The sequence below is a fragment of the Corylus avellana genome, chromosome 7, assembly GCF_965113065.1.
Source record: "Corylus avellana chromosome 7, dhCorAvel1.hap1.2, whole genome shotgun sequence".
NCBI classification, from domain to species: domain Eukaryota; kingdom Viridiplantae; phylum Streptophyta; class Magnoliopsida; order Fagales; family Betulaceae; genus Corylus; species Corylus avellana.
Window position 1 is genome coordinate 5,698,663 of NC_142496.1, and position 72,089 is coordinate 5,770,751.

General features: G+C 33.9%; 6 protein-coding genes across 7 annotated transcripts; 2 read left to right on the forward strand and 4 right to left on the reverse strand.

Moving 5' to 3' along the window:
* Positions 1-5,418: 5,418 nt before the first annotated feature.
* On the reverse strand, positions 5,419-6,126 carry LOC148584374 (uncharacterized). Its single transcript, XM_088518417.1, has one exon. It carries the CDS (start codon positions 6,124-6,126, stop codon positions 5,419-5,421), a length of 708 nt encoding a protein of 235 aa, XP_088374543.1.
* A 2,588-nt stretch (positions 6,127-8,714) lies between these two features.
* LOC148584375 (uncharacterized) lies at positions 8,715-9,551 on the reverse strand. The gene has a single exon (XM_088518418.1). The coding sequence runs from the start codon at positions 9,549-9,551 to the stop codon at positions 8,715-8,717; it is 837 nt and encodes a 278-aa protein (XP_088374544.1).
* Positions 9,552-17,682: 8,131 nt separating this feature from the next.
* LOC132185397 (tubulin beta-4 chain-like) lies at positions 17,683-21,425 on the reverse strand. Its single transcript, XM_088518386.1, has 3 exons — positions 21,032-21,425; positions 19,611-19,880; positions 17,683-18,386 (listed from the first exon to the last, which is right to left on the reverse strand). The coding sequence occupies exons 1-3, from the start codon at positions 21,423-21,425 to the stop codon at positions 17,713-17,715; spliced, it is 1,338 nt and encodes a 445-aa protein (XP_088374512.1). The 3' UTR covers positions 17,683-17,712.
* Positions 21,426-36,119: 14,694 nt separating this feature from the next.
* Positions 36,120-40,909, reverse strand: EMB3111 (Tetratricopeptide repeat (TPR)-like superfamily protein). Its single transcript, XM_059598249.2, has 2 exons — positions 40,101-40,909; positions 36,120-37,474 (listed from the first exon to the last, which is right to left on the reverse strand). Exons 1-2 carry the CDS (start codon positions 40,867-40,869, stop codon positions 36,471-36,473), a joined length of 1,773 nt encoding a protein of 590 aa, XP_059454232.2. The 5' UTR covers positions 40,870-40,909; the 3' UTR covers positions 36,120-36,470.
* A 6,941-nt stretch (positions 40,910-47,850) lies between these two features.
* LOC132184726 (WUSCHEL-related homeobox 1) lies at positions 47,851-50,410 on the forward strand. Of its 2 annotated transcripts, none has more exons than XM_059598460.2 (4): positions 47,851-48,347; positions 48,456-48,749; positions 49,065-49,141; positions 49,698-50,410. In XM_059598460.2, exons 1-4 carry the CDS (start codon positions 48,167-48,169, stop codon positions 50,199-50,201), a joined length of 1,056 nt encoding a protein of 351 aa, XP_059454443.1. In that variant the 5' UTR covers positions 47,851-48,166; the 3' UTR covers positions 50,202-50,410. The 2 variants fall into 2 exon arrangements, with proteins under 2 accessions (XP_059454443.1, XP_059454442.1); XM_059598459.2 differs by having other exon boundaries at positions 47,853-48,347; positions 48,453-48,749.
* An 18,629-nt stretch (positions 50,411-69,039) lies between these two features.
* On the forward strand, positions 69,040-70,907 carry LOC132184120 (thaumatin-like protein). Its single transcript, XM_059597627.2, has 2 exons — positions 69,040-69,215; positions 69,915-70,907. Exons 1-2 carry the CDS (start codon positions 69,149-69,151, stop codon positions 70,595-70,597), a joined length of 750 nt encoding a protein of 249 aa, XP_059453610.1. The 5' UTR covers positions 69,040-69,148; the 3' UTR covers positions 70,598-70,907.
* Positions 70,908-72,089: the final 1,182 nt, after the last annotated feature.

The following is a 72,089-nucleotide window of genomic DNA, read 5'->3' on the forward strand; positions in this document are numbered from 1 at the left end:
TAATCTATTTTGATGACTGGTCCTTAGGAGAGCAAAATGCATTTTGGGTGTGAGGAGAGAGAGAAAAGGTGAGAAAGGAGCTTAGAAATTGCATCTCTGCTATTTATAGTGGACTCTTGGCTTTCTCCGTTCGAACAGATAAATGACCCGTTCGAACGGAACACTACAACATAAGCCCGTTCGGACAGATAAAATCCCCGTTCAAACGAGACACATCAATGTAGTTGCATTTGAACTCCATTGGAATGGACCTCTCGGCTTTTGCTATGACACTCTCTATTAGAACGACACTTACAAGGGAAGTTAGAACGAACATCTCGACCTTCACCCAAACATCCGCCATTCGAACGAGCTTTGGAACAAGACTTAGAATGGAGCACTCGGGAATTACATTTTGATTCCCCATCCGAACTAAATTTGGAACAAGGGTTAAAACGAGCCTTTTCTGGAATTCACACCTTCTGACAGAAAAACTCCCATTCGAACGGAAAACCAGAAAAATGACTTTCTACCAATTTTCCAAGTCTTGTCCCTCGAATTTTATTCTACTTGTCCAGCATATCCAATTTAATTTAGTGCTAATTAATCTCTTAACAATTTTCATTGGGCTTTACAAATTATTTTTGTAATAAGCCGCAGAACATCAGCCAATTTGGGTAGTATGTTTTGATTTTGATTTGGTTGGGAGAAGCTTTTGGGTGGGTGTAGAAGGGGGGTACGTAGTTTGCCACCCTTGAATGTGTAGGTTAAGAATTCATGCCATATTAATTACAAAGTTACCATAAATAAATTACTCTTGATTTAAATACATTTTATCCCTCTCTAAAGTCATATAACTCAACATGATCAAGTTAATTGATATATTCTAATATGTTTAGATGTCTCTTCATCCTCAATACCATTTTTTTTATATCAAAAGTTACCCTTTGTAAACAGTTCTTTGAAATTAAACTTTCTTTAAGTGAATGTCATATACAATATAGCATTTTGTATTGCTTAAGCAATGAATCAATACATTTATTCGCATCCAAAGGCATATATCTTAATGTAATTACGTTAATTAATTTATTCATTTACTCTATTGTCTCTTCATACTTGTCAAAATCAATTTTTCTATAATTTTTTTTTTTTCCAGAAAACATGTACCCGTTTTAGTAATAACTCCCATATTTTCTTTCATAAATGAATAATAAGATCATTTCTATTTCATTATATATATATCACATTTTTTTTGAATAAATATTTTCTTTCAAACATTTTTAAATGGGTTCATTGATATGACATATTGTGGCTATTGGATCATCTCTTTTCACTCATTTACTTTTGCTAAATATAACATCATAAAAAATTAGTATGAAACCTTGTGATCCTTGTCAAAAGGTGTTACTTGAACTAAAATTTATTCAATTGAAAAAAGGATCATACTTTCAAAAGTCTTAAATACTAAGCGAAACTTGTTTGAATAAAATTAATGCAAGAAAAAAAATCAATTCTTATACTAAATTATTTTTATTCCAAGGGTCTCTTATCATTCAATTGCCTATAAAGAGTTAAAGGCTTTTATGCCCTGGCTTCTAATATTAGAGAAAGGAGATGGCTAGGAAATGTATTAGAATACTTATGGTAATTATGATAGAGTTTTACATCTTTATTGTGGTTAAAATACAAGCTAATAACCTTGCTCCTACCTCTTTTCCTCATTCAGTTTCCATCATGATTTCTCGTTTTTCTGAACTTGATAAAGCTCAGAAGCCATCGGATCAGGAGCCAAAGCCAACATTGCATAGTTGCATTACAAAAAAAAATCGAAGATTGTAAGAAAAGCGAAAAGCCAATTCGTGTACGGCAACACGCCTATGGTGATTGCCTCTTTATTGGTTTTATGTTTTGTCTCAACCGTATTGGGGAATCAACTGTTATTGAAAGTTGCATTCATGATTGTTTGAATCAACACTTAACACAGAACAAGCGTTTAGCACCTTGTTTGGAAGATTGTTATGAAAATCATGTCAAGAACCACCCAGGTAAGAATCATCCACACAATCCATGAGTTTCAACTTTAGATCGGGTAAAGATTTCCTACGTACCTACTCTCTTCATATCTTTGTTCATTGAAAGAATGTTCATATATATGCATGAATAACATATCCATATGAAGTGAATGCAATACCCCGAATTTTTTTAATCTCCTATTAAAGAGTAATAATTTTGGAGAAATTAAGGAGACATGTAAATATAATGAGCATAAACTGAGATTGATAAAAGAAAAGTTAGGCTGCATTAAATGTTTAGCAACCGAATGAGTCAAAGAAGATCTAATATTGAATTGATGTTTTTAGTGCATAAACAGTACAATAATTTTTTGTGTGATTATGAGCCTGCATATTTTGGGATATGATAAATTATGTTTACATTATATATTACATGGTTTTAAAGAAATGTGTTAAAAGAAAATGAGTCTTAAAGGAAAATTAGATATGATTTACTGAGACAAGTGAAAAGTTTGTAAAAGATGGGTATCCGGTGGTTAAGTGGGGTTATATACTTAGCATTTCAAAGTTATAAGAGTAATAAATTTGTATCAACCAAGTGGTTAAGTGGGGGTATACACTTAGTAAACTCTGGTAGCCAAGTGAGAGTATACACTGGACACACATAAAATATGAAATGAAAAAGGAACATGTAAATGTGAAATGTGATAAATAAATTTGATATTATATTATGTGAATCAAGCATGTGATACAATATATATTGTTTTATATATGTTTGTGTTTTTCATTATCTTGTTATAAACTGTCTTACTATTCCATAATACGATATGTGGGGTTTGATACATTTTAAATTCAAAGGAAAATATTTGAGGTTTTCATAAGTATGTATTAACAAAACTCTAACTTGATTTACAAAATAGCTATGAAGTTTTAGAAAATAAACACTTTTATGAAAACACTATGTGAGATAGCTGTTTAGTAAATTCAAAATAGAGATTTTTAAGGGAAACAGAGGGGCTCACATCACACACTTATGGTCTGCACATTTTATACTTATTGAATGGTGGACTCACACAATCTCTCTGTAAAATTGTGGTAATTTTACAGATGTTGGTGAAAAGAAGTTAGATGCTGACCCTTTTGCTACCTAGGCTTTTGGTTCATGAGGTTTGCAGGAGGCCTTTCACCCCTTGAAAGACTGACTCATGTTGAGTCTATTTAAATTATGAGAATAAATGCCCATGAGGCATCTCTTGATTTGATGTCAAGACAATATTAATCTTATGTTATTGTAATGACATTATGGATAATTTTATAATATGTTATTTCAGAGAAAAGCTTTGGTAATATGTGTTTTATAAGTGAGTTGTGGTTTATTTTTTTTAAAAAAAATTATACATGCTTTCTTCCGGGAGTGTATGTAAGATAGTAGTGCCATATGGAATTAATTTAATTCTACTTCGCGACTTATATAAAAGTCGGGGCGTTTCAAATGCTTGTCAATATTCTTAAATGTCTTAAAAAATGCTTCTTCAACTTTTACAATGTTAATTTTCAAGGCGGTAATAGAAGATTTATTATGAATATTTATTTTTATTTACAGTAAAACAACATTGATGAACATTGTTGTATATTCCACATGAATCTTAACATGTACTAGAAGTTGGTTCATACAAGTTTTCTATTTTATGAAACACTTAATAAGTAATTTCAATACTTAACAAAATGCGAAACATATTTTTATGACTGTCATAAACAAAAATTGTCAGTATATATATATGTTTTGTTTAAAGGATCTCTATTATTAATTTGCAAAATGTTTGTATTGCCAAAAAAAAAAAAAAAAAAAAACTGAATAGCGTAATTTTATTTTAATTGAAGGAATAAATTTCTCATCTACTGAGTTAGTATGAATATTTATTTTTTATTTACTACAAAACATTCAACATTGTTTCTTTCATATGAATCTTAGAGTGTACTAGAACTCTAGAAGTTGATCTACAAAACTTTTCTACTTTATGGAGCACTTAATTAATTATTTCAATGCTTAAAGCAATACTAAATATATTTTTATCATTATCTTGATAATAATTGTTAGTATATCTTTAATTCTCACTTTATTAGTAACTATCACATAACCCGCGCTATGCGCGAAATTCTTTTGTATAATTTAATTTGAAAAAATTTAAACCCATCCCCATCTTACTTTTCATGTGAAAAAATCTATTATGCATTTTTTTAACGAAAAGGCATACTAAAGGTTATACACCAGTACATTATTGAAAATGCACTTTTTTTTTTTTTTTTTTTTTTTTTTTTAAAAGTGTACTAAACATGCACTTAATGAAACAATCACACACAGATGAATTAAAATATAAGACCATTGAATTTAATTTAATTTATATAAACTAAAACATGGTAAAATCTTTGTTCTGATTATCAAAGCATTAAAAGAAATTAGTAAGAGTCTATTATATTGTTAGTGTAATACCTATTATATTTCAATACAAATAAAACTCATATACTTCTGAACATTCGAAAAAACAAAATATTTTTTATGAATACAAAATAATACAAAAATTTTTATTCAACATTTAATGTAATCAAATAAAGCTTCTCACATTCAATGCTTAATTATCTATTTTGTGTTTCCAAAAAACGAAAATATTTTTTTGCACAGTAATCAAATAAATTTTTGCTTTCTTTTGCCCGAAAATTTGAGTATAACACAAACGAAAAAAAAAAAAAAAAAAATCTCATAAAACATTTAACTGAATTACAACATATTTGTAAAAATGTTAAAATATTTGTTCTCATGTGAGTAGTTTAGAATGAAAATAATAGCAAGAAGAAAACATGTGGATTTTGATTATCAAAGCATTAGTTTTTAATATTATTGGTCTAATACCTATTATATTTCAATGAAAGTTAAAATTCATATAATTCTAAACATTCTAAAAAAAAATACAAAGCAAACTAAACAAAATACTTTTTATGAATACAAAATAAAACAAAATCTTTCACTAAACCTTTAACGCAATCAAATCAATCATCACATAAGGTGCTATGCTTAATATTAAACTACCTCTAAAGAGTGATTCGGCTTTTATATATATATATATATATATATATGATTGTCAAATATTTATATTTGTCTAGTTTTAAATAAAAATCACGAATGGATTGCCACAAAAAATTGAATGCAATTTTCATGTTACTAAACTTTTGTCTACTTAGTTAAAAGCATGCATTTTCATGTTCTTCACTATACACTTATTTATTGAACTGCATTTCATACTTACATCATGTTCTATTTTAGATTCAATCGGAGGCTTTTTATAGCATTGTATGATACATGGATTTTTTTTTTTTTTTTTTGAATAGAGACTTCTTTCATTCATATCAGAAAAATCTAGAGTATAACACTCTAAACAACAAGAGCAATTTGCTTTAAAAAAACTACATCAGAAATACACAAAGGGATCTCGTCCCTCCATACTTTCTCTGTAGGTTCTTGCGCCACTACCTTCGCTAAACCGTGGGCTGCAAAATTTGCTTCCCTTTTCACATGAGCGACCTTCCAGTTATGGAATTGCAAAAGCACTACCTGAATATCTCCAATAATCTGTCCAAATCGGAGCCATTGATCATCCATAGAATTAATTGCTTGGGTCACCTGTAAAGAATCTCCCTCTAAAAATAATTCTGTAATGCTCAAATCCCGGCAGAATTCTAACGCTTGCAGTGCCCCCATTGCTTCAGCTATGACCGGCGCCGGACATGCCTCCACTGAACGACTAAGGGCCGCATATACCCTTCCTGCAGTATCTCTTATAACCACCCCAATTCCCACTCGTTTTCTCTCCATATTAAGAGCCACGTCCCAATTGGCTTTAAGCCAACCTATATCCGGACCCTTCCACTGCAACCGGATTGGGACAGATGGGATAGAATTAATTTCTGTCGACATGTTTTCATTTTGGTTCCAATACTGGGCTACTAGCTCCTCCGCTTCTCTTACAAGGACGTTCGGATGAGTCAAGTTTCCACCATGGACCACAGAATTCCGACGAGACCAAATTCCTCGGGCCACTGCTGCTATAACAGCTATGTCTTCGTCACTGCTTCTCCTCATCAAAATTCCAGGACTGCCAAAAAGTTAGCTCCTGCGCTATGACACTTCTGAATCCATCTCTTACTGCCTGCCCAAACATCTTGGGCACCTGGACACGCCCATAATGCATGAACGACAGATTCTACCTCCAGCGTTCAAATGGGGCACATGTCGTCTCTGATTACCCCTCGCCCCTTGAGGTTCTCCTTTGTTGGGAGAATGTTATTACATGCCCTCCAGAGAAATACTTTTGTAGCATTAGGCACCTTAATAGCCCACAACTTTTTCCAAACCTCAGAAACCCCATGATGAGTGAATCCTTCCCCATCCATAGTATCCATCCTCCCTTTCTCCAAATAATAAGCACTACGCACCGTAAATATCCCTGTAGGAGTTGCCCTCCATATCAACTTATCCCTTTGACCATAGCTGCTTATTGGAAGGCTGCAAATTAATTCAGCTTCCTCTTTCCAAAAGATGCTATGAATAAGAGCATAATTCCAATAAACTGTAGTCCTATCAATAAGCTCGGCTACTAAAGCATTTTGCTCCAATTGCCGACAAGGAGACTGTATTTTATAAGACACCGGTTTTGGAATCCATTTGTCGCCCCATATCTTCACTTTCCGCCCGTCGCGTATCCTCCAAATCATTCCTTCCTCAAACAAAGGTTTAGCCGAAAGTAAGCTCCGCCATGCAAACGACGGTCGACTCCCCAACTTCGCCTCTAAAAAAGAATGCTTTGGAAAATATTTTGCCTTAACAATCTGTGCCGCCAAACTCTGAGGGTAATGAAATAATTGCCAACATTGTTTGGCTAACAGTGCTTTGTTGAAACATTGTAAATCACGGAAACCCATGCCCCCTTGTGTCTTGGATCTCCCCATTTTCTCCCAACACATCCAGTGGATTTTCTTGACATTTTCCAAGTGGCCAGCCCCACCAAAATCTTTGCATAATGGTATTAATCTCCTTACACAAACTTTTGGGCAATAAGAAAATTCCCATACTATAAGTAGGGATGGCCTGAATCACAGCTTTCAAAAGGATCTCCTTTCCTGCTTGAGATAGAAGTTTCACCTTCCAATCATTGACCCTTTTACGAACTCGCTCCGTGATACTTTGGAATTCTTTAACCCGAGACTTCCCTACCAACGCCGGCAAACCAAGATATTTGTCATATCTTTGAGTAGCAGGGACCCCAGCTAATTGAATAAGTTGATTCTGATCCCTATGGCTTGTGTTTCTGCTAAAAAAGATTGATGTTTTTTCTTTATTTAGCTTTTGGCCCAACACCTTTTCATACCAGTCTAAAATCTCTGTTAACATCCTCCAATCATGTATCGTGGCCCGACAGAAAATAAGACTGTCGTCCACGAAAATAAATGACTTAGTCGTAGCCCTCTAGGAGATGTAGGAACCCCTTTGAAAGAGCCTTCTTGTTCCATGCACCGGATCTTGAAACTCAACGCTTCTGCACATAAAAGAAATAAATAAGGGGATAACGGGTCTCCTTGTTGAAGACCACGACTAGGTTGAATACAACCCTCAGGGGAACCATTAATCAACACTTCATATTTGACAGTTGTAATACATTTCATCACTAGGCCCACCCATCTATCATTGAAGCCCATTTTCTTCATAATTTTTTTTATAAAAAAACCCACGCCACCCGATCATAGGCTTTACTCATATCCAACTTTAAAGCCGGTACCCAACCTTTCCCCACATCTGAGTATACATAGAATGCATTGTCTCGTATGCCGCAATTACATTATTGGATATGAGTCTACCCGGAACGAAAGCACTTTGATTTGGTGAAATAATATCATGAAGAATTATTTTCAACCTATTAGCCAAAGTTTTGGAAATAAGTTTATACAAAACATTACAAAGACTAATAGGTCTAAATTCTGATACCTTTGAAGGATTTTTCACTTTCGGGATTAGTGCAATATAAGTATGATTTATAGTTTCATCAAAAACCCTTGATGATAAAAATTGTAACACCCCATTACATACCTCATTGCCTATAGAAGCCCAATGTTCTTGATAAAAGGCTGCAGGTAGGCCATCCGGACTGGGCGATTTTAGGGGACCCATCTGAGATAAAGCTGCACAAATCTCCTTCTTAGTAAAATCCTTCCCCAACAATGCATTCATGGGAGCTATCACGGTCAGTGGAATTCCAGCAATGAACTCATCAATACCATCTGGATTAGATGTTGTATAAATGGAATGAAAGTAATTGGTAAACCCCCGAACCACCTCCTCCACAGTAACACACTCCACCCCACTCTCATCTATAATACGATGAATATGGTTGGCTCTTTGTCTTTGCTTCACACTTGCATGGAAATACTTCGAATTCTTGTCTCCATATTTTAACCAATGCTCCTTGGCTCGTTGTCTCCACCCCATCTCCTCCTCCTCCAACAAGTCATGTAAATCTTTTTGAATATGTCAAATCTCCTCATTATTTTCCGGCCCCTCTATTTGTTGGAGAAGCACGAGCTGCTTCGTCTTTTGCTCAACTCTATTTTCAATTTTCTCCTTATTTTTCCTCCTCCAACAAAGAATCTCCTTCCTACTCCCCTCAATTTTCTTCTTTAATTATGCCATTCATTCCCAGCATGAACCTTTGCTACCCATACTTTTTTAATAGTTTGGCGATTCTCCTCTTTCTTTCCCCATCCTGCCTCATAAAAGAAACGTGGCCTGCGCCTCACCAAACTATGGGGTCGAATACATGCCATAACATGGACAAGAGCATGATCAGAACTTCTTGCGGCCAAAATCTCCACTGTCATATATTGAAAAATCTCCATCCACTCCCCATTAGCCGTGGCTCTATCTAATCTTTCTTGAACAAAATCAGCTCCTCCCCTTTTATTGCTCCATGTAAATTTTGGTCCACTATATTGGAGATCATACAAATTACAAAACTCCAAAGCTTCTCTAAACTCCTCCATTTGCCTCATTGGTCGTCCATGTACACCATTTTTCTCCGACAACTCAAGTATCTCATTAAAGTCTCCCACACAAAGCCAAGGAGTTGGAGTCATACACCGAAGATGCCGGAGGAGATTCCACGCCTCCTTTCTCTTCGTGACATCGGGATGTCCATAAAATCCCGTGAATTTCCAATGAGGACTCCACCTTTCCAACTGTACCTTCGCATTGATATGTCTTCTACTAAAGTTTTGAATTTCCACATCCACCTCACTACTCCAAAATAATGCCAAACCTCCGCTTCTACAAACACTATCAACCACAAAAACATTTTCAAATCCCACTTTATTTTTAAGACGATCAAACTGGGATGCCTGTAGCTTGGTTTCTATAATGAAAACCATCTTGGGTCTCTTTTCCTTCACCATCCGGCAAAGGTCCCGAACTGCCCATGGGTTCCCAAGCCCATGGCAGTTCCAACTTATTATGCTCATGGCGATTAGCGGGGCTGTGTCACAGCCGCCGCCTTTTCATCATTTCCCTTCTTCAGAACCACATCCCCAACCTTAGCTCTCTTCCCCCTTACATTACTTGCCGGAGAACCACCCCCCATAAGAAGATGACCGGATCTCCCAGAAATGACACCTCTCTCCCCATCATCACCGGTTTTTTTTTTTTTCCCCCCCGGCCTGGACCATATTCTGTGGTACCATTTTGGCGCCATATCTTCACCCAATGTGAGCATTTCCACCATCTGGTCGAACACCATGCAATAAACTCAGGTGTTTTTTTGGCTGGACAGTTCTATAACCCACGTGTTCTGCCACCTTCTCAGCCACGTAACCAGCCCCACCTGACGTGGATGAATACATCCCTCCAGCCAAGTATTGAGCCTCCTGATTTTTCTCCATAATTCCCCAAATCATGCGCTTCTTTATTGTGTCCCATTGACCGATATAAACATTTTTTGATCCCCTATCATCTGTGGCATTTAATGGCGATTCTGAGGATCCCGCATCATCTTTCCTTTTATCTCCAAAATCATTGGCTGATTTGCATGGGAGTACTTTCTGATTCTCCTTGATTGCTGCATGTCTGCTTAGCGCTGCATTGGAATTATTTCCTTCCTTTTCCAAAGGAATCGAATCCGCACTTTCCTTGGAGAAACTCTGCCAATCATCCCCTCTACCAAAACTGCCCTCTCCCCTAGCCGGCGGCTGAAAGTTTTCCGCCTTACTCTGACCACCGCTAGGCTCCTTGAAAGCACTCTCGGCATCCTCATGTTCTTTTTCCGATTGTTGACTCCCCTCCCCTTCTTTCTGGTCCCACCTCCCCCCTCGGCCCCAAAATCGATTCCCTCCATATCTCCTCTTAGGAGACACAACCCTCAGACCCGGACTGAATTCTGGTTCCTTGTCATTGCCATATTCACGTTTTTTCCCCGCCGCTGCACACCCCTTGCTGCCATGGCAGATCACACCACAATGAAAACAATATTTGGGTATCTTCTCATATTGAAAAGTGACCCAAATAGTTTTATTTTTCACGTTCAAAAATCGCCCCCGGGATAAGGGTTTCGTTAAGTCAAGCACAATTCGTACCCTCAAGTACTCCCCCCATCCGATACCATCTGCATTCACATCGACCTCCTCCACTTCCCCAATAGTAGAACCAATCCGATATCCAGTTGCCTTGCTCATACATCCGAGTGGAAGTTTGAAAATTCGCACCCAGAACGCCACTTTTTCAAACTCCATCAAATGAGGGGGCGTCATTCCGTCGAAATCCACCAGAGAGACCAAATGCCCATCAAAAGTCCACGGACGGCCCTCCAAAATCCTGGATTTGTCCCAGGAGTGTTCGAACTCTATAAGAAACAAGTTTGGCCCAAGGTCTTTGAATTTCACCCATCCATAGGGGTGCCATGCCCTTATCAAAGGTATTTTTACAATCTCCTTCCCCACTACTCGATCCGTCAACAGCTTACCAACAATACTCGACGATCCTTGCGACACCACCGTCTCAATTTCTTGCTCCGGGATATCCAACCCCACACTCTCCTCCTCCAAGAGAGTGAATTTTTCCCATTGTTCAGTCAACTTGTCTGCCATATCACTCATACTTAAATTCTCACCACCCGATCAAACTCTCACCCACAAAAGTTAAGAGATTAAAACCTTCACCTCTTGGTTCTCAAAGAGAGAGCGTAGAGAGAAGAAAAAAATTCAAGGTACGATACATGGATTTGTTACATAGAAGTTCTCTGGGCAGTATTGACTGACCAGTGATTTTAATCAGTGTGCCAGTAATTTTAATTCATTACTTTTTCTTTTTTCTTTTTTCTTTTTTTAAACCTAGATTATATATTTAAGCCATTGCAGCGAATTGCAATTATATGATTATGCAAACCTCTTAATTAGGAAATTGTAAATTACAATTTTTCTTACAATATGACTTTCAATTTTTAAAGTTTTTTTTTTCTTTAAGCCATTAAATCAATTGTTTAGCTTTTTTTTTTTTTTTTTTTTTTTTTTGAGCTTGAGAGGTGTACAGTTAAAAGATTACCCAGAACAAAGCAAAATCAACTTTTTTTTTATTTTTTTATTATTTATTTTATTTTTTTACAATTTACATTTTTTGAAAAGTCTCAAATACGTAATCAAACTTTTACATTGATTAAGTTTTTGTATTTAAATTTATCTTTTAAATTAATTTTTATGAGTATATATATAGTTTTTGTTATATATTTTAATTGTGTGGAATATATGATTGTAGTTACCGGTGACAGCTACTATTGGGAGAACATTTTCAGCAATGAATAATGTTGAAAATCGTTTACATTACCGAATGAGAGAATAGTGAAATGAATTATTGTCTACTTACGTACATTGAAATAATATATTCAAGACTTTAGCAATGAAAAAAGCATATATCGATTTCAAAATTTGAAGAGTTCACATAATTGAATATATTAACGATAGGTGTGACAAAATAAATTGTAAGTTACATTTATATGTTTTAAACAATAATTAAATTTTGTTGAATTAATTAATTTTTTTAATTGTATTATTTAATACTTTTAATCATTTTCATGTCTAAATTAAAATTAAAAAAAAAAATTGACCCCTCTACATGATGAAGTTGATATATTCTAATATGTTTAGATGTCTCTGCATAATCCTCAATACCATTTTTTTTTTTTTTTTTTTATATCAAAAGTTACCCTTTGTAAACAATCTTTGAAATTAAACTTTCTATAGGCAAATCTCATACAATATAGCATTTTACATTGCTTAAGCAATGAATCAATACGTTTATTCCCATCTAAAGGCATATATCTTAATGTGATTAAGTTAATTTATTCATTTACTCTATTATCTCTTCATACTTCTCAAAATCAATTTATCTATAATTTTTCTTTTCCAAAAATTATGTGCCCGTTTATATATATATATCACGTTTTTTGAATAAATATTTTCTTTCAAAACATTTTTAAATGGGTTCATTGATATGACATATTGTGGCTATTGGATCATCTCTTTTCACTCATTTACTTTTGCTAAATATAACGTCATAAAAATTAGTATGAAACCTAGCCTTGTGATTCTTGTCAAAAGGTGTTACTTGAACTAAAATTTATTCAATTGAAAAAAGGATCATACTGTCAATAGTCTCAACTACTAAAATTAATGTACAAAAAAAAAAAAAAATCAATACTTGTTCGAAATTATTTTTATTCCAAAGGTCTCTTATCATTCAATTGCCTATATATAAAGGGTTAAAGGCTTTTATGCCTTGCTTTATAATATTAGAGAAAGGAGATGGCTAGGAAATGTATTGGAATACTTATGGTGATTATGATAGAGTTTTACATCCAATTTCTCATTCAATTTCCATCATGATTCCTCGTTTCTCCGAAGATAAAGCTCAAAAGCCAAAGGATCAGGAGCCAAAGCCAACATTGCAAAGTTAATTAAAAAAACAATTGAAGATTGTAAGGAAAGGGAAAATCCAATTATTGAAGGGAAGCTTGCATATGGTGATTGCCTTTATATTGGTTTTATAAATTGCCTCGACCCCTTTGAGCAATCATTTGATTTTGAAAGTTGCATTGGTGCTTGTGTGGGACAAAACTTTAGACATAAGAAGCGATTTGCACATTGTTTGGAAGACTGTTATAAAAATCATGTCAAGAACCATCCAGATAAGAACGACCCACACAATCCATGAGTTCCAACTTTAGATCGGGTAAAGATTTCCTACTTACTCCTCCCTTCATATCTTTGTTCATTGAAAGAATGTTCATACATATGCATGAAAAACATATCCATATGAAGTAATGTTGTAATACCCCGAATTTTTTTAATCTCCAATTAAAGAGGTTTTAATTTTAGGAATTAGAGTAAATTATAATATTTTAAAAGTAAAGTAATAATTTTGGAGAAATTAAGGAGAAATGTGAGATATTATGAGAGTAAACTGAGATTGATAAAATTTAATTTAGAGACATTGATTAAGGAATTTATTTTAAGTTTTGATTTTTATTACGGATAATTTAAATATCATATGATATTTTTGGGATTGAGTGATCGAGTTATTTTAGCTTGTAAGTAATAATAGTAATAATGAGATTTGTATTGTGTACATTCTTAGTTTAGCGAAGGTTTATTCACCTTAAGTGGAGAAAAATAGCTAATTATTATTTTAATTAGGATTAAGAGGTTATTAGCTTTGTGGATTAAATTGATTGGCTTGGAAGTTAGGTGGTTGCAAGTGGTTTTGGACTTTTCGTTTCTCTATTCTCGTGAACTATTAATTTGTATGCAAAAGAAAAGTTAGGCTGCACTAAATGTTTAGCAACCGAATGAGTCAAAGAGCATCTAATATTGAAGAAGAAGATCTTGGTAAGTATAAAACTTATTGACCCTACGCTTGATATTTTTAGTGCATAAACTATAAAATAATTTTTTTTGTGTGATTATGAGCCTGCATATTTTGGGATATGCATGATAAATTATGTTTATATTATATAGGGAAATTTACAGTTTACCCCCTCAAAAGTTGATAGCGTTTTTCAATTCGAACACCAAACTTTCAATTTTTGTAATCCACCCCCATAAAGTTTCAATTTTTCAATTCGACTAATATTATCCCAAAATTTTCATATTGCTTCTAATTTTTATTTTTTATAAAAAAAAAAAAAAAAAACAAATTTGTGGGTGCAAAAATGGTGTGGCTACGGCCACCCCGATTTTTATTTTTTTTATTTTTTTTATTTTATAAAAAATAAAAAAATAAAAAGTTAGGGGCAATATGGGCAGTTTTGGATACAATTGGTCAAATTGCAAAAAATTGGAACTTTGGGGGAGTGAATTGCAAAAATTAAAACTTTGGTATTCGAATTGAAAAATGCTATCAACTTTTGGGGGGGGGGGGTAAACTGTAATTTTCCCTATTATATATTACATGTGTTTAAAGAAATGTGTTAGAAGAAAATGAGTCTTTAAGGAAAATTAGATATGATTTAATTAATGAGACAAGTGAAAAGTTTGTAAAAGATGGGTACCCGACGGTTAAGTAGGGGTATACACTTAGTAAACTCCAGAGGCCAAGTGAGAGTATACACTTGACACATGGAAGATATGAAATAAAAAATGAACATGTAAATGTGAAATGTGATAAACTGTCTTTCTATTCCATAATACGATTGATATGTAATAAATTCAAAGGAAAATATTTGAGGTTTTCATAAGTATATATTAACAAAACTCTAAACTTGATTTACAAAATAGCTATGAAGTTTTAGAAAATAAACACTTTTACGAAAACTCTATGTGAGATAGCTGTTTAGTAAATTCGAGATAGAGATTTTTAAGGGAAACATAGGGGCTCACATCACACACTTATGGTTAGCATATTTTATACTTACTGAGGGGTGGGCTCACACATTCTCCCTGCAAAATTGTGGTAATTTTACAGATGTTGGTGACAAGAAGTTAGATGATGACCATTTTGCTGCCTAGGCTTTTGGTTCATGAGGCTTTCAGGAGGCCTCTCACCCTTTGAAAGACTGACTCATGTTGAGTCTATTTAAATTATGAGAATAAATTCTCTTGAGGCATCTCTTGATTTGATGTCAAGACAATATTAGTCTTATGTTATTGTAATGACATTATGAATAATTTTATAATATGTTATTTCATATAAAAGCTCTAGTAATATGTGTTTTATAAGTGAGTTGTGGGTTAAAAAAAAATTATACTTGTTTTCTTCCACTGCGAGTGTATGTAAAGATAAAGCGTCATATGGAATTAATTTAATTTTGTTTTGCGACTTATATAAAAGTCGGGGCGTTTCAAATGCTTATCGTTATTCTTAAATGTCTTAAAAGATACTTCTTCAACTTTTACATCGTTAAATTTCAAGGCAGCAATAGAAGGTTTATTATGAATATTTATTTTTATTCACAGTGAAACATTGAACATTGTATATTCCAAATGAATCTTAACATGTACTAGCTAGATGTTGGTTCATACAAGTTTTCTATTTTATGAAACACTTAATTAGTTATTTCAATACTTAACACAATGCCAAACATATTTTTATGACCGTCATAAAAAAAAAAAAAAAAAAAAAAAAAAAAAAAAAAAAATTGTCAGCATATGGTTTTTTTTTTGTTTTGTTTTTTTTTTTTAAAAAAAAAGGGTCTCTATTATTAGTTTTCAAAATGTTTGTTTTAGTATAGTTTTCAATGAAAAATATGTATGGATTGCCAAAAAAAAAAAAAAAAACTGAATAGAGTAATTTCATTTTTTTTTAAAAAAAAAAGAGTAATTTCATTTGAATTGAAGAAATAAATTTCACATTTACTAAGTTTCGTATGAATATTTATTTTTATTTACTACAAAACATTGCACATTGTTTCTTTCACATGAATCTTAGAGTGTACTAGAAGTTGATCTACAAAAATTTTCTACTTTATGGAGCACTTAATTAATAATTTCAATACTTAAAAGCAATACTAAACATATTTTTATCACTATCATAGATAATAATTGTTAGTATATCTTTTTTTCTCACTTTATTAGTAATTGTCAAATATTTGTATTTGTCTAGTTTTAAATGAAAAATATGTATGGATTGCAAAAAAAAAAAAATGAATAAAACCCAAATAAAGTAATTTCAGTTGAATTAAAGGAATAAAATTGTCATTAATTTAGTGAATTCTACCAATAAATTAATAGTGTGAATAATATTGTATAAAAATTTTAAAAATGAAAATCGTAGCAGTACCACAAGTGTAATATATATATATATTGCTTGTATTTTGTCATTTGAACGCAATTTTCATGTTACTAAGCTTTTATTTACTTAATCAAAAGCATAAATTTTCATGTTCTTCACTAGACACTTATTTATTGAACTGCATTCATACTTGCATCATGTTCTATTTTAGAGTCAATCGGAGGTTTTTTTTATAGCATTGTACGAGACATGGATTTCTTACATAGAAGTTCTCAACTGTCTCTTGTTCAATTAATGTTTTTTTTTTTTAAAATAAAAATTTATGTAATAATATTAATCGTGGACGTACACTTTACTAAACGATTTATTGCTTGAGTCATGCAACTTTTGCCCTAATCTTCTATCAAGACATTCCAATATCATTAATTCAGTATATTACAACTCGGCTATTGATTCAATATCTTCTCCTGCATCAATATGACCTTTGGTCATATGCAAAGACACACAAGCTAGAAATAGTTTCTCGATATCTCCAACAACTCTCTTTTATGCAATTTTCATTCTAAGGGTGTTTTAGTTTACTTTAGAAAGGCTAATCCTAGAGTGACTATAGGGCTTCTTTGTGTCTTGGGTACCATTTTGTCAAAAATCCTTTAGCACTTTAGAAAATGGACAAAATAAGTTCTGTATATATACATCGTCGTTGCAATTGAGCCTTCAACTCTAAACTTTCTATTTTCCCCCTCATATTTTTTTTTTCCTATTTTTCTATAATTTTTCTAACATGACACATATTTATGAAATTCCATAGATATACTCTTTGTGATACACATATTTGGTATATAGTAGAACTATAGTATATATAGAGAAAAAAATAATTATTTTGTCATTACATTTTAATTCGGCCCCTGCATAGATGAATTTCTAGCTTGACAATTGCGTCCTTATAGTTTATAATTTATGTTCAATAGATTTGATCAATTTCACTTTTTCTGAAATTTACTTAATACAACTTTTGTTTGAAAGTCTTCCAATTAATGATGTATATTTTAAAGAAAAAAAAAAAGTTTTCATTTTTAAGAACTATCATCTATTTTGGGATTGGATTAAGAACTTAATATTGTATTTAATTTGATAATATTGAGCAATAACATGAAAGCCATAAAATTTAATGTAAGCAAATTCTCCATTGAGGCTCGATTATGCCCTGATATTGTACTCATCATCTCTTGACACAATACACAAAGTTTTGCCTTAATTAATATTTCATATATATTCTTTTTCTTGATCATTATACTTCGAAAAAAAAGCCTAATTAAAGGAGCAAATTAAGCCATGGAACACAAATCTTGATGGAATAGTTGGGGGACTAAAACCTTATTGATTAAAGAAGAAGCTACGGGAACACCTTCATTTGTCATCAGTGCCATCATCATCTTCATAATCGCCATCTTCATCGGCAGTTGCATCCTGGTACTGCTGATACTCGGCGACGAGATCATTCATGTTACTCTCCGCTTCAGTAAACTCCATCTCATCCATTCCTTCTCCAGTATACCAGTGCAAGAAGGCCTTTCTCCTAAACATGGCGGTGAACTGCTCGCTCACTCTCCTAAACATCTCTTGTATCGACGTCGAATTCCCGATGAATGTTGAAGCCATTGGAAGACCTTTTGGCGGGATGTCGCAGACACTAGACTTGACATTGTTGGGGATCCATTCCACAAAGTACGAGGAATTCTTGTTCTGCACATTCATCACTTGCTCGTCAACTTCTTTGGTGCTCATTTTGCCTCGGAACAAGGCTGATGCTGTGAGGTATCGGCCATGCCTTGGATCAGCTGCGCACATCATGTTCTTGGCATCCCACATTTGCTGGGTGAGTTCCGGGACAGTGAGTGCTTGGTACTGCTGTGATCCTTGCGATGTTAGAGGAGCGAACCCCACCATGAAGAAGTGAAGGCGTGGGAATGGGATCAAATTCACTGCTAGCTTCCTAAGGTCTGAGTTCAATTGACCCGGGAATCGTAGACAGCAAGTTACTCCACTCATTGTTGCCGAAATTAGATGATTCAAGTCCCCAACTAACATCAAATAAAGATTAGTCTTACTAGGTCATGATGTTCATTTGTGAATAAGAAAGCTCATATAATAATGAAGTAGAGTTAATGCTTTTAGTAAACTGCTTTACAACTGCGATGACCTTCCAATAAAATTAATCTTTTTAATTTTCAGTAATTAATGATCCAGAGACTAATTTTCACTATCATAACATTAACAGTTATATAATAATTAAGATTGCTTTTGTTTATAGAAAACTCCTGAAATAGCTTTTCAAAAAAAAAAAAAATCCATTTTTCAAGCTTCTCCCGTAACACAATTTTGGGCTTTTTAGAGCAACAAAATGCTTTTTAAGTTTTTTATGAAACCGGCATTTTTTTTTTTTTTTTTTTTTTGCTTGAAAGAGTTTTTTAAGTATTAAAAGCACTTTTAAGCTCACTAATGTTCACGCTCTAAATAGCATTACTTAGGGCCTATTTGGGTGTGCATTAAACACTCAAAAAGTCCATTTAAAGAAAAAAGTAACCGTTTATTAAAAGAAAATTGAAAGTGCTTTTAAGGGTTTAAAAAGCCTAAAAATTGCCAAAAATGCACTTTTGGTTGCCAAAAAAACGTTTTTTTGACTTAAAAACTATATTTTTCAAACGCAATCCATATATATAACAAAAAAGAAAGAAAGAAAAAAAGTTACTCGTATGGCAACTTTTGGATTCTGCGTGCACAGAGACGGAGGGAGGCCTAGGGGGGACCAGGGTGGGCTATGGTCCCCCCCCAAAATAAGGAGAAATTTTTTTTTTTAAGTAAACAAAAATAATAATAATAAAGTAATGTTTTAATTTTAGTCATTTGCCCCCTCCAAAAAAAAAATTAGCCCTATTTTTAGATTTTTGGCCACATCAAATAAAAACTTTTGGCTCTATTCTTAATTATTTTGGGCCATACCCATTAAGTTTTTTTTTTTTTTTTAATTTTTGGTCCTTACTTTCAAATGTCCATTTTTGGGCCCTTACTTTTAAATGCTCACTTTTTTTGACCTTTATGGTAGTCTTTAGTTCATAAAAAAAAAAAAATAATAATAATAATAAAAAAACCAAAATAATTTTTTTTAATAAAAAAAATTCTAAAGAACCCAAAAAGAAAAAATTTTGGTTGGCCCCCTCTCATAAAATTTCCTTGCTCCGTCCCTGTGCGTGCATAACATCATTAACAAGTAACTATTTATAGAAGAAACAAATTGGTTGACTTACAGCTCGGGGTGGTGAGCTTAAGAATCCTGAGGCAGATATCGTAGAGTGCTTCATTGTCAAGAACCATACATTCATCAGCATTCTCTACGAGTTGATGAACAGAAAGCGTGCAATTGTAAGGCTCCACAACAGTGTCGGACACCTTAGGAGATGGGAAGACAGAAAATGTGAGCATCATTCTATCCGGGTACTCTTCTCTAATCTTTGAAATTAGCAGAGTTCCCATTCCTGATCCAGTTCCACCTCCTAGCGAATGGCAGAATTGAAATCCTGCATGCAATATTACCAAAAAAAAAAATTAGAGTCATGGGGTTTCTATTTGAAGAAAGAATGGTTTCCACCAAGTGAAGATTTTGTGAAGACTAACCATATTGAGTAACAAAAACTGACTTTCTTTTCGAAACATCTTTAAGAAGAAAAATCACTGGCTAGCAAATCTTTGGACCAGAAAACCATCAACATATATATATATACACGCTACATGTTCGAGGATAGTACTCCAGACTGCTACGTACGTAGTGTTTACCTACACTGGATACGCCACAGCCTGCCACGGCCGTCTGAGCATCCAAAAGATTTATTTGGCATTATTCCTAAAGGGTTACCTCCATAGACAAAGTTGGAGTTGAAAACAGTGGTATTAAAAGCAAAGATGGCCGGCTGCCCAGTCAAGAAGAGCAACTAAAAAAGCTAAAAAAAAACATGAATTAAACAATCACAATCAATGAGACCAGTATCAAAGACTCTGGAAATTGTAAATGGTTTTGGAACCAAAACAGGGAAGAAGTGTATCAAAAGTTAATTAAAGAGACCGACCGTTTCATTTTTTTAAATGAAAAATGTTGCACACACTTTTATTCACATACTCTAAAGTGCATACAACTCTCTATTATGACGGTGAAAATCACAATTAGCCGGATCTAAAATTCAATAATAATCTATGCAAAATTTAATGGTAATTTTTATTGTAACATTAAAGAGTATGCACTTAGGAGTATGTGTGATATTTTTATTTTAAAATACATACATAAGTGTATTTAGAGAAAGAAAAGGAATGAGAGGAGATTAAGGGATTTAAGTAGTTCAGTCTTAGAGCTGTCCATAAGTAATGCCCTATAGGGTTATATCTTTTATCACATCACTATTTTGGTACAATGAGCCTATATACTATTAAAAAAAGGGGGGGGGGGGGGGGGGGGGGGGTGGGGGGGTGGGTGGTTGTGGGAAGTAATTCACATGGATTATGACATAATAAGGAAAATAGACATTTATTACATAATTAACATCATTCATAGCTTAACATTTAGAGATCATAGGATCTAGAGACCATAATTTTGCATCAAAATCCAACAACACATATCATGAACATAGGATGTTCTACTTCAAATTAAATTAAAATTCACAACACATTAATTGGCTACCTTGCAAGCAGTCACTGTTCTCAACTTCTTTCCTAACGACGTCGAGCACGGAATCGATGAGCTCGGCACCTTCTGTGTAATGCCCCTTGGCCCAATTGTTGCCGGCACCAGACTGGCCGAAAACTATGTTATCAGGCCTAAAAAGCTGGCCATAAGGGCCAGCCCTGATGCTGTCCATGGTGCCTGGCTCAAGGTCCATGAGCACCGCCCGTGGCACATACCGCCCACCGCTCGCCTCGTTGTAATAGACATTCACTCTCTCAAGCTGAAGCTCGGTGTTTCCGGTGTACTGGCCGGTTGGGTCGATGCCGTGCTCGTCGCAGACCACCTCCCAGAACTTGGATCCGATTTGGTTCCCACATTGCCCTCCCTGAATGTGAAGAATCTCACGCATTTTCTCTTGGATGAGAGTTAAACTGCCTAGGGGCAAAATGGGGGATTCAGTGGATTTTTTTAACTGCCACTGACTAGATCTCCTTAATTTGGAAGGTCCTCATGAAGGAGAGGGAAGGGGCTGTGGTAGTTATTTATATTGAGGCATGGGATGATCCAACGGTATAGGATTCATCTATTGAGTGGTGTTCCAAATCACAATCATTGGCTTGGGTGAGGAATGAGGATGGGAGATTAGTGTGGTAGTAATTGTGATCGGACGGCTGAGGAGTGTCCGTCTGGTGAGAGATGGGTGTGTCTGCTAGTGTGGTGGTTTGTTTGTGTTAGAGATGCCATTTGCAGGGTTCTCATTCAGCATCAATAATCGCCGGCTTAACAGGCCAGGGCTGTTATGATTTGTGATTTGGTGTAGCAAATCTATATGCACCTCAGTTTGTAGATTATGCTCAAATTAAAGCCATTTAATCACGAAAAATCACCAATATATTTGCATAAGCATATTTTAATATTTCCATTTAATTAGAAGATCACAGAATTTTACACTAATTAACACCATAATTCCCCTATAAGATATATGCATAATTAATATATATATATATATATATATATATATTGACATTATGTTGTATGCCTAGATGAATAAATAGTGTTAAATGGTCAAAATACTACATCCAATGCTATCCTTCCAAAATTAATTTATAGAAAATAGTCTGTATTTTATGTGTTTATGATTGAAAATCAAAGGCCTTTCGGTTTTGTAGGAGGGGCTGTAGTGGGAACATTTGTTGGAGCCATCAAAGGCCACGCATAGGAATAAAAACAATTCAATTACTGGAAGGATAGAAATTTTCTTCAAATTGGTTTAGAAATAATTTTCTTCAACCTATTTTAATAAGTGACAAGTGTCATCCCTCAGATATTTTCTTTAATATTTTAACAGTCATTTATTGTAATTCTACTAATCTGGGAACTCAAAGATTAATTTTTTAGAAACTCAAAAATGTTAAATGACACTTGTCACTTATTAGAGTAAGTTGAAGGAAATTTGTGTCCTGACCAAAATGAACAACTGATTACAAGTCATTATAAGGACCTGTTTGGATTTGCGTTTGAAGCTTCAAAAGTGCATTTAACACCCTAAATGCTCGTTTGAAAAAAAAAAAAAAAAAAAAAAAAAAAAAAAAAAAAAACTCATTTGGTTAAAAAATTTAAAAGTGCTTTTGAATGTCGAAAAACCTAAAAAATAGTCAAACCACACATTTGGCAAAAGCTTAAAAATAAAGCTTTTGCCAAAAATCCTTTTTTTTACTTAAAAGTTTCATTTCTTAAACGTAATTCCAAACATACCCTAAAAGGTAATAATATAAAAACAATTCAATTTGGAGCATGAGATGCAAACAGGCCGGTTTAGGCCCTTCTGCTGTCTGAGACAACTTCTAATATTATCAATGTCATCGCTAATAAATTTTTTCATTGAAACATCTGGGACAATCGGTTGTCACATAAAGCCATTAGCGATGACTTCTGAATTTTTAGCAACAACTTTTCGTTGCTACTAAAGATCAAAATTCTTATAATAACTAATAAGGGCATCACAATGTATGGCATTTGGTTTGTTATTAATTATGTTATTGAACTTTGATAAGATTAAAGAATTTTCTAGGTCAAATTTTCGAAATTTAACTGGAAAGGTGACATATTATTCATATTTGTTACTATTACTTACGTAATTTTTTCTACTTTTCCATGCTTTTCTATGATTTTCTGTCTAATGCATGTGAGCCTTGGCGAAAAATATTGGAGAAGCTACATAGTTTCATTAATCTTTTCTTATCCACATAGAAGAGATTTGATGCCAAATACTATCTTGATTAGTGATTGAAATATTTTGGTATTTTGAGAGGACTTCTCAATTGAAAAAAAAAAAAAAAAGCTTAAGAAGAAAAGATATAGAGAAATTATATATATATATCACAAACACACGTGAGAGAGAGAGAGAGCCAATAAAAAAAAAAAATTATAGATAAGTAACATGATGCTGAAAACCTTTATTTAATGAACATAGGGATGTAATATAAGTGAGAAATGCTATATACTACATTTTTATCCTATAATTGTCTCATAGTATAAATGTAGCAGCCTCAACTAACAATCAGAATTTTTTTTTTTTTTTTTTCTTAATGATAACTCATTTAAAAATTGATTGAAATTATCACATCAACATTACTCTTATAATTAGTTTCAAATCCAGAAATGGATGTCGCTGAAACCATACACTTAAGGCAGTACTCCTCCGACATGGTTGATGCCGGGGGGAATGCAGCATCTTGGGACGACCTTGCAACATGGAGGAGCGGTCCATGCGGAGGTTCCCAACATGACTGCCGCCAGCATCACGAGCACCATCACGGCAAACTTCAAAACAATCCTCATTCGACCCTCCGTGAAATCTTTTTTTTTTTTTTTGGTTTTCTTTTTAATGTTTCCAATAGTAAATTAAACAGCACATATTTATACGTACGTACACGTACACCCATATACATAATTAATTAGGATGGCCAGCTGAAACGTGAGAACCATTCAATGATAAACTGATCTAGCTAAAGATGGTTTATTTCAAAATTAGAATTTGATTGTAAATTTTGGTGTACAAGAGCCAATCAATAACAACTGACGATGACCATGTCACACGTTAAGATAGTTTTGTACATAAAATATTAAGTTTAGAATTTCACAAATGTGTTGTACAACCGGTCTCTTCAAGTGTACGGACTACAGACTATAAAATATAAATACAGGTTTAGCTAAATTTTAGTTAGAAAATTCACTTCTACTATTTTAGATAATTGTCTTTCAAAAATATCTGGCATTCAACTCTTTAAATTTTTTTCTATTTCATTTAAATATTCTTTTTTATTCTTATAATAGTTTGGAATGTATCTTGGTGATAATATCTAAGGTAAAATCTATTTAACCTCCTCAAACTACCACCACAATGACAATTTACCCTCAAACTATTAATTAGGACAATTTACCCCTCAAACTACCAAAACATTGACAATGTACCCCTAGCAAAATGACGAAATTACCCCTATGAAATTTTCAATAAAACAAAAATACTCTTAAAATTTTGAAAAAAAACAATTAAAATTTAGTATTTTTTTTTTTTATTTTAGCAAGGGTAATTTGTCATTTTGTTAAAATTGTGGGTATATTGTCATTGTTTTGGTAGTTTGGGGGGTAGATTGCCATTGTGGTGGTAGTTTGAGGGGGGTTAAATGGACTTTACCCTAATATCTAATTACCCACAAAAAAAAAAAAAAATTACAAAATACAAAATATGATCATACAACTAATTATTAACTAACGACTTAGAAGACAAAATAAGTGCGAAATTTATAGGCCAAGCAAATTAGAGTGAGCAAATTTCTCTCAAAGTATGTCTTCATCAGATGCCATAAGTGAAAACTGGCCACACCGAGAAGCAAACCACACTGGAGAGCAAACTAAAGGTTGCCATCTTGGAGTTAGTTTCCCTGTTAAGATGTTGCATTTCTTCCTCCCTAGATCACCTAAGCACAAAAATACATCATATATGGCAAAAAAAGAATGATGCCTCTTGTAATTATGATCTTAAGTATCATATATGGTCCTTAAGTGGTAGCTCAATCGACTGTAGACCATACCTGATGAAGCGATGGTCACTAGTTCGAATCTCCATTCCCCTTCCCTTGTGTAGATATGTCAAAAAATAAATAAATAAATAATCACATACGGCTTAATTACAAGCTTAACCGTGTGTATATAAGTTATTAGACACACTTTCTTTGCAATCCAGTTTTTAAGGATAAGTTCTACGTACCCAAGGTTTGCATCATTTGATATCAGAGCCAGTCACCATGTTAAGTATGAGGTTAGATCGATGCATTTCGTCGAGTATGGGATCGAATAAGTTACAACTATGTGGTCGAGTCACGAAGGGGCCGGACAACCTATAGGCTGAATTAAAATGTCTAATTGGTATTATGTATAAGTATGGTATTAAGCCATTGAATACTGATAGGTGAGTGAAGTCATCAAATGAGAAAATGGCTACTATCGAGTCAGTATTGATAGAGTGGCCTTGGGTCGCCCTGCGAAGCATAGTGATATGTTACAATCTAAGTGTATACTTAAGCCCACATGGCTTTCGTACAAGTTTAACCGTGTGTATATAACTTGCAAGTCAGTTTCAAGGGTTAGTTCTAACTGCAAGTAATTTTCTCAACATCCATCACCTATGGCACAAAGTATCAACTTTAACCCAATTGCAATGTTGTCCAGTTTGCATCTATATATACAACTAAAAAATAAGCAACAACATTCCCAACTTTACATTCTTTTGGAAAAAATACACTTTAACCCCATGAACTATTACCTATTTTGCACTTACATTTTCAAACTTTAAAAACTGACATTAGGACCTCCCATACTACCACATCGTGTCAAATTAGACATTTTTTTCATTTTTATTCCCAAAATACCCTTAATTTTTTTTAAAAAAATAACCATTTGAAAAAATAAAAAATTATTATTAAAAAAGTAAAAACACGAAAAATGGGTGGCCCTTCTTGGAATACAACTTCGAAGTTATGTGAGTGATCTGTGCGCCAACATAAACCATGGCAAAAAATATTGGAGAAATTACCATATAAAAGAGATTTCATATCAAACATTTTGGTATGAGATCTAGAGAGAGAGAGAGAGAGAGAGAGGGAATAAACGAAATTATATTCATTAGCAATATGATGCTGAAAACCTTTATTAATTAATACATCTGCAATCTGACGCCGAAATGCGAAAGGCTTTATACATGAGCAATATGATGCTGGAAACCCTTTATTAGTTTATACATACATCATCAATATGACTCATATGAGGCTGAAAACCTTCATTGATGAGCATTCTGGAGATAAACATAAAGAAGTTAAGGTTTTGAAGCTTTTACTCCTCCGATGTGGTTCTTGCTATTGAGTTTGGAGGCGTAGCAGCAGAATGGGTCCAGCGGGCAACACTCAGGTTCAAGCGATTGTGAGGTTACCGACGTGAGAGCAGCCAGTGTCATCAGCACCAGCACCACAAACTTCAACACACTCCTCATTACACCTTCTATTGATTGACTCGATTCTTTTTCTATTTAACTTATTTATTCTATTTGTAAATTCCACACCATGCATGCACATATTTATACATACACACCCATCTACATAATTAGAAACGTGAGAACCGTTCAAATTAAGATATATAGAGTGATCTATAGATACTCTTTTTTCGGGTTAAATACTTTTTTTGTCCCATGTGGTTTCATTTTGTATCAAAGATTCTATCTCGAAAATAGATAAAAATAGAGATGAAACTTCCGTCAAACTTTCGTCTAAAAATTGATGAAAATTCACATCAACCATCTTAAAAAGCTGACACATGTCTGGGTTTGCGTTTGCGTTTGAGGCTTACGAGTCATTATAAGGACTTGTTTGGGTTTGCGTTTGAGGCTTCAAAAGTGCATTTAACACCCTAAAAGCTCGTTTGAAAAAAAAAAAACTCGTTTGGTAAAAAAAAATTTGAAAGTGCTTTTGAATGTCGAAAAACCTAAAAAATAGCCAAACTGCACATTTGGCAAAAGCTTCGCCAAAAATCATTTTTTTACTTAAAAGTTCTATTTCTTAAATGTAATTTCAAACACGTCCTAAAAGGTAATGATATAAAAACAATTCAATTTGGAGCATGAGATGCAAACAGGTCGGTTTAGGCTCTTATGTTGTCTGAGACAACTTCTAATATTATCAATGTCATCACTATAATTTTTTTCATTGAAACATCTTAGACAATCAGTTGTCGCTAAAAGCCATTAGCGATGACTTTTGGATTTTTAGCAACGACTTTTTGTTGCCGCTAAAGATCAAAATTCTTATAATAGCTAATAAGGGCATCGCAATGTATGGCATTTGGTTTGTTGTTTATGTTATTGAACTTTGATAAGATTAAAGAATTTTCTAGATCAAATTTTCGAAATTTCACCGGAAGGGTGACATATTATTCATATTTGTTACTATTACTTACGTAATTTTTTTCTACTTTTCTATGCTTTTCTATGATTTTCTGTCTAATGCATGTGAGCCAGCTTGGCGAAAAATATTGGAGAAGCTACATAGTTTTATTAATCTTTTCTTATCCACATAGAAGAGATTTGATACCAAATTCTATCTTGATCAGTGATTGAAATATTTTGGTATTTGAGAGGACTTCTCAATTGAAAAAAATAAAAAAGAGCTTAAGAAGAAAAGATATCGAGAAATTATATATATACATATATATATATATATATATATATATATATATATATATATATTATCACAAACACACGTGAGAGAGAGAGAGAGAGAGAGAGAGAGAGAGAGCCAATAAACGAAATTATAGATAAGTAATATGATGCTGAAAACCTTTATTTAATGATCTAGGGAGGTAATATAAGTAAGAAATGTTATATACTACATTTTTATCTTATAATTATCTCATAGTAAAAATGTAGCAGTCCCAACTAAGGCTCCGTTTCGTTCACGAATTAGACCCTTGGATTGGACTAGCTAACACTAGGTATAACTAGTCCTTTGTTTGGTAACACTCTATTCCTGAGAATAGTCTATTCCCATAGGACTACTAATCTCATACACACAGGGTTAGCTAAGCCACTAAAAAATGAGTGGCTTAGCTAATCCATTACTGTGGGATTAAAATTAATGTGTAAAATTGCCCAAAGAAACCCTATCCTTCTCACACCCACAAGGTTCTCACGATCTCCATCTCTCAAAGTGAGTCTCAGTTTTTTTTTTCTTCTCTCTCAGTTTTTTTTTATTATTATTATTATTTTTTTATTCTCTGCAACGTTTCTTTGATTCTGTTTCTTCGTCTCTCTGTTTTTTCTTTAAAAAAAATTTTATACCGTTTATTTTTCTTGATTATGTTTCTCCGTCTCTCTTTCTCTGTACCGTTTCTCATTTTTTTAAAAAAAAAAAAAATTATTTTGATTCTCTATAACGTTTCTCTTTGATTCTGATTCTCTTTCTCTCTGTTTTTTTTAATTTTTTATTATTGTTAGATTTTATCTTTTAGTAAAGTTTGGACCCAGATTTGATATGATGATTATGTGATTTTTTTTATATAAATAAAAAATAAAAAGCCCACATACATGACATAATTTAAAAAAAAAAAAAAAAAAAAAAATTATAGTATAGTTGTTTATGTTTTTTTTTAAAAAGGTCCTTAATAGTATAAATTGTATTTATATTATATGGGTATTTTAGGAAATAAGATCACAATACGATTCCATTCACCAACATATTGCATTGTACCAAACGAAGGAATATGATTAGTTAGTCTATTCCAGCGTTACAACCAAACAAAGGAATAGGATTAGCTAATCTATTCCACACTCTTCTATTCTCAGTGGTAGCTAGTCCTTTTTCAATGGACTAGACAATTCGCGAACCAAACGAGGCCTAACAGTTAGAATTTTTTTTATTTTCTTAACGATAACTCATTTAAAAATTGATTGAAATTATCACATCAACATTACTCTTATAAATAGTTTCAAATCTAGAAATGGATGTCCCTGAAACCATAAACTTAAGGTAGTACTCCTCCAGCATGGTTGATGCCGGGGGGAATGCAGCATCTTGGGACGACCTTGCAACAAGGAGGAGCGGTCCATGCGGAGGTTCCCGACATGACCACCGCCAGCATCACGAGCACCATCACGGCAAACTTCAAAACAATCCTCATTCGACCGTCCATTAAATCAATTTTTTTTTCTTTCTTTTTAATGTTTCCAATAGTAAATTAAACAGCACATATTTATACGTACACACCCATATACATAATTGATTAGGATGGCCAGCTGAAACGTGAGAACCATTGAATGATAAACTGATCTAGCTAAAGATGGTTTATTTCAAAATTAGAATTTGACTGTCAAGATCTATCAGAATTTTTTTTTTTTTTTCTAATTTAAATTTTGGTGTATAAGAGCCAATCAATAACAACTGACGATGACCATGTCACACGTTAATTAAGATAGTTTTTGTACATAAAATATTAAGTTTAGAATTTCACAAATGTGTTGTATACAACCAGTCTCTTAAATTGTACAGACTACATACTATAAAAAGGTGTGATACAGTTACAACTTAAATCAAACTTTAGCCTAACTTCTAAACTAAATTTCTCTCTCTCTAGTTTAAGGCTCTCTCTCTCCTCCACAGGCAGTTTATTTATTAAATTTAAGAGAAAAGTTAGGCCAAAATTGAGTTTAAGTTGTGCATTTATCATTTTCCGACTATAAATACAGGTTTAGCTAGATTTTAGTTAGAAAATTCACTTATACTATTTTAGATAATTGTTTTTCAAAAATATCTGACATTCAACTCTTTAAATTTTTTTCCATTTCATTTAAATATTCTTATAATAGTTTGGAAGGTATCTTGGTGATAATATCTAATTACCCACGAAAAAAAAATACAAAATACAAAATATGATCATACAACTAATTATGAACTAACGACTTAGAAGACAAAATAAGTGCAAAATTTATAAGCCAAGCAAATTAGAGTGAGCATATTTCTCTCAAAGTATGCCTTCATCAGATGCCATAAGTGAAAACTTGCCACACCGACAAGCAAACCACACTGGAGAGCAAACTAAAGGTTGCCATCTTGGAGTTAGTTTCTCCGTTAAGATGTTGCATTTCTTCCTCCGACAAAAATACATCATATATGGCAGAAAAAGAATGATGCCTCTTGTTATGATATTAAGTATAACATATGGTTTTCAAGTAGTAGCTCAATCAGCTGTAGACCATGCCTCATGAAACGGATTGAGCTACTATTTGGAAACCATATGTGGTCACTAGTTCGAATCCCCTTTCTCCATTCCCTTGTGTGGATATGTCAAAAAATAAATAATTAATTACATATGGCTTAAGTACAAGCTTAATCGTGTATATATAAGTTATTAGACACCCTCTCTTTGCAATCCAGTTTTTAAGGATAAGTTCTACCCAAGGTTTGAATAATTTGGTATCAGAGCCAACCACCACGTTAAGTATGAGATCAGATGTATCTTGTCAAGTATGGGATCGAATAAGTTACAACTGTGTGGTCGAGTCACGAAGGGGCCGGATGACCTATAGGCTGAATTAAAATGTCTAATTGGTACTATGTATAAGCATGGTATTAAGCCATTGAATATTGATAGGTAAGTGGAGTCGTCAAATGAGAAAATGGCTATTATTGGGTCTGTATTGATAGAGTGGCCATGGGTCGCCCTGCGAATCGTAATGATATGTTACAATCTAAGTGTATACTTAAACCCACATGTCTTAAGTATAAGTTTAACCGTGTGTATATAAGCTCTTGTGTATCATCCCATTGCAAGTCAGTTTAAAGGGTTAGTTCTAACTGCATGTAATTTTCTCAACATCCATCACCTATGGCACAAAGTATCAACTTTAACCCAATTGCAATGTTGTCCAGTTTGCATTTATATATACAACTAAAAAATACAGCAACAACATTCCCGGCCACCTTTGCATTCTTTTGGGAAAAATACACTTTAACTCTTTTGAATTATCATCCATGATGCACTTACATTTCCAAACTTTAAAAACTAACATTAGGACCTCCCATACTACCACATCGTGTCAAATTAGCCACTTTTTCATTTTTCTTCCCTTTATACCATTAAATTTTTTTAAAAAAAATAACCATTTGAAAAAAAAAATTATTATTATTATTATTAAAAAAGTAAAAACACCAAAAATGGGTGGCCCTCCTTGGAATGCAACTTCGAAGTTACTGTGAGTGATCTGTGCACCAACATAAACCATGGCAAAAAATATTGGAGAAACTGCCATATAAAAGAGATTTCATATCAAACATTCTGGTATGAGATCTAGAGAGAGAGAGAGAGAGAGAATAAACGAAATTATATTCATCAGCAATATGATGCTGAAAACCTTTATTAATTAATACATTAAAACCTTTATTAATTAATACATCAGCAATCTGACGCCGAAAAGCGAAAGGCTTCATACATGAGCAATATGATGCTGGAAACCCTTTATTACTTTATACATACATCATCAATATGACTCATATGAGGCTGAAAACCTTCATTGATGAGCATTCTAGAGATAAACATAAAGAAGTTAAGGTTTTGAAGCTTTTACTCCTCCGATGTGGTTATTGCTATCGACTTTGGAGGCGTAGCAGCAGAGCGGGTATAGCGGGCAACACCCAGGTCCAATCGGTTGTGAGGTTACCGACGTGAGAGCCGCCAGTGTCATCATCACCAGCACCACAAACTTCAACACACTCCTCATTACACCTTCCATTGATTGACTCGATTCTTTTTCTATTTAACTTATTTATTCTATTTGTAAATTCCACACCATGCATGCACATATTTATACATACACACCCATCTACATAATTAGAAACGTGAGAACCGTTCAAATTAAGATATATAGAGTGATCTAAAGATAGCTTAATTATTTCAAAATTAAAATTTAATTATAAACATCTACCACAATAGATCTTCTTTTTTTGGGTTAAATACTTTTTTTGTCTCATGTGGTTTCATTTTGTATCAAAGATTGTATCTCGAAAATAGCTAAAAACAGAGATGATACTTCCGTCAAACTTTCGCCCAAAAATTGATGAAAATTCACATCAACCATCTTAAAAAGCCGACACATGTCTCTATACCAATTAAAAATAAAAAATGAAAAATTAAATTAATTTGGGCTAGGAGAAAATATAAAGCAGATATTGAGAAACTAGAGGGTATACTACAAGAAATCTACTCATGATCAGGGGCGACCTCATTAGTGTCCACTGCAAAGTGGACGCAAATGAGCAACTATCAACGCGTGTCCACTTTTGAAAGTGGACGCTAATAGGTGATCATTAGCATGGTCACCCATAATGCTCAGTATTAGCGTCTACTCTTCTATGAACACTAATATGTCAACGCTAATATACGGGCGAGAATTATATCAGAGGCGGGAAAACAATTAGGGGCGATAAAATCACTGTCAATGCTAATAATGCAACCATCAGCGTCCACTTCTAATAGTCTTGTACAAATATAAAAAATAAAAATAAAAAAATCAATAGCGTCTACTATGAGTGGACACTAATAGTCATGTAGAAAAATAAATAAAATAAAAACAATAGAAGATCAATAGCGTTCACTTTGAGTGGACACTAATAGTCATGTAGAAAAATAAAAAATAAAAATAAAAAAACAATATAAGATCAATAGCGTCCACCCATAGTGGACACTAATAGTCTTGTAGAAAATTAAAAAAATAAAACTAGAAGACTATTAGTGTTCACCTATCATTAGCATCCCCTTTGAGTAGACGTTAATAGTCTTGTAGCGTCAACTCAAAGTAGACACTGATGTTCTATCAGACATCTGATTGATCTTGATAGGATCAGATAATTGAAACAATTGAAATTGAATATTGTTCGATCAGACATCCGATTGGTCCTAGTGCATTCGTTCGATCAATCATGATATGATCAAATGATCGTTTACATATTCTTACATGTCTTCTTTGTAGAGGACATGTTCAATTGAGTAAACAAGAAACTCTTCCGTGTTTGCTAAGAAACGCATCTTCAGTAATGACTCAATTGTCTATATCCCTTTTAGATATTGAATGCTAAGAGCCTGAGATTTGGTATAATGCCATGTTTTGGATGTCTTGGTAGTGCTTTCTGGTCATCAATATCAAAGCTTAGTATGCCACATATGTCACTTTTAGTCAAATGGGCATATATTGAAAGATCCGGACAGCCTGTATTTCTATATGTCTTGGGTCCTTGGCATATATTTTGTTTCCTTAGAGCATTCCTAGCAGACTCCCTTATAGGGAGTCTGTTTCCTATGTATAAGAAATATGTTTAAAAAATTGCAAAAATTCACCTACAATAGATTCTCTATATGCTTCCTCAAACCATCAGCTGCTACAGTATAACCCAATTCTACTGTAGCGATCCAGATGCTTATTAAATTGAAAAAGAAAAAAAAACTCTCTCCTCTCACATCTTTTCCCGCACGTCTCTCTCTCGCCTCTGTTTCTCTCTCTCGTACTTCACCAAACGGCTGACACAGAAACAACCCTACAACCAAAAACAACCCTGCAAACCTAGATTTTCAATACTTCAATAGCTTTCTTAACCATTCATGGCCGAGGCAAACCGCCTCATTAGATACGCGCTCGGCTAAACCCGAACGCATAACAACACCGGATTCTAGCAAAGCGAGCTCCAATTTGGGAACCCTCGAGTGGAATTTCTTTAAGATTCTATATACCTTTTCGACATCGGCGGCAAACTCGTCGTGGCTCTGTTTGTGGGTCTAATCGTTTGGGTGATTTTGAAGATGAACTAGCCCAAACCCAATTCTTACAACGTCTGATAGATGATTGCAGTTGCTCTAGCCGGTGGGTCTTCTACGGCTTGGATTGAATTGTGGTGGGGTTTGGGGAAGACCCATTTGAGAGTGAGGAATGGGATTGGGGAATTTCATGGTGTGTGGAGTGTGATGCCGCGTGAAGGAGGTTGAAGGGCTGATTTGATTTGGAGGAAAGGAGGAAGTGAGGGTGCTTATTGAAGAAAGTCATGGTTTTTTAAGATAATCTCTGCATTGTCGTTTGTGGGTCTGCAACTACAGCTCAGCTTGAGAAGAAAAGAGTTTCAAGAAAAAATAAAAAAATAAAAAGTAAAAAGTAAAAAATATTATTTTAATGATATAGAGAATGATTAAGGGAAGCTATTGTGGTATATTTTGACATAGGGAAGTAAAAAGTAATTTAGATTCTTAAATATAGGGAAAATGACGAGGGAGTTGCTGAGAATACTCTTAGGTCTATATTTTGTAGGATTAAGCACTTGTTTTAGGGAGATGAGCTGCCCCTTTGTAGGATTAAGCACTTGTTTTGGAGTTCGTTGTTTCGGTGGATGCCTACTGATGACAGCTTGTCTAGTTTGTTTTAGATTTTTTTTATTATCAATCTGTCATTTTGGAGGGTTACTACAGTACACTGCCTGCATTCTTAGTCAAACTATCATAATATGGTTCTCTCATTGTTTCAGTTTTGTGCATATATATATATATATATAATACCACTATTAGTCTTCTGTTTGCATTTTTACTTCATACATGTTTGGGAATAGAGAGTTGAAAATTCTTTTTTAATTTTTGAAACATGTTAAGAATTTTATCCCTTCCGCAAGGCCTCATGCTGGTACTATTTCTGTGCCTCTGTGTGGTATCATCATGGTGTTCCATCGTTACCACTTTATATACTAATTTTTACCTCGAAAATAGCTAAAAATATAGATAATACTTCCGTCAAACTTTCGTCCAAAAATTAACGAAAATTCATGTCAACTATCTTAAAAGGCTGACACATGTCTCTATACAGATTAAAATTAAAAAATAAAATAAATTAATTTGGGCCATGAGAAAACATAAAGCAGATATTGAGAAACCAGAGGGTAGTAGTGGCAGAGGATCGAGAGGGTAATGCGGATGTGGGTTCCATAGAGAAAATTGCTCTCAGAAAATTTCCTTTTCTTCCCAAAACAACAACAACAACAACAACAACAACAAAATACCTATTTTGTCTCTCTTTCTCTCTCTATCTTGAAATTTTCTCTTGCTCTCTCGTCCTCTCTCTCTACACAGCAATTGGAAGCAAGAAAAAGAAAATTGAAGTGATAATTAGTTTCTCTCTTCCATGGACTCTATCTCTCTCAGTTCCCCATGTGAGTCTCTGAATTTTTTGAGTTTTTTGGAAAAAGATTGTTGCTTGGGTCGTTAGATGATGCAAACCAAAAATGAAATGGGTTACTTGAGAAACAGAGGGGAGAGAGGTAAGATGAACAAAAAACAGACAATTTTTTTTTTTTTTTTCTCATTTTCTTCTTTAATTTTTTAATGTTTTTTTTTTCAAATATTTTTGATTTATTAAATTTTTAGTTTTTAAATTTTTAATAAGCATATGACCATGTGTCACTCCATTCTCCACGTGAATTTCCATTAAGTTTTTGAACTGCATATTAACTGACGTACCATTTTTGTTTTGGATAGAGTTTATTTTATTTAAATTTTTTTTTTAAACTGGGTTGGATGGACTTCTTTCAACCTAGTCTATAAAAATGACACGTGTCCATTTTCAAAAATGTTTCACATTCAACTCCTTAAATTTTGATTCATACACGACCATTTATCTTTCAACCATTCAATGGATCAACCATTAGATTTGATGACTCATGTGAATAGAGATGAAAAGGCGGTTAGTATAATCTACTAACCACTTAAACTGTTAGCAGTTATTAAGGTTAATAACCACTAACTGCTTTAAAAAAAATAAAAATAAAAAACGTGGTTTCATATATATATATATATATACATGCTAGGTGTTCACCTCCTGTTTTTCTTGTTTTAGGTGAATATTATTTCTAAAAACCGAGTGAAAGAAATAAGGAACCGGTTTCTTTTTTGCTTTTTTGGAAAATAATATCTAATTAAGACCAGGAAAATACCTAGCATAACATTAACATTCCCTGACTAATTAATACAAAGCTAAATCAAATTTATTCTATTGTATCTATTATGAAACTTTGACTCATGAAAATCCTGTAAAGCTGAGCAGCAAGACAATTAATTGGACCAAGGTTCGAGTTCCTTGCTTCTGCCGCTCCCATGTTTATCCAACCAGGCAGATATGAGAACTTTACCTCAGTGGCATCATCTCTTCCTGCATTTGGAGCAATGGACTAATAGATGCATCCTGCCCTAAATCCTTTACATTTGGTGATGTTGACAGCATTGGTTGAAATCTTCCCAGACTGGCATATACTCAAGTAATATTATAACAACAAATTTTTCTCAGCAAGCCTTCAAATATGGCGAATACCATGGTCCAAAATCAGTGTCAAGATACCACTTCCCCAGCAAATAGAAGGTCACAGATCTTTTCCTCCAAGGAGATGGTTACTCGAGAATGACTGTGTAACTCCAGGCTCTTCTTTTCCTTCCTATATACCTCTGCTTCAGAAATTCTACCACTATTTTCAAGACCAGCTAATAGCACATTGTAAGTTCCTAATGTGGGATAAATTCCTTTCTCTAGCATAGTTTGGAAAATTTGAAGTCCTTTGTCAGAGTTGCCAACTGTGAAATAAACACCAATCAAAGCAGTGAAAGTGGCTGTGTTCTTCTGATCATCAGGCAAAAGATCAAAAATTTTTGCAGCGTAAACACCCCTTCTAGAGCAACCAAGCCTATAGATTAGAAGTGTGCTTTGATACGTTCCAAGAGATTGTCCAGTCCTAATCATGGCCTCAACAATCTCCACTACCTTTGAAAATGAATTTGATCTCATTAAAATGCCTATCAAGGAAAGATATGCATTTCTCTCAATAGTTATGCCCATTCTTACACTATACTTGAAGGCCAATAAAGCACCACTGCGTCTGCAACGATCACAATTTGCCTCAACAATGATTGAGATAATTGCAGAATCCAGTCTTATATTCTTATCAATTATCCCAGTAAGTAGGCGGTCAACGGCGACAAGATTTCGTTTTTTCAAAAAAATCAGTAGAAGTCCTCTGTCTATGCTAAAGGGAACATCAGCACCGGTTGGTCTCAGGTCACCAGCCTCCTCGCTGACACATTCTGTTGAAAAATGAGGATTCACTTGCATGAGGAGGGCGCTACTCTCCCCAGCAATTTTTAAGGCTTTCAGAGCTTTCAGAAATACAGGGTAACGAAGAACAAGGCGGCTTTCTTTCATATACTGAAGGATTAGTGTTAAAGCCTTTGTCTCCCCAGCAATGGAACATTTCTCCACCAATATATTGCATGCAGCCTTATCAGGTTGTGTCCCAGCTTCTTGCATTTTGCAAAACATCTCAAGGGCTTCTTTATATTTTCCTGAAAACCACTACAGAAAAGAATAATTATCTCCAGCATTTTTTGGGTTAAAATCAGAAAGGTTTTTTGTGTTTGTATCTGATGCTTCTTGTCGAAGCTATAGAAAGTTTTGCAAGGGAAAAGAGAATAAAACAAAAATATTATTCCCGCATGACCCCAATACAGGTAATTGATAAATAGTAGCATTCAGAAGTGCTAAGCAAAGAAAATATCTAACCTTGATTCCATCAAAGATCACTTTCATATTATTATGAATCTTTAAGAACTAAAGAGTTCAGAATTAACTCATAAGGACAAATATTGACAGAATCGACTATAGCCTTGTGAATAAAGGTGTTGAAAACTACTTAATCACATACAAAACATAGAATAATCATGGCAAGATGAAAAATATGACCAAAACTAACTACAATGCTCGGGCCATTTTAAGCAGAATGTAAGAAGATATGATTGACTGACGGATTCATTGAAGAAGCCCTTGAGAGAATTGATGCCTAGTGGCTGGATTTTAGCATACTACACCATGCATGCCAAAACAATAAAAGAGCATATCTGGTTTCAATAAATCAGATGTCAAAAAGTAACCGAGTATTCTATAAAATCATCCGCAGCTATGCAGCACAGTAAGCAAGTATTCAACTCCTATCAGTAAAAATAGGGGGTAGCAGCACATACTGTATATAACATAGACTAGGAAACACTGAGATAAGCATTTCAAGTACACAAGGTGCCTCCATTTAAGATATCGAAAACAGAATGTCCATTATGTTCCCATTGTCCATTAGAAATGAGAAACTAGAAGATCATTTAAGTGAAAGAAAATATGACAAAGACAATGATAACATGTCAATGCAGCTGCAATGGAAGCATAATGAGTATAAGTTGATTGCTCTGTCCTGAAAGGCCATCAGTTTACTAGATAGCAACTTCTTGCACTAACTGGGTATGTCATTCCTAGAAACTAAATAAATAAATGAATAAGAGGGGTGCATATTTTAGATTTTTTAGCAATGTATGTCATTAAAGTTACATGAGTATTCTCATAACGTTATATTTACGGAAATATTCATAGAATATGTCAATTACACTACTTAGCATCTCATCCTCAGAAAGGCCTAATAAAATGGTGCCTACCTAGTTTTTGTGTCAGCTATTAAACACAAGGAGAGTTTTAATAGGCTTCAACAATTGGATCTATTGGCAAATAGCAGAGAGGAACAATTTTTTTTTTCCTATTTTATGGATAATGCTTCATGATCATTAACAAATAGCAAGTTTCATCAGCTTCATAGCAGAAAAACAAGATTGTCATTTGTAAAATTGTCACTTGGCTAAAACGTTTCTGCAAAAAGACTTCCTATAGAACGCAAACAGGGATCTGAGATTGTCAAATATCATGTGAATCAAGAGGCCCTATATTCAGAGTTATACATTCATAGTATCTTCTATTGGTCCTAGACAACGATGGTAGGATTAACATACCAATGGGCGTCCAGTAGGAAGCAATGTCAATTATAGGCAGTGTCCTCAAAGCTAATTAGCTTCACTAGACTGTAAATTTGTCATATGACTAAAATAGTTTTTGATGCATAACATATGACTAAATCATATTGCCAACCAGACACATAATTGCACTTTATCACAGTAGAAATCAATATCATAAAGTTCTTAGTATAAAATAAACTTTGTAATGTTCCGAGGGAAATGAATCTACTTGCAAATCCATTTTCACAAATAAATTCTAAAGGAGTAATTCTAAGTACTTATCTCCCATCCCACTTCCGTACGAGGCTAATGTAGCAGTGCCCATCAGCCTTTGAATTTTTTCCCTTTTTTTATAAAGACTAATCCAAGGATTAATTGACACTGCTACATCAGCCCAGTGATAAGGGAGTAGTATAAGAGATCAATATATAGCATGACTCATTCTAAAGAGACAAGCATGGAATTTACAAATGACTAAAGTGGGAAAAATGAATCTTTTATTTTCTTCCTTTATTTTTCTTGTTCTTGTTCTTTTTATTTTTCAATTGATAGGTAGGAATGAAAGAAGTCACCGGAATTAAACCTAAGTTTGGTCACAAAGAAGTCACTGGCCATGTTAGTATGTGGTGGATTTGATTTACAATGCTGACCCACATCTTGATAGTTTAATTTCTAACATTGTATCATAGCCTTTTTTGAGTAAGAGGCCTTCAGTTTGGGACCCTTATGGTGATTTCTTCTGCTTTGCATGTGCACGACCTACAGGTTTAATGTTATTGGATGGGCATGCATGTAGGGGAGAGTATTAATGTGCCGTGAGCTTGACAAGTTGACATACATTCTTGGCCCACCTCTTGATAGCTTAAGCTTTTATAAACATATGGGTCGCTCCTAAACGAGCTACTCTCTTTGATGGTTTCTAATAGGTCATATTGGCAAGGACATGAGAGAAACTGTTGGTTTTACTTAACAAGAAACACGCAGAGGGAAGAAATATCAGGATCATTGGAAAATAGTAATCCAAAAGCTCATATCCCTTACAACTACCAAGTAAAGCAAGCACACCTTCAACAGCCACCCACCTAGACAATTTAACAAACAACTAAAGGGCAATATACATACAAAGTAGCATTGCACTCACCAGAACCCACAAGATGTTCCATTAAGATAGTGTAGGTGTGACAATTTGGAGTACACCCAGATTGAAGCATCTCCCTGTAAACATCAGTGGCCTCCTTTGCTCTACTATTATCAAACAGAACCTTCATATAGGCAGTGTAGGAAACAACAGTGAGATAGCAGCCGTTAGCCTTCATTTCTTCCCACACCTTCACTGCCCCATCAACATCTCCAGAGCTAGAAAGCCAATGCATCAACGAAGTGTAAGTCACAGCATCTATCTTCAACCCCTTCTCCTGCATCTGCTCAAACACATACTTCATCGACGAAATCCTCCCCGCTTCTCCAAAAATACCCACCATTGTTGTATAAGTAAACTGGTCGTGCTTGAACCCTTTTAGCCTTGAAGCCCAGTTGAAAAACAACCAGGCCTTCTCCATTGGAGGATGGGTTTTCAGAACTTTGTTGACTGTATAAGAATCCCATCTTATAGGGAGTCTCTCAAGCTCTTCTTTGGCCAAATCCCAAGAGGAATACTTTAGGAGTCTGTATATTTTTCCCACAGTGTCCCTCATATACACACCCGGGTCAGATTCTTGCTTCTCGACAGATTTTACAGGTTTCTTCCTCTTTTGGCTATACCAAGTAATGGGTTTCTTTTGTTTATGATGGTGAAGGGAATGTAAGCGTTTAATCGAGCTCTTCCAATAACAAAAAGGCTGATCGCCATGTATAGCCCAGAAGACAGCAAACTTTCTGAGAAATCCATGGGAATCATACGTGCTGCGCATGGATAACACTGGAATGAACTGTGCATGTTTCGCTTGGGTATAGATTATGAGGGCGGCTGAAGAGATTTTGAGGCGTAAGGCTTTTTCTAATAATTTTTAGTCTATAATTCTTTTTTTAACAAAAAAAAATATATTCTTCTCAATTTTTGCTCTTAATTTTATTTTCCAATTACACGTAGAATTCATCCAGTTATATATATATATATATATATATATATATATATGTCCACACAAATAGATGAAAAGAAAAGACAGATATTCGAATTAATGACTTTCATATTTTATGAGGTGTGAACCTAGTGGATTCAACTATCTGTATATTTTATATATTAATTTAATTAGCAACTTAGCCAACATTTTTGTTTTAGTTTTTTTTTTTTTTTCTTTTAAAGGGAATATACCATACTTATTCATTGATAAAAGTCGCAAGCATAAAGTTCTTATAAACAGAACAAAAAACTCTGAAGTAAATCATAGCCGAAGTTAAAGATACAGTCATCAACAACAGACCAAATCAACCATAACAAAAGCATTCGCTAACCTATGACTAATTATCGGGTTAAAAAATCAGATCTGTATCAAACAGACACTATCTAATGCATAAATAGTGCCTATTTCTTGGCCTTGAGAGTAGAACCTCTCAGCCGATACTCATCCTCCTCAACCTGAAAGTTAGGATACAATTCACATCCACAACCCAAGGTTTGGACCAATAATAACGGGGTAGCAACTGAGTGCACATTTTTGTTCTAGTTATTACTTTAGGGGGGACATTAATGTGACCTTTTATTTTTCTCTACTTCTTTATCTTTATTTATTTTTTAACTATAATTATTAATTGAATCTAAATTAAAGAGCACTTATTAACTTCTTTTTTTAAAAAAAAAAAAAAAATAGAGCCTTAAGAAAAATTTACCAAAAAATAATAATAATAATTATATTGTTACTATTTGAGAATTTATGTTATTGGGGCCTTGGGCTTAATTCCCCTAAAATAATAAGTTGGCCTTGTTCTATTTCACATACAAGACCATTTGATTAGAATTTAGATCCATTACCATGCTTTTCAATTTTCAGTTATCAGAATGATGCACTCTCTACAAATATCTTATTTTGTAATACAAAATTAATCAATTCAATAAATATGCGTCCCTCTTGGTTTTGGGTATATATATATAATCAAAATTGGCCCACATGGAAACGTTCTTGCCCACACTTGTTTCTAGTATTGACTCCACCCATCAGCTCGCTTCACCCAAATAGCCCAACTATTTTGGGCCTCCTGGCCCGTGTTCAGATCCGATTCTTGATTACTTTTTTACCCATCTAATATATATATATATATATATGAAAGTACTTTAATTTTTTTTTTTAAATAGTGATCTCTTATGTTTGACTATTCAAAGAGTAGTTTTATTTTTGAATTATTCAAAGAGTTTTTACTTCGTAACAAAATCTATGTGCTCATGTTATTGTTGTGTTTGTTGAGATGCTTTCTTTTCAATAATTTTATCTTGTGGATATTATTGTGTGAGGTTGATTTGGTGGTTTGGAATCGGATCTGTCTTTTCGATTGGTACTTGAGTGGCTTTTCTCGTGTTTTTACTCACGTCCTAAGTGTGCTTGTGGACCATTTTTTGTCATGAATTCACCTCCTCACATTCACATTGAGTACCTTGATGAATTGCATTGTTTTAACTTTAAGAGTTCGTTTGGTTTGTAGAACAAACCCCAAAATAAAATTATTATTCTTATGGAATAATTATTTTTTTGTTTGGTAAGGGTCTATTTCTAAGAATAATTATCATGCGGGAATCACTAATCTCTTATCCACAAGAATATCTATTCCTCTAAAAAAAATGAGAGGAATAGTTATTCCAGAAAGAATTGACAATTTTTTTCAAAAAAAAAAACAATTTTTTTTTTTTTTTTAACCCTTAAAATTTTTTTTTTATTAAATAAATAAGAACCCTAAAATTGCAGGGGCATGGTCGGCAACCCCATTAGGTGGCCGGCCACTCGCTGTAGGACCTGGTGCGCCTTGGGTTGGACCCCCGATGGCAACGGGGATGCCACAGCCACCCCCACAACCTTTAGGCGGTGGCCGCGGCCTCCCCCGTTGCCATTAGTTAATTTAATAAGTTTTTGTTAGTAAAGAGTTACTCCATAACATTTCTCTTTTAAAAAAAGAGTTTAGTAAAGATTTTTTTTTGTGTTTTCAAATCACATCTTTTTGAAAACGCAGTTTCAAACAATTTACATTTTGAGATTTGGTTTAAATTCGTACTTTTGGTATATAAAATTGCAATTCCAAACACACCAGAAATGTCATTTGAAAACAACATTCATCTCCGGCCGTTCGTTAATCTCTTTCAATCTCAACCATTAAATCTTAGCACTTACGCACTTAATGTCGACCTGTCAACACATCTGAATTATTTATGTTCTGAAAGTTCCTTTGATCATTCTTTTCACATTTTCTATTTCCTTCCATCGATCTTCTTCTTCCATTTTCTTCTTCACCTTTTCTTCTCCTACGTCAACTTTCTGCTTCTTCCTTATTCTTCTTTACAAACTGTGATACTGTGTGTGTGAATAATGTTCGAGAACCAAAACAATCAAATCAAAGTGGGTAATCGGAAATTAAAAAGAGCTCAAGACTCCGGATTTAATTCTTACAAACTATAGGAATTAAATAGAACATTGGGTTCAGGTATTTAATTCCTATAGGCTTAAGTATGAGCTTTAGGCTCAATGAATTTAATTCTAAAGGCCTAAGCTGAGTAAAATGAACATTGGGCTTGATAATAAAACCTAAGCCCATGCAAGAAAACATGTGGGAGTGGGGTAGTGTTAAAAGGGTTTTAACCCTAGCCCTAGGCCCATGGGGAGAATTTATTTTTCCCATGGCCAGTTTTCCTAGTGGGCCAAAGGAGGTCTTTTTCCTCCCTTGGCCTACACTACAAAAATTCCAGTCCCATATGGTTTTATTTCCTACTTCTCTGAGGATCCTAGAATTATAAATAGAGATGTCAGATGTCATTTGAGAAGCAAAAGCACACAACTCCCTCCCCACAACAATCGGTACTACAACTACTCCTGTCGATGCTCATAACCAAAGTCTACAAATTTTTAAAAAACGACGTTAAATTGTGTAAAATTAATATCATTTGTACCAAAACAATGTAAATTTAAATATCTCATGTCATCATTTTTTCTTAAAAAAAAAAAATGGACGTGAATTTAATAATTACTCGTCGTTTGTAACAAACCGTCGAAAATTGATGTCTTGTATTAAAAAACGACGTGACATCATAGTTTAGGTTTTTTTTTTTTTTTTTTTTAAAAAAAAAAAAAAAAAAAAAAAAACATATTCACACAAGGGGGAAAAGTGGGAAGATGATTCAAACTATTAACATCCGCTTCATGAGGTATGGTCCCCAGCCGATTAAGCTACCCCTTGAACACTAGGCGTCGTTATAGTAAAACAATATAAAATTAAAACAAAGTGAAAATGCTTCTTCTTTTTTTTTTTTTTAGTAGTGATTTTTGATATCATCTAATAAGAGAAGAATATCACTTGAATTTTCATACATAATATTCCTAGCTTACTCAACAACGTAAAATGAATATCCAAAAGTTAAATTGAAAAAAAAAAAAAAAAAAAAATCCTATTTCCAGGAGTCTCTACTTAAGCTAACATGGATTCCACTTGATATATTAAAAGTGATGTTATAACTCAAAATAGCCATATCAAGTTCTTTTTGTGAGTACCAAATATCAAGTCCAATCTACCTGATAATTTAATAAAGAAGTTTATGCTACAACTATTCTTTTGGTTGTGCCTAGTTAACTCAAATTAGGTGTTTAAATGAATAACTAATGCTACATACCACATTTCTATCCCACAATTATTTTACAATGATGATGTGACAAGCCTAATTAACCCCTTCGATCGATTCTCTTATTTATTATTTAAAATTTTTTTTAAAAAAAAAAAAAAAAAATCTAATAGTTGATTTAGGTTGCCACACCATCATTGTGGAAAAGTTATTGGATAAAAATATGGTATATAATTGTACTCTAAATGAATTACTTTGATTCAATATTGAAGGAAACGAGTTTAGGTTGTGCACTCGAAATCGGCTACACAAGAGGAGTGCTACAAATACTCTCAAGTGCTCACTTTTTAACGTGAAAATAAAAATTATTATTGAATTAAACAATAAATGAAAATAGATGTAAAAATTAATTGTGACTCTTACTTGCACCTAAAAGAATAAGCACTTTGCCAATTCAATTCAATTCAAAAAAAAAAAAAAAAAAAAAAGCACTTTGAAAATGACAGAAATTTCCTCCAAATCGGTCCAGAAGAAATATCCTCCAACCTATTTAAAACAGTGTCTAATGTCTATAAACATTTAAAAGACACATTAAATTTAGTAATTAATAAACTGCTATTAATAAAGTTAAGAGTTTAATATACATTTTAAATATTTATAGATACTTGATACTATTTTAAATGAATTGAAGAAAATTTACTCTGAACCGGTTTTCCCTTTCTAGGCCACACAAATGCAAGAAGTTGCCCAAGGCCAAGATATGCTGCCCCAAGTTGCATAGAAGTGTGGGTGGAGCCACTCACCAGCTTGCTGCCCGTCATCACTCCTGCAGTCAAGCTCTGTATACATTGGTTTGAGAGCCATCAGGATTTATATCCTGCGCCTCTGCAGCCTTTGCATGGAATTATACAACTCTTTTCATTTTTTAGGAAAGATTAAAACTCTTTTCATTTTTTAGGAAACATTAAAACTCTTCATTTTTTTTTTTCCTAATTCATTATAGCTCATTTAATGAATGATGAGGTGACAAAATCTAAACAATATATATATATATATATATATATATAGTTTATTAAGAATTCTACTCTAAATTCAGTGCATTTTAATCATATTTTGATAAATAGATTATTAATTAAGTTTAAGTCAGCCTTGACTCGTGAGGCCTAGAAATTGAAAGTACGAGTTAGGCTAGGGTTGCCATGGACTAAACATTCCTTTAGGCCGTAAAGCTTTAGAAGCTAATGGATTAAGAGCATCTTTTGAGATTAAATTTGAGAAATAAATTTTTTTTAAGTTAAAATGTATTTTTAGACAAAAAATTTCATTTTTAAACTTTTGTCAAAAGTGCGTTTTGGCTATTTTTAGGTTTTTTGAACTTTTAAAAGTGTTTTTAATTTTTTTTACTAAATGAGAATCTTTTTCTTTAAAATAACTTTTTAAGTGTTAAACGCACACCCAAACAGGTCCTAAGGTACGTAACTCTTTGCACAAATGTACTGAGCCATACAATTCATTGGTACTATATTTTGAAAAAACTAAGCATCTCAAATTGCCACTCTTTTTATTTATTTATTTATTTTTTTTTCCTATTCAATGTTGGGTACATGAAAATAAAAAATAAATGCGATAAAGTCTTCTTAAGAACCGTTGAGAATGGGTCAAATAAATGACTCGGTTCATCAAGCAAACCGAAACTGTCAAAATAGTTTATAATAAAAGGAAATTTTTTGTAAACGGAACAAAACCCAAAAGGGTTTGCCGCACGACCACCAGTAGTCAGCTGAGGAAATTAAACAATACCATCAGTGGTCAAAAGGAAAAGGGAAAACTATATATGTCAAAAGAAGAAAAAATGGCCAACACAACAAACTAGTCAGAAAAAGAAAAACAAAGAACAGAAAATTACAAGAAAAAAAAAAAAAAAGTCGGCAAATAAATTCCTAGAACAATAGCTCCAACATATGGCATAAGGAGAAAGGCAATGAGGACACGATGAAGGACCGAAGCGTGTAAGCCACTCGCCAGCGCGTGAAAACCACGCGCTGGTAGTGGGAGGAGGGAGGAGGGGAACATATATAGCTTGTGTGGGTGGACCAAAGGTTGTGATAGATCTAAAATCCAAACCTCCAAAAAAAAAAAAATAAAAATAAAAAAAAAAAAAACTATTAAAACTAAAAGTAAAAGAAAGAAGAGCAACAAAAGAGAGGCAGTGACAATCTTATATGGATGGGGCTGGTGCCTGACCTTCCCTCCTCTATGGCAGAGAATAAGAAGGGTTTTTCTTGGGAGGGTTTTCTTTACAAAATTGAGTGATAATTGGAGGGGAGAAATATAAATTTTCCCTAATATATATATTGGTTTTGCTAGACAACTAATAAGCTCAAATGATTTTGTGGGGTTTGGAGTGGTGGGGACGGTGGTAGTGATGCATGAAACAATTTAGCTAGTGATAAAAAAAAAATAGAAAGAAAGAGAGATAGAATATAATAGTAGGGCTCCAGCATAGCATAGAATAGTACTAGGTCCTCTCTCCAACAAAGATATAATTAAACAATTATGGCATTCAAATTCTAGACTGGACACGGGTACACTAACTCGAGAATAGAGTCATTCCATCATAATGACCACAGGGACTATATTATCTCCAACCAAATTGATCAGATTGCTGCATATATATATATATATATATATATATATATATATATATATATATATTCCGGCCCCCTCACACTTGGACAAGAAAAAAACCAAAATAATTTAATTTACAAGGCCATACAGCAGGTTATTTGATTGGGGAGTGAGGAGGAGATGGGATTGGCTGAAATCTCGTGAAGATGGAAGGGTAGAAAGGAGAATGTGAGAATCAAAAGGTCCGTACAGAGATAGATGAGAGAGAGAAATGAGAAATGAAAATGAATTTTGCATGGACGACAAAGAAAAGGGCAAGGGAAGGGTACAGAGAAGGAGAGGGGCAGTTCGGATTGAGAATAGGTGTGAAAGGCACGAGACAGGAGGAGAACAATAAATGAGAGAAGGGTAAAGAAAAGGGGTGATGAGGCTTATGATAACCCTCATGATCGTCACGTCGTTTTTCATTCGCTACTCCCAAAAACCTCCCAGAATTCCACGCTTCCTCTTCTTTCTCACTGTCTCCTCTCTCACCACCCCCTTCTTTCCTTTTCTCTCTCTCTCTCTCTCTCTCTCTCTCTAGCCTAGTCAACCTCATGTCTTCCTCACTTTGTTCCATATTAAACCAACACCATTCTCTCTTTCATTCCCTCTCTCTCTCTCTTTTAGAGTGATCAATCTCCATCCTCTCAATCTCTCAAATTCAAATACCCACAATCTCTATTCAAACCATCAATACATGCTATATATATATATATATATATATATATAGACAATATTGTCTACTTAATTCGTGTGTGAATTAGAGATCGAGCTGGTGATTCAAAATGTGGATGATGGGTTATAATGATGCAGGAGAGTTCAACATGCCTGCAGACTCATTCAGTGGCAGAAAACTTCGACCGCTTATTCCAAGGCCGCTGGCTTCTGCCAACAACATTACCACCGCAACAACATTTCCAAGCCGTCTTCATGGCACTGATTTCCTTTCACAATATCACCATCTGGGTATGTCGTAATTTTTCCTCAAGTCTTTGTGAAAATGCGCGCGCGCGCGTGCGTGTGTGTGTGGAGCTTTGTTTCATTTGGTTAATTTAATTATATGCGTTGCAGCAGCTGTGGCTGAGCAGAACAAGAAGGAGTTCAATACTCCGCCGGTTGTGGTGAGCTCGAGGTGGAATCCGACGCCGGAGCAGTTGAGGGCTCTTGAAGAATTGTATCGACGTGGGACTCGGACCCCATCGGCTGATCAAATTCAGCATATTACTTCGCAGCTCCGAAGATACGGTAAGATTGAGGGGAAGAATGTTTTCTACTGGTTCCAAAATCACAAGGCAAGAGAGAGGCAGAAACGCCGCCGTCAAATGGAATCGGCTTCCGATACTGAAATCTTAGAGAGGAAAGAATTAGGTAAAAACCCACGTAGAATATATATAGTTTACTTTTTTTTCTTTTTTTTTTCTTTTTTTTTTAATTTTTATCTTTCATATATATTGTTATAATTATGGCAGCCACATACATACAGCTCATGTTACTGAACAAAACAGAGAGAGAGAGAGAGAGAGAGAGAGAGAAAGAGATGGGGTCTGATTTGTTTGTATATATTGTATGGCTTTTTCCAAAACATTTGTTGTTAGAGATGTTTGATTTGCATTGCTTTTCTCTATTCCGATTGTTGTTTGGGATGTAAAGTCGTATTCTTTTTGTTTTTCTTTTTGTCTACAGGGGCAAGTAGGACAGTCTTTGAAATTGAACAGACCAAGAACTGGGCACCCCATACAAACTGCAGTACTCTAGCAGAGGTCTGTTTCTACCTTCCTTTGTCTTTGTCTTTCTACATAGACTTGAACCCTCCTTTTTCAACTTTGAATGCCTTTACTACCTAGAAAAGTCAGTAAGAGAAACAAATTAAGCAGGGATAATTTTCATATCATTACTAGCTTTTATCATGTTAATGATCAGTTTATATATATTGAAAGGTGGAATGAGGAAGATATAGGGAACCAACAAAAGCTTTGTTTGTTGGGAAATGAAAAGGGTCCAAAAGCTGCATTCCTTCCTTTCTGTCGGGGCTTCTGTTATGAAACTTAGCTGGGATTTTGGGTCCTGTGCTTTTTCATGTCATTTTGCCAGTGTTTAGGGCACCCCCATCAACATTCTATAGAACCGAGCACCATGATGTTGAAAGTACCATGCTAATTAACCACCCTATTTCTTCTGCTTAACAGTAAAAATTATTATTTATAGCTTATTTTTTAAGAGAATCAAAGGGTGCCCAACTAAAATTTTGTATTATCAATATTAGGTTAATTGGAGATTTCATGTGATATATTGCATGTCTTTTAATAATATTTTCAGGAATCTGTCTCAATTCAAAGGGCAACAAAAGCAGCAGTGGCAGAATGTAGGACAGATGGATGGATCCAATTCGATGACGGAGAATTACAGCAAAGAAGAAACTTTGCGGAAAGGAATGCCACGTGGCAGATGATGCAGTTGTCTTGTCCTTCTCCTCCCACCCACCTCATAAACAGCCCTGCTACTCCTACTGTCACTACAAACACAGCAACAACAGTAAGAACAACAATGGACCAAAAGCTCATTAAGACTACTCATGACCTCAACATCTTTATAGCACCCTACAGAGGAAATGGTCTCAGCCAGTACTACTTCAATGGTGTCGGCAATGAAGAAGATTGCATTGGGGAATCTCAAACACTTCAACTCTTCCCTCTCCGGAGCAGCAGTGACCGGAACGATGGCAATAATAACCAAAAAGAGACAGAGCTATCAGTTTCATCCATGAATCTCAACTTCACTACTCCTCACCAGTTTTTTGAGTTCCTTCCATTGAAGAACTAAACCAATCAACGCATAGTTTAATATATATATCTATATCTATATCTATATCTATATAAGTGTTGGTAATAGGCAATGGTGGGGGCTTATCAGATTGCTGTTTGTGGAAGAAGATCATCGGTTGAGCTGGGATTGATGTTGTAATCTTATTGGAAAATGGAACTTTTTTTTTTTTTTTTTTTCATCTATATATTATTTATGATGTAAAATTTCATGGGTGTGCAATGGTAGGATGGTGGTGTGAAATTAAGGTTGCCTTAAAATGCATATGGACCATGTTGGTTGCTGAATCAATGAAAACAAACATTTAAGAGAAACTGGAGAGAGAGAGAGAGAGAGAGAGAGAGAGAGAGAGAGAGAGAGATGGGTCCTCGACTGAAGGGATCTGAAATGTTGGAAGTAGATGTGAGAGATTGATGTTGAAACGAGAGATTTGAAATGGAAATTAGATGTGAAAGACATTGACATGAGGCGACTAGGAATTTGGGTAATTTGACATGTTTTGCTCTTTTTGTTACATATCCGAATGTGTTGCATTCTATAAATATAGCGGCACAAACTGTGAAACATATTTTTAATAGAAGAACAAGCTGGAACTTGCTGAAAATGGGGTCTATGTGCACTATTGAAAATAAAATATACCGACGGATTTAAATGCAATAAGTTTTATAATAATAATAATAATTATTATTTTATTTTATTATTATTTTCTTTTACATATCCGCATAAGAAGAAAAAAATTAGACAGAGATTCGAAATAGTAACATCTGCTTCATTTAAACTAATAACATAAAACAAGACATACTTTACATCATTCTAGCTAAAGCTTAATTATCTGTTATTTGAAGGGCAAAATGAAAGGAAAACAAAATAATATTAATGAAAGTCTACAATTTATGTTAAAAAATTAATTAATTATTATTATTTTTCTACTTTTTATCGGCTTAAAATTTTGTAAGAAATAGTAATTTAACATAATATATTAATTAAATAAATAAATCCACTATTTTCTATTAATATAAACTTTTATAATAAATAGTTGTTTAATAATTTTAGTTGTTTTGAAAACATCTAAACGTGGCCATCACAATGGTATGTAATGGTCGAAGCCTTCATAGCTTTAAGAGCAACCCTTGTTTTTTCAGCTAAGAAAATGTGTACTTTGTTCATTAAACAATAATTTTATAATAACATTGTTACAGTTAAATTACAAGTTATCCTAAAAGTTTAAGCTGTTAGAAAGAGATAAATCTAATCATTTAATCAACTTGAATCATTCCTACTTGATTATTTTTAACTTAAACTCCGACAACCTAAAACAATTACGGATGACTGTCTTTTATCATAATCAACAATATGGCATAATGGTTCCAAAGAGGTTTTTTGAATGTACCTCTACTATAAGGGATTAGAGGCTCTTACTTGAATTACAAGCTAAAGAAACACAAACTACTCAAGAAGATATTGTTGGCTTCCACACTCTCAATCGATAGTTGATGTTTGTATATAGGGATCATTTTTCGATCCCTTCCAGGCCCATGATGTCAGTTGGATCGGCAAATGCTTTATTTTTTATTTTATTTTTTGATATGTCTGTATAAAAATAGAAAAAAAATGAAGAAACATTCGAACTAGTAATCTTCCTTTTATGAGAAGCGACCCTCAGGTAATTGAGCTACCCCTTATAGATGGGATAGTCGAATGTTACGTCCAAGTCTTTAATTCTAGTGTAATATCTAATCAATTGGCTTTGTCCAACCTTTGATTGAAGGGGGGAGGGGGGTGTGTGCACTTAGAAGCTTGTGAACAGATCTGGATTCTCTCATGTCCATTTTGCACTGGAGGATATCCAGTTAATGATCAGGATCTCTTTAGGCCATAAATGAGACATCTGTTTCATTAAATAAAAAAAAAATATTATATATATTTTAAAAATAATTAAAAAAAAAATTAAGGAATGACAAACCACCCTAGTTAGAGTTGGGGGTGGTCTAGCCACCCCCAAAGGCCATGGGGTGGCTCCGGCTACCCCAGACCGGCCCTTGGGGGTGGCTTCGCCCTTGAAGGTGGATCGGCCACTACCAAAGGCCAAAAAAAAAAAAAAAAGATTTGGCACTTGGGGGTGGCTTCAGCCACCCTAAGGGCAGGTCTGGGGTGAAGCCACCCTAAGGGCAGGTCTGGGGTGGCGAGCCACCTCTTAATTTTTTATTATATATATAATATTTTATTATTATATTTTTATTAATGTGACAAATATCTCACTTATGGCTTCAAAATCTCTTTAAAGAGATCATGACAATTAACTGGATATTTTCCAGTTCAAAATAGACTGGAGATTCCCTTGTGAAGGTTATTCTTTATTAGTACTAGGGACTTTTGGGCTTTAATGAAAGTAATTATCTTCTTCTTATTCTTCATTTCAGGTGAATTTTCAAGATTAGGATTCCCTCAAATTTCTTCTAAATTTGAAATTCTTTTATTATTAAATTATAGCCATGCTTTACATCTAACAATGAACAATGTGATTCATAAACCCTAGCCGTCTCTTTTCTCTCTAGCCGCTAGAGAGAAAAGCGAAACCCTTCAGCCACATAAGGGAGGAGAGTTGGCCAGTTGGCAGCCTCCCTCCTCCCCTCGTCCTCCTCGCTCTGGAACTAGCTATTTATCTGATGCCCTAGCCCCGGTGCCTCCTCCCTTCCCCTCCTTGCCGCTCCTTTCCCCCTCCATTTTTCTCTGTTTTTTCCCATTCCCTGCTGCTTTTCTTCCCCCGCCTTCATTTTCTGCAGCGGGTTCCTTGGCTTTGTTTTGGCTCTTTGTGGGTTCGGATTTTGTCTGTGGTCACCGCCGACCTATGTCGCTGCCCGCTGTTAGGGTTTTCTTTCATGCGTCCCCACCGTCGAGCTCCCACGCCCCTTACACGGCAGTTTTCGGCCTGCACGGGTTCGGCTCTCTTCCGGCTACCATCTTCTCACTTTGTGCTCATTTTCCCTGTTTTTTCCCTGTTTTGGTGGCTCCTTGTTGTTGTTGTTGTTTTTTTTTTTTTTTTTTTTTTCTTGTTTGTGGTTGTTTTCAAATCTTGTTTTGCTAGTCTTCTCTGCGCCTGTTCGCCGCCCACCGTTCACTGTTGGGCCTTTCGACGCGTCCACACCGCGATGAGCTTCCAACGCCCCTTCGGTTTTCGGTTCCCGACGTGTGCGTGATCGGAGTGCGCTGTTTTTTTTCTTGTTTTATTTTCCTATTCAGTTGCTTCTTTAAGATGTATTTGTGTTTTGGAGTGTGTTTTTTCCCTGTAATGTTTAATTTCCATGTTTTGTTCAGTTTGTAATAAGGCTCTTTCCCCTCTCACTCGTTTTATGTCGCCTTTGGATTAATTAGTTTTGGTCCAGGCCTTTGAGTTGTGGATGTGATAATTATCCTGGCCTTCAGGTTGAGGAGGAAGAGTGTCGGCATGAGAGTCTTTCCGCTCTCAGGGTCGAGGAATAATTGCTATCCATGCATTTGATTGAGTCTGTCTGTCACAGATCTAGTATTAAATCTGATTTTAGTCATGGGTTAGCGGATTGGTCTCAAATCTTGTACTAAACTTGGTAATCTTATAGTTTTATGATATGGTTGCTTCAGAGCTTTGTTCTGTGATGTAAGAGCTTTATGTTCGTGGTATTATTGAATGAAATGTTATGTTTTTCTAAAAAAAAAAACTATGAACAATGTGCCAATTGTCACATAAAGTAAATGCTAAAGTTAATGAAGATTTATGTTCTCTTTCTAGTTCATTGAAGCATTAAAATTTCATTAACTTTAGCATTTATTTTGTGTGACAATTGGTACCTTATGGGAATAGGATCCTCTCCATTTCATGTGAAATGGAGAGTATCCATTTGTCGATATATTTTGCTAGGATACTTAGATCGGCTCTTTGTGTTGCCGATCTACCCTTTGCCGCTGGCCCAAGCCCAAATGCACCACTACATGCTTCTCCTAGGTGCCACTGTGCCCTATAGACACAAAAAATTTTCTCCTTTTTTGGCACGCGCCGGATGTGGTTCATGCAAGCCAGAGTGTGGATCGTGTGTGAGCCTCACGGGCCGGTTTTCCTCTGTCATTTTCTTGCTGGATCTCGCCAATTATGCTAGTTTTCTTTGTTTTGTTTTTGTTTTGTTGTGTTATCCTAGCCTTTGAGCTGAGGAATGATAGTTTTGGTGTGAGGGGTTTTTCTCACGGCCGGGTCAATAATGTTTGTTTATTTAGGGGTAAGACCTATCCATGTATTCAAACCTAGTCTGCCCAGAGCAGATCTGCCCACAACATATCTACCCCTTAAATGAAGTGTGCACATGTGTTAGATCGGAGAAGGTAGATACGTTTTTTATTGTTAGATTTTCAATGTATCTACGATATTGTACTTTTCATAGCTTTGGCTATGTTTCTCTATAAGAGAATTGTGCTTTGGATCTCTTCTTATGGAATGAAGACGAAAAAATCCCTCCCCCCCCCAAAAAAAAAAAAAAAAAAAAAAAGATCGAGTATCCATTAAATGAGGGGTAATATTGTCTAAACATTAAAATTGAAGGATAATATTTACAATATTACCTATCATTTTTCACAAAATGGATACTCTCAATTTCAAATGAAATGGAGAGGATCATATTCCCACGTTGTAGATTTTTAGATGTAAAGTATGGCTATGATTTAATAATAAGAGAATTTCAAATTTGAAAGAAATTTGAGTGGATCCTCATCCTGAATTTTCTACAACTTCAAAAAATAATGTACATTATCAAATTACGAAATTTAAGCCGTTTCTTTACCTCAAAACCCTTGAAAAAGGCTACATATTTAAAAATTTGCATGTTATTAAGAAAGATAAAAATAATTTCCTTCCAAAAGGTTTTTTCTTTATTTTTGCAAAGACAATCAAAATACAATTTTTAACTCAAAACTTTTTTATCACATAGAGAGTAAAAATATGCTCAATTATTAACTAGAACATGCCCCTTTTTTATTAGGTGGCTTTTTTCAAATGTTTTGATGTAAAGAAATTCTCTAAATTCCGTAATTTAAGAATCTATAATTTAGTTTTTAAATTATAGAAGATCTTGATCAATATTTATGGTCAAAATTTAAAATTATTGTATTGAAGGATGTAAAAGATGTTATATCATTTAAATTTATGAATGGCATGCTAACTAGGGCTGGGTATCGGTCGGTTAGGACCGGTTAATGGGCTTATCGGTCGGTTAACTAATAAGCTATCGGTTAACCAAATCCTAACCGATTATCGACTGATAAGAAGTTTTAACTGAAAATTATCGGTCATATCGGTAATCGGTTAACTGATCGGTTAAATCGGTTTGGGTTTTTGTGAGCTTTTTATCGGTTGCTAATTGGGCCAAAAATTAATTGTTTTGGAGGTCCAAATACGTTTTGTTGGGCTAAAGCCTAAAATAGCTTATTAAAAATTAGTTATTTTATAGTATATTTTTGGCTAAAATACCTTATTGAAGCTTTTTTTTTTTTGATCCACTACAATAATAAATATAAAATTCTAAAAAATTAAAAATTAAAATAGCTTATCGGTCATATCGGTCTTTCGATAAAAAAATTTTAACCGACCGATAAGCTTATTGGTATAAAATTTTTAACTGATTACCGACCGATAACTATTGGTTACGGTTAATATCGGTTCGGTTAAAATCGGTAATCGGTCGGTAATCAGTAATCAGTTAATCTGCCCACCCCTAATGCTAACATGTTTATCGGGTGATATCATTAATTTATACTCTTAGATGCAATAATATTGAATTCTCTAAACTTGAAATAAATTATTCTCAACTTCATTTAAAATTAAAAAATTAAAAAAAAAAAAAATCGTTCTCGATTTCATTTAAAATGAGAAGAATCTTTTTTCGGATCCCTAAGGATATTTTTTGTGTTTGAACTTTAATGGAAGTATATATATATATATATAGTCTTCTGATTTCATTGTGTACGAAGAACTGGAGCCATCAGACATGTTTATTTAGGGCCTTAAATCACTTAAGAAAATTTGAGCAAACCATTAAATTCCATACCAACCACTGAAGCTAGTAGCTGGCTTTCGTACACATTTTCAGTCTCTTGAGTAGTTTTGAAATTGATTAAAAGTCCTACTTCTATTTCCAATTTAAAAAGTGTGATTTAAAAATAACTTTAAAATGTGTAATTTGAAAATATAATTTATTTTATTTTATTTTTTTTAAAATGCAATTGAGAGTTTAAAAAAATTAGAGTTTGACCTTTAAAATTACAGTTTAACTTTTAAAATAATATGTTTTAAAAAAAGCTGAATCAAGCTAAAGTTCTTTGAGTAGTTTCAGTTGGGGTTGTCAAATTTATGATTGAGGTATGGGTATCCAAAGACATTCCTAGACTATTAGAATATGTTGAGTGCTGAATTAGGGTGCGTTTGGCATGTTTTCATAGACAAAAAGTACGATTTTAAACCAAATAAAAAAAATAAAAAAATGATTATTTGGGATTGTGTTTTTTAAAAATTGCAATTTAAAAACATAGAAAATCTGTATTTTCAAATTGCAGTTAATGAGGTGATTTTTTTAAAACGCACAATTTTAAAAGCTAAATTACGATTTTAAAGGTTAAACTATGATTTCCCAAATGCTTAATAGCATTTTTTTTAAAAAAAAAAAAAAATCTCGCATATTTTAAAATTGCTATTTTTAAATCGTATTTTTTGAAATCTAAAACCTAAACAAACCCTCACCAGCTAGACTTATTCTTTGTAGTTAGAATATAGCCAAAATACAGGGAATGCTCAAAATTAATAAAATCCTATTTATCATTGATTGAACAAGAATGAAGAGTAAATGGATTAATCATATAATTTATCAAGAATAATATATTAACAAAACTTGAATACAAAAATTTTACTAGTAATCTTGAATCTTAAAAAGCGAGAATAATTATTTTAATATAAAAAATTATTATAATAATATTAAAATTAAAAAACATCTCATTTTAACTTTTTACCTTAAACCTCAATTTATATTGAATCATGCTTTTGTTAAGTTACTATTTATTGAACTTTTCAAAGTTATTTTAAAAAGTGGAAAAAATCAAATTTAGTTCTTAGATTTTTAAATTATATATATATATACTCTTCATCAATCTACCGTCCAATTAATTAATTAATAGTATAATATTTTTATCCAATTAAATAAGATAAATGTTACGAGTCGATATTTTCTCTATATTTGGCTCATCTTATTTTACAAATAAATCATTAAAGTTGTGGACTTATATTATCTCTACATAAGGTAATAGTGGACCTCACAATCAAATAGTTAATTCAGTAAATTTCTAGGAAAATATGAGTACTTCCAAATGTTAATACGAATACACCATTAAATTTATAAGATCTACATGTGGGTTTAGCAGATTCAATGATAAATTTAAAATATATATCTTAAGAAAAATGTTTCATTGTATTTTGGCTTCTATTTCGACATACGTACATCTTCGTTGAGTTGTTGCTGTGAATGTGATGAGTGACGTACGTTTTGTTGGAAAATGAAGAGAGAGAGAGAGAGAGCCGACTTATTGTACGCCGGGAACAGCAAAATGGTTAACATGAAATGGATTAAAATGAAATATGAAAAGATGTTTTAATTCCTCGGCATTCTCTCTTACAAACTTTTGCTTGTTTCAGTGTGTCTACGTATCCTCTCAGCGTCTGCACCAGATATCATATCAGACATACTCGGATTTGGAGAGAGACAGACAAACGTACGTACAAGAATTCTCACTTTCATCCTTCTTCCTTCTTTGTTTTCCCTCTCACGCAATTGGAATAAGATATTATTATTATTATTATTATACTTGTTTTTGAGGGAAGAGTCAAATGCAACAATAACATATCTAAAAGTTAGTCAACTCTCTGCCTAAAACGTGTGGAAAAATGAGCTTAACTTCATCTCAGATTTCTGCCCTTTTGGTTTACTCGTTTTTTTGCATTGCACTGTGTCTTTTGAATTAGGATCTCCCCATTTCATTTGAACATAATCATATCCAGTTAGTTATAGTAAATATATATTTTTATTCACTCAAAAAGTGAAAAGACAAAAATACTCATCAACTATAACTAACTGAATATTATCCAGTTCATTTGAACTGGAGAGGATTCTGTTCAGGATTTGATTATGATCTATGGGTTAAACCCATGGTTGTAATTAAATTTGTCTAACCATGGGTTACAACATAGGTGTCAAGGTTATAATATATATATTTTGACATGTGCACACAAAAAAGAAGAGTGAGAATTTGAACTAGTGACCTCTTTCATGAAGTGTGGTTTCCAGTCGATTGAGTTACCCATTGAGAACTGTCAAGGTTATAATTAATCTTGATACAAAATCATCGAGATTTTTTTTTTTTTTTTTTCCCTTGGTTACCATAATTAAGCATATATATATATATCAACACAATATAACCAAATAACGGTTTGTGTGTGAGTTTAAAACGGTGCTTGAACATGAGTGTGAATCGTGTGATGAAAAGTTTATAAAAATAAATAAATAAATAAAATAAAGCTTTTGTTTGAAAACCATAGTATATATGAACACACTTTTCTTTTCAAAACCATTCATCCCAATCCAAAACACAATGCATACAATCAAGGGTTAGTCTTAGGAAATAAATACAAAAGAAGACAATGAGGTTGTTGGCAAACTCAATCAGCAAAATATATTGTATTCAACTCCCATTGAAAAATCCAAAACGCATGCCCGCAACATATCTTCAAGTATCTCAATAGTATTCTCTGACTGGTGGTCAATTTGTGGGCGGAATGCATTACTGAATTTCATTTAAAACCCTGTCTCATTTTGCAAACTTTACCAAAATCTCGAAGTAAATCAATGGTTACTATCCGACATAATAACAGTTGGCACTCCATGCAATCGTACTATAAGAATAAGAGCTTGACTCTTATTTCTACTACCATGTTTTCTTTTTGCTACTCTTTTTGAGTTCATTAACAACCCCCTTTTATTTTCCATGTTTTCTTCCTTTGTTAATGCATTTCGACAACATATATAAATTCAGCTAATCAAGCCATTCAAGATTCTGTCGGTTCCAAATTATGGTACTGCATGTTTAAATCACCTTGCCACTATGCTGAATATATTTTCTCAAATGCATTAATTTATCTCTTTAATGTACGTCATAAAACATGAAGATCTAGACAGATTTACATCCAAAGTAACTTGGAAAGGAAAATGAATGTCATTTGTCTGTATGTTCTTGCGACATTACGCATTTCCAGCTTGAATTCCTGTCAAATGTTTCCTCACCTTATAGTTGCATGTTTTCCATATTATGTTACAATAAGATCCAGCAATTCACTACATGCAACTGGTGCAGGACATTGGCCTCTGCAATTGATTAGCACTATAAATGATATGCTCCAACTGTTAATTTAATTTTTATTATTAATTTGACAAAGAAAATTAGTATAACTCAATGCCCATTTTGCCCAAAAAAATGGTCATGTTGCAAAGAAAAAAAATGCCCATTTTGGGGCCCATTTTGCAAAAAAATTACAAAAAAAAAACAAAAAAAATGCCCATTTTGGGGCCCATTTTGCAAAAAAATTACAAAAAAAAAACAAAAAAAATGCCCATTTTGCCACTTAAAAATAAATGAAAAGAAAATTGAGGCCCGCTAGTTCATAAATTATATGCAAGTACGTAACATACTCTTTCTTTTTCTTTTTTCTTTTTAGTTATTATTATTATTATTATAATTTCTAGTATGTATATAGTATTTTGGGGCTTTTATATGAACCAAAGATATAAGTTGATCAAACACCGAGCTCCGGATCTATAATGGATGCAAGATGAAGAACAAAGAGGAATTAAAGTGACCAATTAGAAAAAGTCACCCTCCTCCGGTAGTCCAGCTAGGGTCAATCTAATGGGCATGCCTAAATCAATAAAAAAGTATTGGCTATGATATCTTTTAACAAAATGGTTGATTTATAAGATGAGATGAAGAAGAAAAAAATATTGACACCAATTCTTTCTCCTAACAAAATGCCAATAACTCTTGGTGCTCGTCTGAGCCTGCCAATTATTCCTGGTAAGTTTGGCCGGCCTTGATGTTATCGGGCTTGGCCGAGTAGCGATTCTTGTCGTGGCTGGGCCTCGATGAAGATGATACCAAAGATGGGCCCTGGCCAATTAACTTTGAAAAGCCTGGTTCAGAATTCTGAGGTTTACTATATATATATATATAGTACAGAACACTGTGGAAGAGGGAGATGAAGAGAGGAAGGGGGGCCAGAGCAGAGGGTGCAGTAGAAATAGACAAGAGATTCCGACAATTCATAAACATATGCGTAGTCGAAGAGGCCGACCACACGAAGCTTGCATTGCATTATTATTCATTGTTGTTTATCGCAGGCTGTGCCTCTCTAAGCTGTCTTTTTCATAAATTCTGTTTCTTCCTATTTTCTATCTCTCTCTCTCTCTCTCCCATGGCTATCATGTGATCACTCTTCTATTAAAAACAGTAAAATTAAATTTGTTTTTTTCTGCATGTACGCACCGACAAAATAGTTGTTGCATGTACGTAATACAATATCAATGACAGAGAGTACGTTCGTGTTAATTAATAGGAATAAATGTAAAATTGGTACTTGTAATTGGTCTAATTTATAAATATTCTTTGTAATTTAAAAAATAATTTATAGGTCCTTGCGGTAAGCCAAAATAATATTTTACTCCCTGAATTCATTTTACGTTAAATGACTTAACAGAAACTGTTACTTTACCACATCACACCCAATAAAAATAAGACATATGTTCGTTTTTATTTATGCTTATAAAAAAATGACAAATAATCATAGGGGAAAATGAAGACGACAACGGTACAAGGGATATAAAGAGATTAGATTTATTTAATTTGACGTGGAGTTTGTGTTGGAGCCTCAAAATGACGTGAAAAAGTTTATTTGTCATTTTTTAAAAGCATAAATAAAAATGAACACGTGTCTTATTTTTATTAGGTGTGATGTGGCAATGTAAAGGTTTCCATTAAGTCATTTAACGAAAAATGAGTTCAGAGAGTAAAATGTTATTTTATTCTACCCTAGAGACCTATAAATTATTTTTTAAACCACAGTGAATGATTTATAAATTAGACCAACTACAAAGACCAATTTTGCATTTGTCTCTAATTAATAAATATAGAGATAAAGTGAGTAGTTAAAGTTACTCTCCTTCAAATAACTTTTTATGATGAGGTTATTTTCAAAAACTATCAATTGTTTAAAAAAAATATATTGAAACTACTCGTTTTAAAAAAGACTTTTTCAAATATCAAAACTACCCTCTTCATCAATTTGATGCAATGTGCCATCTTCGTCAATTTTTAGACTTTAAAAGTGATAAAATAACCTTTATACCCCTGACATTTTTATAAAATTTCAAATTAAAGATTTAAACAAATTAAAGGGTAGTTTAGTCTTTTTAGTGGTTTCTGTTAGGGTTTAACGGTAAAAATTAATGGAGGAGTCAATTGCATCAAATTTAAAGTTCATTAATGAAATTGAGAGTTTTTTAAATTTGAAGAATCTTCTCAAAATAAATAAATAAATCTCCATGGCTAACATAATTGTTTTCCTATCCGGCTATCCCCACTCTGTTGCGAGAGTTTTCTCCTTTGCAGAGAATCTCCAGATGGCTTAGCTAGGATTCCATTGTAGGTGCAATTTTCCTGCGGCCCATGGATTTGCCTTTTTGGATAGGGCTAGGGTGTCCACATTGTTAGCCTGAGCCCATTATTTAGCGGAGGTATTTTCTGGTACATAAACTTTTATTAGGACATGACACAAACTATGTTTTTTGGGCCTACCTTAAACCTCTTTTCATGGCATTTGTAAGAGCATTCCCAATAGATGAGCCATATTTTTATGTAAAATGGCTCTTCAAAACTCACTTTTATCTAGTTTAGCTAAGTCATTTTTAAATGTCTCTACATTCGATTAGTTATATTTCTATATATTCTATTAAAATATTATTAAAAGTAAGAAAAGTTTTGGGAAAAATAGAACATGCAGAGAAAAAGTAGGAAACGATTTGAAAAAAAAGATAAAACAGATGAGAGAAACAATAAAAGATAAATGGCTCCCTTAAAAAGTGCTGCTACATTTAACTTTTTTTTTAGCTCTTTCAATCAAATATCTATTTTACATTTATTTTTGGCTCATCCAATGTAGGAGGTTTTTTGAACATTTAAAGAGCTATTCTAGATAAAAGTAACATTTAGCTCTTCCATTGGGAATGCTCTAAATGGTTTGGGGACTAAATGGTTCTAGCTAGCAGTAGGATTAGGATAAGTGTTCAGAGTTTAAAAATTGTCCATCTTTCGGCCTTTTGTTGGCCAAATTATTATTTGGTCTGTTGTTAGACCTTTGTTGACCCAGACCGATTTTTTGCTCTTTGTTGGCCCAATGTTTTCGGCCTTTGTGGTATTGTTTAAAACTCAATTTAAGCCTACGGATGGCATAAATTTTGGTCCATAGTTTGCCCATTTCTTTGTTCGGCTTTTTGTGGTATTGTTTAAACCCATGACAATTTTAGCTCATAATTGGCTCTTATTTTCAGTCATTCGTTGGTTTTTATTTTGGCCTATAATTAGCCATTTTATTGTTATTTAAAGTACATCTTTAATCACCGTCACCGTTGAAATATATTCTCTAACAACTACAAGCACTCCTAACAGGCAATATATACATATAAGTGGTTAGCAGTTATTAACCATTTATGCTTATCTAAAACTGTACCGCTCTAAGTAATAGTAGTTTTTTTCAACTGCCCACAAAAATAATTTTTCAATTAAGGACCAGCGATTAATAACCGTTCACTTGTACGCTCCTAACTAATTCGACAACACGTAGTATATTTCATGCTCTTTTCAATATACCATTGCATCCTTTGCAGGTTGCATCACAAAACTTTGATTTCATGAACAACTTGTGTCACTACAATTACGAGCTTGGCCTCCAAACATTAACATACTTTTCGAAACAAATCACAAAGAATCTTTTCCAAAAACAAAATATGTTACATATAATTTTTTTTTTCTTAAAAAAAAAAAAAAAAGAACAGCTGTTGGTTTGGTGGGAACTTGCCCAATGGTTGTGGTGGTGGCCACTAGACGGATCTCACTGTCAACATATAATAGTTAACACCACCATTGGGTTGGAGACTTGGAGGCCTTGTGGTGGCCACCAACATAGAGCCAACAACTCTTTTAAAATTTTTGTATTTAAAATCTTTTACTTTTTTGGATATGCTAATTAGTTATTTAATAAAAAAAATATGTATTTTTACGACTTTATCATATAAATTTTTTTAATAAATCCAACGTACAATAAATAATTCTCAATTTTTACTTTTTAAAACTTAAACATTACCAAATCAATTGAATTTTTTTGATTTTGAAAAAAAAAAAAAATTAGGGTTACTCCTCCTTTCAAAAAAAAAAAAAAAAAAAAAAAAAGGAAAGAAAAGAGAAAGTTGTCGAAATCAGCAATGATATATATCTCCGCAAAGTTTGACTACCAGTTTTGTCATTTGCTTATTCCTTGAAAATAGATGTTATTTTTCTATATACTGTTTGAGTGTTTGTGTCCGTTAGCATTCATATTATTTTATAATTAAATAATAGTATAAGGCCTTAGATCTATGTAAAAGCCCAATTAGGCGACAACAATTCCAATGGCCCCGAAAAACGATGAGCATTTTTGTTGTGTTGTGGGGTCACAACTAAACTACTAAAGTAACTGAATGACCGTTGCTCAACGTGCATGTTCAGCATCACAACGTTGAAACCAGCTTCTTTTTTTTCTTTTTCTTTTTCATTTTTTTTCTTAAATTTAGAAGAAGAAAAAATTCGACTTTTCACTTTTATATTTAAATACACTTATATAACTTTTATATTTAAATACACTTATATATATATATATATATATTCTTCATATTATTAAAATATTACTTGGGAAAAATATAAAAAAGTCTCACAAACTACCAGCCGTTTTCGATTTAGTCTCATAATATTTCAAAAGTGATAAAGTAGCCCCCCAAACTACCAAACTATTGCATTTTGGCCACTCCGTTAGTCAAAACCGTTAGTTTGGACAGAAACTGAAAACGACGTCGTTTTGTTGGGGGCTACTTTATCACTTTCTGAACATTAAGGGGCTAAAATGAAAATGGCTGGTAGTTTGGGGAGCTTTTTTATATTTTTCCCAAAAATTTTTTTTTTCATAAAAGGGCATTGTAGTAACTTACCCATATCAAAACGACATCGTTTTGCAATCTCCGTTCAAACTGACGGTTTTGACTAACAGAGTGGTCAAAATGCAATAGTTTGGTAGTTTGTGGACTACTTTATCACTTTTAGAACATTAGGGGGCTAAATCGAAAACGGCTGATAGTTTGGAGGGCTTTTTTATATTTTTCCCATATTACTTATTTACAAAGTATTAAACTTTTTTTACTTATCACCACAATTTTTTACAAAATTCTAACACAATTTTTTTTTTTTTTTTCAAACTCAGCTTTGAGAGAATTATTTTTCAAACTATCAATTTTTCTATTTTATTTTATTTTTTTTAAAAAAAAAACATACTTATCCTTCTCAAATCATTACTATATTGTTAATATTTTTCAAACTATCAATTGTATCAATATCTTGTATAAACTACTAAAAATTTTCAATAAGACAAAAAATATATATAAAAAAGAAGAAAAAAAAAAGAAAAAAAAAAAACAAGGCCTATTGTTTATCTTTCTTCCTTTTTTTTTCTTCAATTTTTTGTTTTTATTTTTACTTTTGGAAAAAAAAAATTTATAGATAAAATTTAACATATATATAATTTAAATTTTCTCCAAACAAACCTACTCCTATAAGTGTCAAGTGTCATATCTCACATATATATTTTTAATATTTTTATCAGTCATTTATTGTTATTCTATTAAAGTAGAAACTCAAACATTAATTTTTTTAAAATTCAAAAAATATTGAATAACATTCTCAATTGTTAAAATATGGAAAAATTTGTTCAAAGCCAATTGAAAAGAAATTGAAAAATGCTAGAATTTAATAAAACCCTTACAATTTGCTCATCAAAATCTTAGGTGACAAAATGTTATTTGCCAAATTAATGTAAAAGAATAGATAGTCCAAATTAATGACAAATAATACTTAGAGTTTTGTTAGATTCTACGTTAACTCAAAGAAATTTGTGTCCTTTTGGTATTATGGGTGGCTAGTAGTAGTGTACTTTTGGACAAAGTTGTGAAATGGGAAGCATGTTCATAAATAATTGATGAATTGAGAGGAAAACAGCTAAAAACTTGCAGGAGTGCAGAGTGATCGGGTACCACCACTTAGCCTAGAACAGCCGAACAGGGAACAGCAAAGTGATTCCCTAGGCACGTGAATGCTGCTTCTTTTTTCTGGGATGCCAACAAACCCTCTCCCCACCATCTGACAACATCGAGAACTGCAAAGCTTCCTGCGTCATCAGTATCTCACTCTCCCAAATGCACTTCCATTTACTCAAATCTCTCACTTTTACCCTGTCCCTTTGTCAATGGATTAATTTAAGGGTTAAATATTTCAGACTTGGTTTTTCAATTTTTTTTTTTCTTAGAATTTCATTTTTATTACAGAAGGTCCTTGTAATTTTGATAATAAACCAAATTAATCATCCGTCAGTTAACCGTCAGTTAATTTAACGAAATTCCACATGAATCAATCAAATGTTGACAAGTAGCACCTACTAAATTTTTTTTAAAAAAAATATATTTTCTAAAAAAAAAAAAACTAAAAAAATAAAAGAAAAAAGATTGGGGGTGGCCGAAACCACCCCCAGTGGGTACTAGGGGTGGCCGAGCCACCCCTAGTGGGTACTGGGGGTGGTTTCGACCACCCCCTTGGGCTCCAAGGGGGTGGCCAAGCCACCCCCATCCGGCCAGATGGGGATGGCCAGGCCACCCCCATGGCCAAAGGAGGTGGCCGAGCCACCCACCCCCAAATGGCCAAGGGGGTGGTCGAGCCACCCCCAATCTATTTTTTTTTTTTTTAGAAAATACTTTTTTTTAAAAAAAAATTAAGTAGGTACCACGTGTCAACATTTGATTGGTCCACGTTAAATTCTGTTAAGTCAACTAACGATAAACTGACAGAGGACTAATTTGGTCTATTATCAAAACCACAGGGACCTCCTGTGATAAAAATAAAACCCCAATAAAAAAAAAAAAAAAGTTGTGAAACCACAATGACTAATTTAGTATTTAACCCTTAATTTAAAAAGTTAACAACATATTGTTTCCTGAAAAGTAATAAAAAGTTTTATTTTATTTTATTTTTTAAAAAAGAAGTACTAACTTCATTGTAACAATAGAACAAGTTACAGGGAAATGAAAAGACAAAATAAAAATAAGAGAACACAATAACTCAATTAAGATAAATTAGGAGCATCTCATAGTCATGAAGGAAATTCAGAAATGTGAAAGTAATTTGAAAATGTAGCTTTTGATGACCGCGGTCTACTATGATAGATAAAATTATTGAGAGTAAAAGAATCCCTATAAACTTAGATCTAATCCGATATTCAAATAAGCCAAATAAGCTAAGAGATGACAACTTAGATCTAGTCCAGCTTCCAAGGAAACCGAATAGACTCAGAAGAGCAAGAGCAGCAAAAAGGGAATCTCCAACACAGACAACGAGTTTGAAACCCAAACAGTTCGGACAACATAAAAATACATAAAATAACATAAATAACTCATAAAACAACAACTTCAACAGAGGAGAGCTTCGTGAGGATATTGTTTAGCGCGTGAGATCCACGCATAGGAGCGTGTGGTCCACACTTCGACACGTGGATGTTGGGGGGAGGTGAGGATGAGGGCGTTGGGAAGCTGAGATGTTGATGAGGGCGGTGGCATAGCATGTTGCAGGTTGGAACTGGTGGAGAAAGAAATATCTGATTTTGAAAAAACCCATATTCGAAACTTCACAGATTCGGCCGGCGACATGGTGGAGAAGGCAACTGGCAAGGAGGGAGGTGTGGCCGGCATGTGGGAAAGACTGTGGCTGCATTTTTTAGAGGATTAGGGCTAAATCGTCAAAGACTATGATAAAGTCTTATAAGAGACTATAAATTTAGAAAAAACTCTAGAGAGAAAAGAGTTCTCATAAATAGAGAAACTCAATAATCAGAAAAGCATAGAATAGTAAGTGTGGGGGGAGCAGGAGGGAAACCAGTTATGGTTTACCATCCTCCTCAAATAGAAGATTTGTTTTCAAGAAAGAGAAGGTAGCAACTTTTTGGCTCCTCCGATATGAAATCACAGATTTAGGAAGCATGTAATAAATAGTGATCGTTGTTATATACAAATAAGAATGTGGGAGAGTTAAAAAAAAAAAAAAAAAAAAACAAAACAAAACTCTATTACCAAACGGACCCACAATGGTCTTAATATATCTCGAGCAGAAGTAATCAAAATAACTAAAAAAAAGAAAAAAACATAAATTATTATTTTCTTTTATATACACTCTAATATGGTTTTTATTTTGCTGTTTTTTTAAATATTCTTTTGGGTGAAAGGAAGAAGGAAGAGGTGAGAGAGTGAAAGAAGCAAAAAGCAGAAAAAAAGAAAATAATAAATAGGGTGAATAGTGAATAAGTAGAAAATAGCCTCCAATCTCCATTTGACACATCACCATTTCAAGAAAATTGCAAAAAATTAAAGTGAGAACAAAAATAACAAATCAAAATGAAAAAAGAAAAAGACCAAAAACTCCTGCACCCCTACCGCCAGACCTAGTCTTGGGTCCAGCGAGACCCACGCCGTGGGTCTAGTGTGACCCGCCTAAAAACTCGTTTGAAACCATCGTGACCCGCCTCACAACCCGATTCTAATTCCACACAACCTGATTTTAATGCTTCAAAACCCGTTTCTAATTCTTCAAAATTTATTTTTAAATTCAAAACTAAAACCTAAAGGTAGAAAGTTAACCCTTTACGAATTTTATCACTTTAAAGGCCGGAAAAAAGTAACTCCAGCGCCGAAGAAGGGTCAGAGAAGGTGACTCACGGCCAAACCCATGGGTTTGGGTCTGGCCGTGAGTCCGTGACCCACCCCACGGGTCTAGCATGACTCACCACCCAGCCACTAACCTTTCTCTATGGAGCTTAAAATGAGCTCAAATATAGTGTGTGGGGTGTATGATATTTTTGTGGAGTTTTTTTGTTTTTTCTTATATGGCAGTTTGTGATTAGAGGCTGTAAAAATAGCCTTTTAAGGCTCATCGGGATTGGTTTTCTCATTTTTAATATTCTTATTTTTTTACATCACAGCAATTGCATTTTATTATTATTCAAATAAAAAAAATCAATACAAAACAAATTTTTTTTTTACACTTTTCTATATCAAACATTTTTACTTTTTTTACACATAAATCAAATCATACTACTGTTTAAAAAAGACCAATGCCAAACAACCCATTGTTGCTACCGTAAAAAAAAAAAAAATAATAATAATAATAAAAAAAGAAATATGTACTCTATGAACATAATAAATAACTTATAATAATAAAAACTAACTATTAGGAATCATTTACCTTACCTTACCTTACCTGTCACGCTGGAGATGCTCATAACTTGTTTAATCATATTGGACCACAATTCAACCTGCTGTCTTTCACATTTGAAAAAATCTACCTGCTCTGCAGGGTTACTGTGTACCTTCCATAACGCCTCCTTTTTTTTCCTTTATAAAAAGTCCTTAACTTAGCTGTTGGAGGATATCGAGAGGCAACCCACTTTCTTCCTGCAACTCTTTTCCACTCTTCATCGATCCCCTCCAGCTTCACCCATGGCTGCGTTCTTCAGATCCCTCCTTGCTCTCCTCCTCTCCTCCCTCTTCCTTTCCCACATCCCAGGTACAATCATCTCTCTCTCTCTCTCTCTCTCTCTCACATCTTATTGTTTCTCTGGTCTTAATATTGTAGCCACCATTTATATTACTCTTACCGAACAATGCCACTCGATTTTTGTGCCTATCCTTCATTTTGAGCCACTCAGACACACAGAGAAGCACAAGGAGACACAGACCCAGAAACAGTTTTTCTTTTTTCCTAACAATGCCACTCCATTTGTGGAGAAATGCTCCAGTGCATTCTCCTAACCATAAGCATCTTAATGTTTTTTTTTTTTTTAAAAAAAAAATTTAAGACACATGGATGGTGAGTGGATGGTTAGGAGAATGCACTGGAGCATTTCTCCCATACGTGTCTATTTTAATTTTGTTCCGTCTAGATTTTTGAAACATTATACGGAGCGCTCTTTCCACACGAGTCGAGATGTTATCTTAGATTTGTGCTTCATTAAGCATCGGGTTGATCCATTTGTGTGTCTATTCCAGTTTTGTTCCGACTAGATTTTTGAAACATTATATAAAGCACTCTTTCCACATGAGTCGATATGTTATCTTAGATTTGTGCTTGATTAAGCATCGAGTTGATCCCGTGCAAAGCGCTTCCTTCGTAAAGATTAAACAAAATTTATTTTTTTGAAATTTTTACAAAAAATTATTTGCATTTTCCATTAGTGTGCTTATTTTCTCATTTTTTTGGGCACAGGTGAGGTGTCAGGCACAACTATAACCATGTACAACAAGTGCAGCCACCCAGTGTGGCCAGGGATCCAACCCGGCGCAGGAAAGCCCATCTTAGCTCGCGGCGGCTTCAAGCTCCCGCAAAACAAGGCCTACACCCTCCACCTCCCCGCCCTCTGGTCCGGCCGCCTCTGGGGCCGCCACGGCTGCGCCTTCGACGCCACCGGCCGCGGCCGTTGCGCCACCGGAGACTGCGGTGGATCACTCTTCTGCAACGGCATCGGCGGCACCCCGCCGGCCACCCTCGCCGAGATCACCCTCGGAAACGACCAGGACTTCTACGATGTCAGCCTGGTGGACGGCTACAACCTCGCCATCTCCATCACCCCCTCCAAAGGCTCCGGAAAATGCAGCTACGCCGGGTGCGTCAGCGACCTCAACATGATGTGCCCGGTGGGTCTCCAGGTCCGGTCACACGATAAAAAGAGCGTGGTGGCGTGCAAGAGTGCTTGCTTTGCTTTCAACTCTCCCCGTTACTGTTGCACCGGCAGCTTCGGAAGTCCTCAGGCGTGCAAGCCGACGGCGTATTCAAGGATTTTCAAGGCCGCTTGCCCCAAGGCATACTCTTATGCTTACGATGATCCCACCAGCATCTCCACTTGCACCGGTGGAAACTATTTGGTCACCTTCTGCCCTCACCGGCGCTAAACCATCAGTATTATTATTATTATTACTATTATTATTATACTCCTAGAGTATTTGTGGGTGATGGGTCTTGTAGTTGTATTGCAATATCAAAGCAAAAAGGCAGGGATTCGGCGGAGAAGAGAAGGGCATTTTGGTAAATCGCTTTAGCACTTCTCTATGAGCTGGAAAGCTTTCCCATTTGGGGCTCCAACATCAATCAGCCGTCCTTGTCATAATGCAACCCTAGAGTAACTTTATTTCTACTGCGCATATCTTGAAGGAAGTCTTGAACACTTTTAATAGATATAGAGGATTCCTATTTACCGTATTACCATCTTATCTCTATGCATTATTTTCACTTTATTTTACTTTTTAATAATGCCCGATTTAAAGATGGCTTTGAGCATTTACAGAAGAGTAATTCTTTTAATTTTATTTTGAACACAAGTCCATCTTAAGCTTGTTTAATTAATTAATTTATTTTTTATATAAAGTAAATATCATGATTTTTTTTTTTTGTAAATTCATATTAATCATTTGTTAAGTAATTATTATTAAAAATTAATTGTTTAAATTAATTAAATAAATTTGACTTGAATATGAAATTATCTAATTTCGAGTTTATAAGTATATATATAAATTCATTATGCACATACACAAACATGCACACTCAAAACACATATATTCATGCACACTCGTAAACACACTTACACAACTCTTTAAAACTTAAACTTACAAGAATAATTCAAGTTATATCTATCATATTAGGAACATAATTTTGTTTTACTTTAGATGGTCTTATTACAAAATTAAAATAATACTAAAAAGATTTATAAAAGTGAAGTTATACGCTCTTATAGAAGCTTATTTATGCTTAGTCGAGTTTATACGAGTATGTCTTATTTAATATTCAAGCATATTATTGTGATCACCATTCACGAACAACTTATTTATTTTTTGAACCGAGACCGAATTGAATTTATTTTTGGGAAAATACATTTTACTCTCCTAAATTATCCACCCATTTGCACTTTGACCTTCAATGTTTAAAAAGTGACATTTGACCTTCCCAAACTTCCAATTGTTACAATTCAACTATTCTAACTTTTTTTTTATTTTTAAAATGTTCTCATCCTAAGTTAAAAATAAAATAAAAAATAAAGGGATGGCTGGCCACCCCAGTTGGGCCTAGGGGTGGCCGAAGCCACCCCTTAATTTTAAATTTTTTAAAAACTTGAGATGGGGCCATTTTTGGAAAAAAGAAAAAGAAAAAAGTATGGTCGAATTGCAATAATTTTGAAGTTTATGGGGGTCAAGTTTATTTTTAAAACATTAGAGGTCAGAATATAGATATGTGAATAATTCAAGAGGGTAAAATATATTTTTTCCTTTATTTTTTGAACCAAGACCAAATAATGTAACCAAGTCGATTCAAGTCGATTTCAGAAGCAATTGGGCTCATCTTACATAATTATAGGTGAGCCAACCCATTTGGTTATTTTGGGAGTCAAAC

What these genes read in the sequence shown, in the direction of transcription:
- EMB3111 (XM_059598249.2), bottom strand. Translation starts at nt 40,869, where the DNA reads ATGCGCAGCACGTATGATTCCCATGGATTTCTCAGAAAGTTTGCTGTC. An exon ending in GGAACATCTTGTGGGTTCTG is followed by an intron (nt 37,475 to 40,100) that starts GTGAGTGCAATG and finishes AGTGGTTTTCAG; the next exon opens with GAAAATATAAAGAAGCCCTT.
- LOC148584374 (XM_088518417.1), bottom strand. Translation starts at nt 6,126, where the DNA reads ATGAGGAGAAGCAGTGACGAAGACATAGCTGTTATAGCAGCAGTGGCC.
- LOC132184120 (XM_059597627.2), top strand. Translation starts at nt 69,149, where the DNA reads ATGGCTGCGTTCTTCAGATCCCTCCTTGCTCTCCTCCTCTCCTCCCTC. An exon ending in CTTCCTTTCCCACATCCCAG is followed by an intron (nt 69,216 to 69,914) that starts GTACAATCATCT and finishes TTTTGGGCACAG; the next exon opens with GTGAGGTGTCAGGCACAACT.
- LOC148584375 (XM_088518418.1), bottom strand. Translation starts at nt 9,551, where the DNA reads ATGAGCATAATAAGTTGGAACTGCCATGGGCTTGGGAACCCATGGGCA.
- LOC132184726 (XM_059598459.2), top strand. Translation starts at nt 48,167, where the DNA reads ATGTGGATGATGGGTTATAATGATGCAGGAGAGTTCAACATGCCTGCA. An exon ending in TTCACAATATCACCATCTGG is followed by an intron (nt 48,348 to 48,452) that starts GTATGTCGTAAT and finishes TATGCGTTGCAG; the next exon opens with CAGCTGTGGCTGAGCAGAAC. An exon ending in ACTGCAGTACTCTAGCAGAG is followed by an intron (nt 49,142 to 49,697) that starts GTCTGTTTCTAC and finishes TAATATTTTCAG; the next exon opens with GAATCTGTCTCAATTCAAAG.
- LOC132185397 (XM_088518386.1), bottom strand. Translation starts at nt 21,425, where the DNA reads ATGCGTGAGATTCTTCACATTCAGGGAGGGCAATGTGGGAACCAAATC. An exon ending in GAACAGTGACTGCTTGCAAG is followed by an intron (nt 19,881 to 21,031) that starts GTAGCCAATTAA and finishes TATTGCATGCAG; the next exon opens with GATTTCAATTCTGCCATTCG. An exon ending in TAAGCTCACCACCCCGAGCT is followed by an intron (nt 18,387 to 19,610) that starts GTAAGTCAACCA and finishes ATTTGATGTTAG; the next exon opens with TTGGGGACTTGAATCATCTA.